The sequence below is a fragment of the Ascaphus truei genome, chromosome 6 (assembly GCF_040206685.1).
Source record: "Ascaphus truei isolate aAscTru1 chromosome 6, aAscTru1.hap1, whole genome shotgun sequence".
NCBI classification, from domain to species: domain Eukaryota; kingdom Metazoa; phylum Chordata; class Amphibia; order Anura; family Ascaphidae; genus Ascaphus; species Ascaphus truei.
In genome coordinates, this window is record NC_134488.1 from 44,830,449 (window position 1) to 44,902,537 (window position 72,089).

The following is a 72,089-nucleotide window of genomic DNA, read 5'->3' on the forward strand; positions in this document are numbered from 1 at the left end:
TGTAGCATAAAATGTAAGCTACATGTACACGCTGCAAATCAATGTTAACAATACAATAATCCAACTAAAATAGCATTACATCAAAAGAAGTATACTATGTAATACAATAAAGTCACCATCAATGAATTAACAGACATGAATTACATCCCTTAACAATTAAAAAAACATCCATACCAATTACACAATTAACTATAGCTATTGTTACAGAGAACAAGTTCACATCATACAAAATAGGACACCAACAATTACAATATACTAAAGCAACCCTCACCATAACCTACAGTACAGCATAGAAGCCCAAAAATTACATCTCTCTAATTATAAAATACATTTAACACACATCTATGCATAGCAGCATAGCCACAATGATTTACAATACTGCAAAGAAAGCTTTAACAACACTACCATTTCTTACCCTGTATGTATATATCTCTCTAGACATACATACATACATACATACATACATACATACATACATACATACATACATACATACATACATACATACAGTGGCAAGAAATGATATGCATAAAAAAAAATAAACACATGAAAAAGCAAAAAAAAACACAGTTACATTAAATACATTTCTTTAGTTCACTTACTATTACTTCACCCACTCACCGACTCCCGTTGATCAGCTTACTCACGAACCAATCCACGAACAGGAACCCATAAAAAAATAAACCATAAAATAATAAACATTAAAATAATAAAACACGACAATCCAGGGGTCTTCTACTTGTAATCTATCTTCATCTGTATTCTTCTACCTTCTTCCGGGTTCTTCTTCCCGTCTGCTGCCACGCCCTGGTCTTCTTTCTTCTCCGGAGGTCCTTCCTCCTCGGCATCTTGCTTCAAAATGAGACGACATAGGCTTTTAAAGGCCTATGACACCACATTTTCGTCATATGGTTCCCACGGCCCTGATTGGGCCGTGAAAACTATGTGTTTTGGCCGATGAAAAAAAAAATGATGACGTAACTTAAAGGCAAAGAAAGCACAGCCAATCAGAATGGCTTTGCTTCAATTGCCTTTAAGATGACGTCATGAAAAGAAACATGGCCGCCCTAACATGGTACGGTAGCCAATCAGAGCGTGGGAAGTCTATCCCTACTCTGATAGGTTCTAGTACCATGTGACAGGCTTTCAATGACGTCATATCCGTTCTTCCCAGAGCCTCTGTCACATGGTCTACTAGAGGATCTCAGGATTACACTGATATCCTTAATTTGTCCACACATTCCACCCATAATGAGTTTGATCTGGAGGAAGATTTAAAAATGGTTCATTCACCCTTTAGACCTAAATCAGTTTTTTTTCCCCTATCAGTCTAAGGGTGGATTTATTGAAGCCTTTTATAGTTTGGTACTTCAGGACTTTGAGGCATTATGCTGTAAAAAAACGAAAATTAATAAGAATCTTGAACAGGGCGAACTGGACGCATTAAATAATTTTAAAGATAATCCCTTAATAGTGATCAGGCAGGCTGACAAGGGAGGGGGTGTGGTCATCCAGGACACCTCTGCAAATCTTCAAGAAGCACGCAGACTCCTGGATGACCTGGCCTCCTATATAACCCTTGAGTCTGACCCGGTAATGGGCTATCAGAATGACCTAAAAAGCTTCTTCTTATAGCACTTACACAAGGTATCATTTCCAAAATGGAGTCTAAATTTTTATTTAACCCTCATCCACGCACACCTATATTTTATCATTTGCCGAAGGTGCACAAGTCCTTGGTCAATCCCCCTGGCAGGCCCATTGTGTCTGGGGTGGAGTCAATGACGTCGAGCCTATCCCAGTATGTAGATTACATTTGAAGGGCATTCTTCCGGACCGGGCCTCGATTGTCTACAGAAAGGCCAGAAGTATGAAGAGCATTATAGCTCCAACCAAATTGAGATCAGGGAATCTGTCCAAAAAATCAGCGTTAAATGGTCTAAATGGGAACCACAGATGTGGACGAGGTAGATGTATTACCTGTAGACATTTGAGGACCCGATCCGAGTTTAGTTCTACCAATAGAGATATTATCTATTAGGTTAGGAATTTTATAAATTGTCAAAGTTCATTTGTGGTGTACTGCATCCAGTGTGGTTGCGGGCTACGTTATATTGGACGCACCACACGACCTCTCTGCACTCGTTTCCTGGAGCATAGGTGGAGTGTCATAAAGGGAATGATTGCTAATAGTATTTCCCGACACTATAAAGCTATACATAATCAGGACCCTAAATGTATGACGGTAATGGGCCTGGAACATATTTCACCCTGTGCTCTGGGAGGCGATCGTTTTAAGATCTTGTGCAGACAGGAGACCTATTGGATCCACCAGTTGGGGACCCTTACCCCTGGTGGACTCAATGAGTGTCTGGATGCTAGTACACTAGTCTGATCTCCTGCCCTCTTGGACTCTCGTCGCTCTAATTTAGGGAGAACAGTATGTCTGCCAATTCCCCGTTATCCTCTTTTTCCTTCACTCCCACATCAGCAAGCAGTTTATCCCCATCCCTCCATCCCTCCCCCCACTTCCTTCCTCCCCATCCTTTTCCCCTTTTCCCCATCCCCCTCTTCCCTCCTTCCCTTGCCTTATCCTTCCCCCTCCCATCCTTGGTCCATCCCCTCATCCCAATAAAAAACGATTGACATAATTGTTTGTATTTATTTTTCCACCATTTTTAATTGTTATTTTCATTTTTATTTTTATTTTGATTTTTATTTTCAAATTTCATTTTTCTATTTTATACATTTTCTAATTTCATTTTCCATTATTATCATTATTATTATTAACATTTTTAAATTTTTTAATTTTTAATTTTTATTTTTCATTTATTTTATATATATTTTTTATTTATATATTTTTGTCTTAAATTAGAATAATAGTCTTATTTGATCAGGAATTCCCAATACCACTCTTTACCTATATTTATAAACAATTCTTCACTCAGTTCAAGCCCTTGTTACTTTATCTCTCTCCTTTCCCTGCTCATTTGATTCCTACCTTGAGGTTATTTATAACACAAAGGTTGGTCAAATCATTCAATGTATCTATGTATTGATTGATAAACTAAACACTGTTTTTCAATATCCTCATATTATTGTCTCTGTGAAAATATATTTACATGACTTATCATGTTTTATTTTTATTTCTATATCTGCATGAGAGAAATATATACCATTTTTTATAATAATTAAATAATTTGATACACATTAGCAAATATACATTTATATATATGTATATTGTGGCAGGACGGCCTCGCGGCGGGGTCAGTAAGACGCTAGACACGGTGGGAAACGTTCAACTATAGTGGTTTATTAGCCACAACCAAAATAAATACGGGTGCACTGTCCCTTTAAGAAACTACTTTCTTGCAAATTAAAGCCTAGTCCCGTTAGGGACACTAACTCACTTCTTGAGCCCTTACTAACAGGACAGCCAGCTAATCTGGTCATGCCCAAAACATGCTACACAAACGATAACCAATAAGCATAATAAGAATAAAGTCTTATCTGTTTCAGCTCCAAACAGCAAACAGGAACACGGTTCCGGGGAGCAGGCTGTGTCCAGCCTCGCAGCAATGTTTATCTTTATCCTGGGTTGGGGTCCCAGCTGGTCCCAGCAGCAAAGCTCCTCGCAGGACTGGGGACCAGAGCAGCAGCAGCAGCTACGGCTTCCAAGCCGGGAGAGTTCTCTCCACCTTCCTGTGGAAAAACAAGCTCACCTTGTGTGAGCAACTTCCTGCTTTTTAAAGCACTTGTTTCACGGATAGTTCAGCCCCTGTTTAATTAGGCTGCAGGTGTGCTTCTTTCTGTCTGAGGAGATTAACAATCTGTGAACTGGCTGCAGCGTCTCTCCATTCACTATTCCAGCCTACTGAGTTAGTGACTCTGTCACAATATATACAAGTATTTGGGTAGTATATAAGCCCATTTGAGTCAAAAGGTTGTTCTTTGCTTATGTTCTATATACATATATATAATTTTTCCAGTAAAAAGTACGTGCAATATCTATATACTTTTACTTGCTTACTAGTGTAGATCTATTGAATTTTCAGTTGCTCATTATGTATGTGTACATTATTTTGTTTATATGTGCATGGTGTTCTGATGAGGAATTAATAGTTCTTACTATTTTTTGTTTAACATATGATTATTAGATCTCAATGTACTGCCACCCCTGTTTTTTATGTGTGTAATTTTATTTTTATTTTTATGTATTTCATTATACAACAATTAGTATACAACAGGGGATAATTTTCTTAATTTTACTTTTAATTTTGCTTTTCCGTTTTATCTATTGGTTCAGATCATCTATTTGAATAATTTTTAATGATTTTATACAATATCAGCAATTAATTTGAGAATCTATTGTGTTATATATATGTGCATAATGTTTTTGTAGATCTTTCCCACAGAATGTGTCTATATATTTTTTCTACGGTCTGCCATTCAGCAAGTCAGTCGTTTATTCATGTGTTTAATGAGGGTGCAGCACACCTAGTTACGCCCAACTTCACCAGCTTACCATGGGTTAAACAATTATCCTATTGTGGGTTGCTAAGCGATGCACTGGCTATAATTGTGCAGGACTTCATTCCGTTTACTATCAGCCCTTTGAGAAAGTCGCCCAGCGGTGACGAAACGCGTCAGGGACTCTGATAGCGCGATTACGTCACTACGACGCTGCGCACGTGCACGAGGCCACATCCAGCGTGGGATCCATAAGGCAGCCATTCGGAGTGGAGAGCTAAGTTCTTGGATGGCAATCTGACGGCAAACGGCACCCCAGGAATCCGGTGAGCTGTGACTTCCACAGGCAGTCCTGAAGGAGCCTACATAGACGAAATCCCGCAGCACAGAACCGGATGGTGGTGATATAATCACAAATTGCCTTTTAACCATTTTATTCTTGTGAGTTTGATTCCTCCCCCCCTTCCCTTTCCTTTTTCATAATAAATACACAGTGTTATGCTATGGGGCGTGCGCTCTCTCTCTCTCTTTTTGTTTGTACAGTAGATACTCCTGGATGTGGTTTATCCCATGTGAGAGCAGCCGGAGAACCCCTTTGTCAGCATCATTCACCTCTATTCATGGACTAACATTTAAAGGACTGGTTGGACTTTATTTTCCTTTTTTGCACATTTGCACTCTTTTTTTCACTCAATTTATTTGTGTTTCACTATTTAGCTAATTGATATGTATATGTATTTTCATCTATATTTTAAATTTTAATCATATCATATTCATTGTATTTTTTGCACTATAAACACATCATTAATTTTATTAACTATAGTCACCCAATAGGTTATAACACTTGCAGTCCTACTCTGGCGCTACAATTTTTGTTCTCATATATATATATTTATTTAGTTAGTGTGGGGCTGATGTGTGGTTTTTTTTTATTGTGGGTAGCGGGGGTGGGTGAAGGGGGTATTAGCCCCAACGGTGGTTGTTTAGGGCTTGCGGGTGGGTAGCGGGAGGCCTTAACCCCTTCATGACCGTAGCGGTATTAACCGTGACGGTCGTGAAGGGGTTAAGTGCATCCGCAACCCCCCCGCAAGCCCTAAACAAACAACAAGGGCCAAATACCCCTTTCACCACCCCCGCTACCCACAACAAAGCTGGCACGGCTGTTTAACCCCTTCATTACCTTAGCAGTTAACCACTAAGGTAATGAAGTGGGCTTTAAATGCATTTGTCCTGCCTCGGATGCATGCCGGGGGTGTCCGGTGCTGGTATTAATGGTGTCAGCTCCGGAGACCCCCGGCATCAATCCCAGCCAGGAAAAAGGCCAGAATTTTTTCTAAGTGCCGATCCGCTACTCATCCGCTGCCTCTCAGCAGCAACTTGACATCTTTTTTTTGCGTGGCTGATTCGCCAGCAAAACGCCATTCTAGATTGGCGAATAGCTCCGCTTAGCTACTCGCCTCTACTAGAATACAGCGTAGTGGAAAATGTTTCATTTTTAGGCTGAAAGTGCCTTCTTGCATCGCCACTGGCGGAAAAAAAAACCGCCAGCCAAACTGGCGTTTTTTTTTTAATCTCGCCCCGTACTGAATACGGATAGGCTTTTTTGGTGGGAAAGTGGCGAGAAGTGCCTTTCCGCCGCTTACTGCATGATGCCCTAAGGGTACATCCTTGACACAATCAGACTTTCTTTCCCACAGTTCCCAAAACCACGGGAAATCCTGACCCACTAATACCTCATACATCAGATTCGGCACTACCCTGAACTGATAATGTATTGGGCCGATGGAGTTTTCTAACTACTCGGGCAGCAGGGTAAGTGCGATTATCCCCATGGATACAGGTTACCTGTAAGGTGATCCCTGGCAGAAACCTAGACTTAACCAGATGTGCAGCGATCAACGTAACTGTACTGCCAGTATCAAGCATTGCCCTTACAGGTACCCCATCTACTTACACTTCACACATCCTATTCTTCTCTCAATGTCCTTTCTCTATAACAGTGTAACGCTTGTGCTCACCACGAACAAGGTGGGACCCCGGTACTGAGGTGGGAAAGTATAGAACTGCGCACCCACAGCAGCGGAGGCACGCCTGGAAAATGGGTTGTCGGCATAGCCGGGTCTGGGTTGGAAAAAGTGGGTTAGTCCAGATACTTGCCAAGGTCATGGGGCAGAGCCAGCAGCATAGTCGTTGTGCCGTGGTCAGAGGTTGGAGCCAGTTGGATAGTAAAGTGTCCAATAGCCGTGGTCAGAGATGGAGACATGCGGGTAGTCAGAGACAAGCCGGGGTCATTATCCAGAGAGGGTCCAATAGTCAAGCCGTGTCGGTACACGTGAGATCAACTGGAAGCAAGAATAGCAAAGCACAAGGCAAGGCAAGGCACAACAAAGCAGGAATGCAGAAACACAAGGCTACAAGGGTTTATGCTCAGCAATGAGTGACTGAGCATGCAGGGTTTTAATAGCAAGGCTGGAGCAATGAGTGTGAGAGGCGGAGCTGAAGTGCTGCCCCAGCGGGAGCAGGGATTGGACAGAGGATGCAGGAGACAGGTGAGCATTGTTAGCATTGTTAGCATTATTAGGAATGTTGTCACGCAGCTGAGGAGTGGTGCAAGAACGTCACGTGAGCACGCCACGCGTGCGTGACGTGAGTGGGAGGCGGGGCCAAGTTCTGTGAGTTTCGGAGGGGACACGTCGCAAGGGACGTGTTCCCCAATTCCTTACAGTACCCCTCCTTTGAGGAGCGGCCTCAGGATGACTCCAAAAAGGCTTGTACGGATACCTGGCATGGAACCGCCTCAACAAGCTGGGAGCATGTACCCTTTCCAATGAACAAGATATTAGACGGATCCTCTGGATCTTCTTGAATCGATTATAGAGCAAATTTCGTACTCTTCTTGACCTTGTACGATTACTGGTGAAGACTTAGGAGAAACATCAGGGAATTGAGAGCTTTGAAACACCGGTTTCAAGGCTGAAACATGAAACACAGCCAGAATTTTCATCGAGGAGGGAGCTGTAAGTGGTATGCCACTGGATTAACTTGTTCCAGGATAGTAAATGGGCCCAAGAATCTTGGGGCCAATTTAAGGGTTGGAGTCTTCAACGTGATATTTTTAGAAGAGAGCCACACCCTGTCTCCTGGTTTAAAGTAGGGTGCCTTGCGTCGATGACGGTCCGCCTGTGATTTTTGTCTGAGGACAGCCTCATGGAGCGTTTTCTGGATCCTTTTCCAAGAATCTTACCCTTAAATCTGCTGCTGGAACTCCAGAAGATAAAGAAGAGATAGGAAGACGTGTCGGGTGAAACACATAATTAATAAAGAACGGCGACTCTTGACTCGTTTCTTAATGAATATTGAGCAAATTCTGCCCTTGGAAGGAGCTCTACCATGTCGTCTTATGCGTCAGAGATAAAGCATCTGAGATAATGTTCTAGGGACTGGTTCGTCCTCTCGGTTTATCCATTGGTTTGAGGATGATTCCCTAAAGAAAAGTGAAGTGTAATATCCATCCTTGGAGCATTTAGAAATGAGCTGCAATCCGTGGTCGGACACTACTGTATATACATCGGTACTCCGTGAATCCGAAAGATATCCTTAAAAAAAATATCTGCCAAAGTGGCAGAGTTGGGGAGACTTTTGAGAGGTAAAAAATGTGCCTGTTTAGAAAATCTATCAACGATAGTGTTCATTCGTCTGGAGATAGGCAATTCCACAATAAAGTCCATTGATAAATGGCTCCAGGGACGATCCGGTATGGGCAAAGGATGTAGAAGACCGAAAGGTTTGCTGCGGTTGGTTTTATTTTGGGTGTAAATGGAGCAAGATTTGATGAACTCTTCGATGCTTTAAGCATATTAGGCAAAAAAAAAGTTGAATGAGTTGGCAGAAATAATGTACTTAGAAGGAAGAATAGTTTCAGAAATGTCCTCAGTCTTGCCTTCCATGACAAATTGGCGAGATAGGGCATCAGCTTTCACATTCTTTGATTCGGGAGTGTAGGAGATTATATAATTAAATCTAGAAAAGAAGAGAGACCAATGAGCCTGACGGGAGCCGAGGCGACGAGCCCCTTCAATGTAAAGCGGAAAGCCCCGTCAATGTAAAGGAGATTTTTATGATCCATGAGGATAGAGATGGGATTCTCGTTACCATCCAGAATATGTCTCCACTCCTGAAGTGCAAGCTTAAAGGCTATGAGCTCCCGGTTGCCGACATCATAGTTTTGCTCTGCAGAAGAAACTTGTTTGGAGAAAAACCCATATGGATGGAATTTGACTTGAGGTGTTTGTCTCTGAGAGAGGATAGCGCCAGCCCCAACATTAGAAGCATCTACTTCCAGAGAAAAGTGAATTTTAAGGTCAGGATGACGTAAGATGGGGCAGAAACGAAAGCTTTCTTGAGTGAGTCGAAGGCTTGAAGTGCCTCAGGATGCCAGGATGACGTATTCACACCCTTTATAGTCAGAGCAGTAATGGAGCAACAGTAGAAGAAAAATTACGAATGAATTTATGGTAATAGTTGGCAAACCCTAAGAAACTCTGAATTGCCTTGAGAGAGGTAGGTTGTAGCCACTCTAATACCGCCTTGAGTTTGTCAGGGTCCATGGAAAAACCCAGAGTCTGAGATAATATAACCCAAGAATGATGTAGACGTTTGATGAAAGAGACACTTCTCCATCTTAGCGTAGAGATGATTCTCATGAAGGCGAGACAGGACCTGCTTGGTATGATGGATATGCTCAGAGAGGGATTTAGAAAAGATGAGAATATCATCCAGATAGACAATGACAAAAATGTTGAGAACATCTCGAAAAATTTTGTTCACGAATTCCTGGAAAACAGCTGGAGCATTACATAATCCAAAAGGCATAACTAAATATTCGTAGTGGCCATCGCATGTTGAAGGCCGTCTTCCATTCATCCCATGACGTATGTGTATCAGATTGTAGGCGCCTCTAAGATGAAGTTTTTAAAAAATCGCAGAACCTTGTACTGTAAAGGATCGAAAAGCTCTGAAATAAGTGGAAAAGGGTATCGGTTCTTCAGGGTGATCTTGTTAAGCCCTCTGTAATCTATACAGGGCAAAGAGAACCGTCCTTTTTTTTTTTTTACAAAAAAGAAACCATCCCCAGCTGGGGAAGAAGTATTTCTAATGAACCCTTTCTTTAGGTTCTCTTGGATGTACTCAGACATTGCTTTAGTTTCAGGAAGAGATAGAGGGTAAGACCTAGATTTGGGAAGAACAGCTCCGGGCAACAGATCAATGGGGCAATCAAAGGGACAATGAGGGGGAAGAACCTCAGAGCGGACTTTGTCAAAAACGTCTAGAAACTCAGCATAAATCTCAGGAAGGACAGGTTTGTCAGTTTTGGGAACCTCTAAGCCACAAATGTGTTGTATCGGAGGGACATCAGAATTGGTACAAGGGAGACCCCATTGTATAGGGTTTTTGTCAGTCCAATCTAGGTGTGGATTATGTCGTTGGAGCCAGGGGAGACCCAAGATTACCTCCATGGAAGGCGAGTGGATCACGTCCAAAGATCTCCTCCTTGTGGCCATCTTTAGTGCAAAAGGAAACTACACAGGTTTGCGAGGAGAAAAAAAGGCGAAGCGCTAGCATAGCGTGAAACGTGTAGAGGAGGAGGCTGTGCTGCAGCCTGCTGTTTTACAAGTGTGTGTCTACGTCAATAAAGCCACTTTTGTTCAAATCTCAGAACTGACGTCATATTGGCTTTTTGCTGTTGCACCGAATCTTCTCTCTCCATATCTACTTGCGAGGAGATGAAGGCTGGCTGGAGAGGACGTCCATCTATGGCCTCCAACCGACGGCACAGATTTTTGCAAGAGGGGAAAGTTGTTCCTTACTGCGAAGTCCTGATCCACAAAATTTCCTCCAGACCCGGAGTCAATGAAGGATGAAGCTGAGGTTTGGAAGCCAGGGCCCTCAAGAGAAATAGGGAGTATGATCCGAGTTAGCAGGATTTCCTGGATAGAAGGGGAAGAAGAGATAGTACCCAAGGTGATCCACTTATATCTCGTTTGAGCGTTAGCATTACCCGGCTTGAGTGGACAACGGGCTAGCTGATGACCGCAATAGTGACAAAGGCCGCTGTGCCACCAGCGTTGTTTCTCAGTGGGAGATAATTGGAGGCCTCCCAGCTGCATAGGTTCAGGATCGTCAGTTAGAGAAGAATATAAAGGAACAATGGATAGAAGGTCTGGCCGGAAGAGGCCGGGAATTAGAGCATTCAACCTTTTTCTCCTGGAGACGCTGGTCGATACGGATACATACCGCAATGAGATGCTCCAAATTGGTATGTCTGTCTTGGGCGGCCAATTGATCCTTGAGGGGTTCGGCTAGACCCTGCTAGAAGGCCGCAGACAAAGCCTCAATATTTCAGTTTGTCTCTGTCCTGAACTCAGGGGCGTATTTAGCGACTTGCCAGAGACCTTGAGAAATATGGAAAAGAGAGGATGCCACAGTGATCTTGCGACCCGGGGTATCTGCTTAAATTCTTTTATAAAGCGGGAGTAGTCCTGAGTGATCTCTGGTCTTTGTTCCCAAATGGGGATGCCCAGGCCAAGGCATCACCGGTCAGCAGGGCGATAATATAGGCCACTTTAGACCTTGCACAGGGAAAATGAGAAGTGGTTAATGCAAATTGAATTTCAATGTTGAAAAAGGAGAACTGGCGCACAGCCAAAGGATTGGGTCACCAAGCAATAACTGAAGAATGATCCTTAATTTAATCCATAAAACAAGCGGAGGTTAGCACCCGCCTACGAGTTTCGTGTACGGAAGTACACTTTATCATTTTATTTTATGATTTTATCCTTTGTAATACTGACCATGTAGTTTATTTATTAGAGTGTCCTTGTGGCCTTTTTTATGTGGGGCGCACTAAACGTGCTTTAAAAGTACGCATTTTAGAACTTCTGCGCAACATTAAACTAGGGTTTATGAAACATAGCCTTTCAAAACATTATGTCACAATAGTGATCCCTCAACCCTCCTATTTAAAGGCATTAAGCATATACCAAAAAATAGGAGAGGGGGGGATAGGGTTAAGGAACTATCTAGGCAGGAAACCTTCTGGATGCACAAATTAAACACCTTGTATCCAGGGGGTTTAAATGAAGATATAGATATCTGGTCTCTGTACTGATCTTTTAATCACATTTAACTCCTTTTAACTCTTTCCAGTATTTTAAACGAAATATATATTTGCGGTTCTATGTCCTTTTATAAAATATTTTTATTGTAATTTCAAATCAGTTTCAAGATTTTTTAGTCTGCTGCTTTTTAGATATAGGGCCTCATGCAGTAAGCGTCGATTAAGTGAAATCGGCAAGTTTACCGATTAGTCATGTTAATGGCGATTTTTCCTCTCCGTATGCAGTAAGTGCCGAATACATTCAAAATCAACCCGAAAACAAATCCGCCCACTCTCACGATGATTATCCGATCACACACAGGTGTATCGGCGTGCGTGGCGGGGTGTTGATAGGTTGCCCAATCACAAATCTTGCTGAATCAGGCGAAACAAGCATGTATTGGATTGCGCACCATATTTAAAGGCAACGTGTACTGCTAATCATTCTCTGTGTTGTTGGGAGTGAGAGAGAGAGAGAGACGCACAGAGCTGGCTGATTGAGCATTTGCATATTGACGGAGAGACTTGTTGTGTATTGGGTGAGCTTTGTCCATTGTTGTTTTGTTTACATCTTTGTCTTGTTTTATATGTGGAAGTGTTTCGTGTGATTGGCTGTACATTAGTTGTCTGTTTTTTGTGAGTGCTGGAAGTATGCCCGCAAAGCGTGGGAAGAGTGATGCTGGTGGGAGTGGGAGTGCTACTCGTGCGAGTACGCGTCGGAGTGAACGTACTGTTCAGGGGAGTGATGTTGCTGGTGCTGCAAGTGGTGTTGCTGGGAGTGGGAGTGCTGGTGCTGGGAGTGGGAGTGGTGTTGCTGGGAGTGTGAGTGCTGTTGCTGGGAGTGGGAGTGCTGTTGCTGGGAGTGTGAGTGCTGTTACTGGGAGTGCTGTTGCTGGGAGTGGGAGTGCTGGGAGTGGGAGTGCTGGTGCTAGGAGTGGGAGTGCTGGTGCTAGGAGTGGGTGTGCTGGTGCTAGGAGTGGGAGTGCTGGTGCTGTGAGTGCTGCTGGTGGCGCAGTTGCTGATGGGGTGGATGGTGGTGGCGTGCTTGCTGGTGGGCAGCTTTTGGAGGCTCTTCCATTGGAAGAAGGAGAGTCCAGTCAGCACCAGCCAAGCTCTGACCCTAAACCTGCTCGGAAGAAACGTGTGGAGAAGCCACGTAATCCTCGCTTCAATGACCAGGAAAATACAGCTCTTGTCACTGGCATTCTGGAGCACTATGACAGTATATATGGACATTTACTAGGTAAGTGTACATTTACATTTATTATTCAAATACATGTGATCCTAGGTCATCTGAGTTTTGTTCATATGCAAATATGGCTTCACAATATCTTTCTATGTTAATTAGTCTGGAAACACAGCTTTTTATCATGCCTTACAAGGACAACTAAACACAGGCGGTCAATTTGCCATAACTGCATACAATATGAATGCAACCTTGCTTACATGTATAGGTTTAGTAGTGAATGCTCATGTGCTTCACATATTACACATAAAACAGCATGTTTGCTATCTCTTGGAACAGCTAGCAGTGTAGGAAACTGGTGCTTCTATTATTAATCATTTACCTCATATATTTTATATGTTTTTCAAGGGCGGACAAGTTCAGCAAGCAGAAAAGAAATGTGGGACACAATAGTCATTGGTGTCAATGCGTGTGGGAATCATGTGAGGGACAAGCGGAATTGTCACAAGAGATTTGATGATATTAGGTCCAAATTGAAAAAGAAAATACAACACCAACGCGTGCATGCTACTGGCACTGGAGGTGGGCCGACACCACAACGTCTCATATTAAGTCCATTGGAGGAGCTGCTTCGGGCAAAATTACTTCCCGTCGTCGTGGAAGGCTTACCTGGTGACCGTGATATAGGAATTTACCCCTCACAATTTCCACCAGGTGAGAAATATTACTGTACTAGGCGTGTCGTTGCTTACAGTTATTTTGCATAGTTACACTGCTTTTTATACTGTCTTCACAATATAAGCATACCTGCATCTATATATGTATATGTCTGATTCTGTATATATATATATCTCAAAATAGACATATATGTTGTAGTCCTACTAAAAGCAGTAACTAATATAGCACGTGCCATTGCGTGCTCATTTACATGTGAATTCCCAAAATGCATTGCTGCAGTGGAAGCAATTGATGGTGGGCGAAGATGGGGAACAACAGGGTAGTACACATGTGTAACACATGTTAATGAGAAATTATTACTAGCTACAGGTACAGAACAGAAATATGTATAATATTATTGTGTATTTTATTTATTTTACTCCGACAAACATGACATTACTGCCTATTTTAAGCATGCATCAAATATATTGCATGCAACGGCCTACAAACATCACTTGCACTAACACATCTATAGTTGTTTATGAAAAGGTCCATTTTTGCTTTAAGTCATATACAGACAGCATAATGAGGCACACGTATCATATTTTATGTCATTGTTTTCCTAACTTAAAAACTGCACACGACTATTTAGCTCATCTACCATTGTGTTAAAGCAGCTGCAATTAATATCTCATCACAGCATACACTTCAACAGAGGGGGTGGGGTTCAGCACACACACTAATTACAGCCTCATTTTAGGGTAAACTTAGTTCACACCATTTTCACCTGTTTCAAGTAATTGAAAGGTGTGGCTGATTAGGCTTTTTGGGGAAGGGAATACCGTTCTTACAACCTGACTAGCACAACTGAAGTTAATCACACTCATTTGAAAGCTTCACTTTGGCTACTAAATGCCCCAACAACTCATTACTTATCAAACCGTACGTCACACATTAGTTCACTCATATCTATAGTTGAACTACTACTATCAACGACACATTATCACACACTGCATGTGTTGTCTTGTTTAGTCACAGCCACATTCATGTGTGCCACATCTTATATTAATGTACCACACATATCCTCTACCAAAAACAACACTTTTTGCAATATGACCACCTTCATGATAACCATTGTGAATGGTCATCTCATGATAGTTATGTACATTATGATACTGATATCACTACACAACATATGATTTTTATGTTCAAATTTTATCTATTTATCCTCACGCATTACTGCAGGAACATAGTATGTTTTATGTTAGGGAACTCAAAAGTTCTAAGTACACAGGCATGTACATTGTTATTACAACTATTTATGTTCACTTTCACACACACATTTTGGGTTAAGGAAATGATGCTGTTAGGTACTCATAAATACAGAACATACAATAACTGTTTGTTCAATATTTACACATGTAAATGTAAAACTTATGTTATTGTTATATATAGTTGCCCCTGAAGGACATGTGTCACCTGAGACTGAACAAGTGTCTTCACCTGGGTCAGCCAGCTCAACACACCTAGAAGGTGAGTGTATCAGTTGGTGGCCATATAATATGTGCTCTTCTATATGTTATGTTGTCATGTTCATTATTTGTTTTGCACATCTTCTTTAAATAGGATTACTTAGTGTCAGTGAAAATGAAGTGTAAGGCAACTTGTATTGTGTTAGTGATGTTAACTATCATGTAGAGTTGTGAGTTTACAGCAAGTTTTCATTCACTCATATTTCATACTGAGTCCAAACATTATTCTTAAGTCAAGGTAGTTTTTAATGTGAGGTTATAAAACGTATGGAAACATGTTAGTTGTTACTTATGACACAGTACAATTACATAGTAACACAGCAGAGATTAACATGCCATTTAATAATGTGTACATTTATTTGTAGAACATGATGAAGAGGATTTTGATGATGATGATGATGATGATGATGATGCCACCGCCGCCGCCATAGACACACAAATACAAGCAAGTGACCATGAAGAGGTTCCAATTGAAACTGTTTTACCGCCAAAACGTCCAGCAAATACCACATATGATGCAATTGTAGCTTCTGAGGGAAAAATTGTGGAAGCAGAAAATCGTCGCCATTCTGACCTGATGACAGTGCTGGAAAGGATGATTGCACTGCAGGAAGAAACAGTTTCACAATTGGCACATCTCCACAGAGTCTTCATTGAAGTGCCTAAACAGTTGCAAAAAATCAACACCTCATTCGAAGCATTAGTTGTTCAGCAAACACAAGCTAATTACTGGAGAATGACTAATGTACCACAATTCAACACCTCACAGGCAGGATCTGTTCATGCAGGTCAGTTTTCACCACATTCATCTGATATTCATTCACCAGGCCCAAATGTTACCGGTCAAGTAGCAGACATTGCTGTGCAGGTTCCTGATGACATCCTACCGCTGCCATCTGTACAAATTCAGCAGCAGACACCTACAAAGGAGGCGACAAAAACAAAACAAGACACACATGAAACAGACCAACCATCACTTGTGCAGTGTCTACCAACTTGCTCACATGTGTCAGTGGGCACAAGCCCTGTCCGTGAACAGTCACTACCCAAAAGCCCTGTAGGTGAGTCACTGCCCAAAAGCCCTGTAGGTGAATCGCTGCCCAAAAGCCCTGTAGGTGAATCGCTGCCCAAAAGCCCTGTAGGTGAATCACTGCCCAAAAGCCCTGTAGGTGAGTCACTGGCCACAAGCCCTGTAGGTGAGTCACTGGCCACAAGCCCCGTAGGTGAACAGTCACTACCCAAAAGCCCTGTAGGTGAGTCACTGCCCAAAAGCCCTGTAGGTGAGTCACTGGCCACAAGCCCTGCCCGTGAAGTGCCAGAGGCCACTCAAAGTGGCTCTGTTGTACCTAAAGTTGGTGGCAAAAGAAAAAGGAAAATTCAAGAGACAACAAGCAGGCCTGTTACTCGCTCGCAAAAGGAACAAAAAAAATACATTTTAAAATTCACAAAATATGTCTTTGGCCTTGTTTTGTTGACTTCAGATTATCTAATTACTATTGTATGTATGCTGAAGACTGTGTTGTTTCCAAACTTTCAAGTATGTTCTTGTACACGTGAAGTTTTGGAAATGTTAACACTCCTAATTAATGAATAGTGTTATAAATATTGATGTATTAATCGTCTGTTCAGTAATGGTCCACCAGGAGCCAGTTGCTAAGTTTAGAGAAGCTGCCATTGACTTTGCAGCAAAACATTGCATTTGGGTGTGTTAATTGATGTAATCATTGCATGTGCATATTATTTTCATGCAATTATAAAAGCACCTATTTAACTGCAAACATCTTTCTTGTACGTGTACAGCAGGATTTTGTGTTAAATATTACTTACCTTTGGTGGCCATTGTAATGTTGTCCTTTAATCATTTATGTGTTCTTGTTTCAAGAACATCTCTGAATTTATACTAAAATATATGTAATATGTATTGATATATGCACACACACACAGACACACACTGTGTGTGTGTGTGTGTGTGTGTGTGTATATATATAGTACTATCTAAACTGGTATAGATGTATTTACAAAAAACATACACTTCATGCTTCCTTGTGAAAACACACTATTTTAATAATACAGGCCTAATGTTTGACAACTATACTAAGTGTGAGCCTCTAACATTATTGGGTGCAAACAAATGTTTATTACTTAATTCACTCATGTTTATCACCATTTAAATAGGTTTCATACAAGGCCTACTTACTGCCATCAATATGTTGTGTGTACTCCTGCAATATAAAAAAAAAAAAAAAAGATACATTATATATATATATATATATATATATATATATATATATATACATATACATATATACACACACACACACACACACTATACATATAGTACAATATACACTTTATATATATATATATATATATTTTTATGAGAGAGATATATTTATATATATATAGATACACACGTATTTAAACTCATGCAGACAGGTAGTTAACCAGAATTTCAAATACACACAGAAATGTATGTGGGAAAAAAACATTTCATTTTGCAGGTGTGTGTATTTACTGATATGGCTGTCTAAGCACTATTTTCACACAGTGCTCTTTGTTATTTTTCTAGAAAACTCAATGTTACTGAAATAAGTGTAGGAATGTTTTCACAAACGAGATAAAAAAATGATACATGTTTTTCTCACATTCGCCTATCACTAACCACAAAAGTTAAACCAATTAAAAGGACACATCCAATTGGCGTTTGAAATAAGGAGTAAAAGTAGTTACTTTTGTTGACCTTGAAAACGAAACACAGGAATTTGTTAGCCATTGAGCAGAATCATTTTGATGAGCAAAGAAGACAGAACTGCACACATCTTTTGTGCTACTCTGACATGGCTGATGAATTCGTTAACCATATGAATCCCCTCTTAGGTTATAAGTACATGGTTTCAGAAGCAATTTTAAACAGTCGCGGACACAAAGCAAGCACACGCCAAATCTATGATTTGATTCGAGCTAAATATCCTTATTACCAAGACCGTAGGCATGCGCGGAATTTTAATTCCTCAATAAGATTCACTTTATCAACTAATGACTTTTTTGAACGTGTGCAGGATAAGCTAGAACACACCTATGGTTTCTGGAAGATTGCAAAGGAAAAGCATTTTACCCTGAAAGAGGGCACATATATTGTTGTGAAAGGCATATTTATTCCTAATGCCAATAGCAATGGATCCGCTACTACTGTTCCGTGTGAATCGATACCTGCTGCAATATCTGCACCCTCCATTCCTGAAACCCACATTGTACAACCACAAAAGTACTATGATTATGTACCAAGCCTTTCAGCTGAAAATGCATTGGAATGGGAACCAGAAGAAATGAACCTACCTCCTGACCAATTGTTTGAAGAAAGCAGTGGCGATTCCTATGAGCGCTTCATGGAGGAGATGTGTGTCATACTGGATTCAGCGGGTGGGTCAAGCGTGGATGAAAATGCCTTGCATTTCTGGAGCGACCAGTTGCAGCCAGACGAACAGTTAATTCTAGAAGAATGGTAAATATAACAACCGTTATGCGTTGACTGTGCGTTTAAATGTTTTTTTTTTTTTTTTAACCACCATTTTCCCTTTCAATGCGTGGATACAGCGTAACATTGCAGACTGCATAACATGTAGCGATCACAAAGAAATTGTTGCCGAATACAATATAGTATAACCTGAAAGAGTAGTACACATTGCTGATGGAATAAATATACGTACTTTCCTATCCCTTTAACCATATTAGCAACATTTTAACATAACTCTAACACATACCTGTTTTGTTATCATGCAACATTTAAAAGCGGGTCCACCACGTATGACGTGGGACCCTTGTCATGGCCCAAGGCGTCCTTAAAAAGGATTACGGATGTAAGTCCCGCCCCCAAGCGACGTGCGCGCCTCAAAGCCTATTGGCTGTCATGTTTTGTTATAGTAACGGTAACTGCAGTGTGTCATGTGTGCGGCTCAGTGTTTGTAGGCGTCAACTGGGCGTTAGCTGAATGTTAATTGAGTGGGAGGAGTGTTAGCGTGCGTTTCACGCTGGTTTAACATGACGTCACACGTATTGCATTTGCGCATTGTGTTATCGGCCGTCCTTTCTGTCCAAACACGTCTGTTTAAAAAGAATACAGATGTACTCGTTTAGAACGAATGTAGTTTCGTATTCATTGTATTTGAAATAAAGATTTTATGTTTAATGGTATTTTCAAGATGTATTGAACGCACAACGTACGCTTTGTTTTGCGCATGCGCTAACAGTTAGTGCAGCCAAGCGTGAAGTGCGTGCGCACACTAAGATGTGCGCGCACATTTTTCAGTATACAGGCAACGTTCACATCATATACATAGTTATGCCTGCTACAAATTTAAAGAAACATTATATACTGATGTACACTTGTACTTCTAACATATAAGTGAGTGACGTGTGTATGTACACAATCATATAGAGCTGTGTAATGCGTTGTCACGGATACATATATAGTAAGGTGCCATATTTGACCATCATGTGTTTGCTGTATTTCAGAGATGTCGGGGAAGATACAATCGGATCAATGTATGATTTCAGAAGAGTCTACCTTTATATGAGATGATTGTGAGGAGGAGCCACCGACTACTATACTACATATGGAACTAATTTTATATTGCTTGCAGCGCTTATTAACAAACAATTAAAAATGTGATACCCTTATGCCTATATTGCATAAGCACTTAATTAACATAATGATGTTGCAAAATGGTGCCTCATGAATTTTTATTGAGTGTTCTTTAATGACTACTATCATTTTATGGCATGGTGTGTTTTATATATAACAACCATTCCCACTCTGCTAACACATTTGTGAATTCTATTGTGTAATGGAACGTATGACTGTCGAAACTATGTAACAATAATAATAATAATAATAATAATACTTATAATATGAGCATGTTCATGTATAGCGCTGCTAGTTGTACACAGCGCTTTACAGACACATTTTTCAGGCTGAGGTCCCTGGCCCGTGGAACTTACAATTTATTTTTTGCCGCCTGAGGCACAGGGAGATAAAGTGACTTGCCCAAGGTCACAAGGAGCCGACACCGGGAATTGAACCAGACTCCCCTGCTTCAAAATCTCAGTGCCAGTGTGTGTCTTTACTCACTGAGCCACTCCTTCTCCCAATGTAAAGGACACTTACAACCAACTAGCCATTTATTGTTAAAAATCTCTTGTTACATGGGTATGTTGATAAAATGGTTTGGGACTGTAGCAAATAATGTTATTGGCCAGATGTTGTGGTCCCCTACAATGCATGATGTTCTGAATATGACATCAACATCATGTAATGAAGTACGTTTCTGTGTATATTTCATTAACCTAACTAACTATAGTTTACTGTGTTTATTAAACGTTCTAAAAATACATAGTATAGTCAATATGATGATATAAGCTACCATAATAAAGCTGGTGTTATCATTTGTCGGTGTTATACATGGATCCTACACAAATTGATACAGACACAAACAGTTGTCTTACAAAGTGTGTCTATGCAAATGTGCACGTGATTGACGTTACAATTGTGACAATACTTGATAATTATCATCATGATAATGATGAAGTGACGTGATTTATATTGCAAAAATATTACCAACATTGTCATATTGGTAAATTATAAATGCTAAATGACAGTAACATTAGTGACAAATTTGTCTTCTCTGTTAACAGTTTAACACTTGGTACATGTAGGACACATCCACACACGTGTGACTTATACATACACATGTCACAAATTTAAATTAATGTTGACTATTAATTCCTAGCATTACAAAACACCAACATTGCTAAATATAAGATGTAGTACGCATTGTTGTGATTGCAGGCATTCATGCATGGAGTTTTATGATCAGTCAATTTCATCCGTGATGAATGATCTCCCGTAAGTAAAGAAATAAGTACAGTTATCCCCTTGTCTCCAAACACCTCTATATTACATTAATGGAATTTATAAGGAAACATACATAAAATGTGATGAAATGGGAGTAATCATTTTCTAATACAATGCACATGAAAGCTCAAGAGTAGCTAAATGCATATACACTGGCGACACACTTTATTCGAGCTCGGCTAGTCCCACGTATTCGGGTATACCCGGGTGTATTGAGGTTTGTGACTGTTTTCTGCCCGAGTGCATTGAGTTATTTTCCGGCAGGGATTGAAGCATTTTATTCCCGTTGGCTGCAATACTGCACAGTACATATATATATACTGCATTACAATTCATGAATTTATGCCATCTGGTAGACACGCGAAGCATTGCAGCCTATTAAATCCTAATCATTATCATTTAACAGATCAGCCGCCCGTCAGCCAGGCCTGAACCCAGGCTGGGAAGGCAAATGCAACGGGGCTTGTCAGAGGTGAGGAGCGGCGCATTCCAGGTATCTGCCAGGTACATACCGGGTATTTGCTCGAATAAAGTGTGTCGGTGCAGTACATGATACAGAAAGTACATATATGTAACATTTGTGTTTAAACCAATATGTTGGGTTTTGACTTCAAATAATTATAGGAAGATTGATGTAGGCACATCTTATGAGAGATGTCAGCAAATATACATACCATGATCAGTCATACTGGAGATATACCTATAATGCAAAGGAACAATATATAAATTGCAAACATTGACATGCCATCTTCAGTACCGTAAACAACACAGCAAAGTGTGTATTTGGTGTTAAATGTGCAACACCATGTATATTTCATGACATTCAAAATGTAAATCAGGCTGGTGTACACATCATATGGATGTACATGTTACACTGCACCAATAACATTGTATGTAAGCATACTAGAAGCATGAATGAGTATGGGCATAATATGTGTATTGTGTTAGCATAAGGAACAACACAATGCTAAAATATTAGTGCTTTGTTACCCCAGTTGTATTCACATACACACAACTAAAGTAAAATTGAAGAGGGATTATATAACCTGTGCAACAATAACATACCGGTGCCACATCCCTTTGTGCACACAGCAGAGAGAAGAAAGGTGTGCAACCCATATTCATCTGTGTCCTACCAGAAGGGTATATAAAAAAACATTATTGTTAAGATAACAGGGAAAAGGGAGACCAAAAAGCGCACCAGCACAAACGGAGCAGGAAGAAACCAGAACAAAAAAATGATTAAAAGGGCACTTTAATGTGGCAAAAGACCCATCCAATGCATTTCGAACGTCGCAGCGTTCTTTTTCAATCCGTTCGAAATGCATTGGATGGGTCTTTTGCCACATTAAAGTGCCCTTTTAATCATTTTTTTGTTCTGGTTTCTTCCTGCTCCGTTTGTGCTGGTGCGCTTTTTGGTCTCCCTTTTCCCTGTATTGCATTGAGTAGCTGCACAGCCTGCCTGCCTGCCCTACCAGGATGTGAGTATTTGCATATTTCTCAGGGGAACCTGCCAATGAGACATATGGTGAGTGGGTTGCACCACACACCACCTGTCTTCAGGAGGATAGTACCCATTATATGACACAATAGGTACTATATCAATTGTTAGTACCCTGGTACAGTGGTCTGGCTTATTATCATTTTGAGATATACCTGCATTTGAGCGCTTCAGCTATTTTCCATATTGTTAAGATAACATAATGTAAGTATAAAAGTAGAACTTGGCACATATATGTTTTTACTTACAAGAAAAAAATGAATTGATGAGATTCTGGCGTGTCTGGCCACCACTGGCTGTTTGTTCATTTTCAGCAGCTACATGGGTGGGATGCTCGTCTACCACAGGCTCAGCTAGGTCTGACTGTACATTGTGCCTCAGTGCAACATTGTGCAAAATGCAACAGGCAAGGATAATATCAGACACTTTTTGAGGCTTGTATAGAAGAGCCCCACCAGTTCTGTCCAGACACCTAAATCTGGTCTTGAGTAGGCCAAATGTCCTCTCTATAACAGATCTTGTAGATATATGGGCTGCATTGTACCTGTCCTCTGCTTCAGTTTGAGGGTTTAGCACCGGAGTCAAGAGCCACGGCCTAATTCCGTATCCTGAGTCACCTATAATGAATGGAGCACACATAAGCTGACATTAGTGATCAAATTGTACAATGCCAACATTCCTAAATAAAAATGTGTTTTGTGTTATAACATGTAAATGTGTACTCACCCAGCAGCCAACCATGTTCAAAATGTCCCTCTTCGAACGCATGGAAGACTGAAGAGTTCCTCAGGATGGAGGAATCGTGACTGGAACCAGGGAATTTGGGTACCACATGCATTATCCTCATCGTCGCATCACATACCACCTGTACATTGAGTGAATGGTAGTGCTTCCGATTGCGGTACACATGCTCACTCTGACTAGGTGCAATCAAAGCAACATGTGTGCAATCGATTGCACCCAGCACACATGGTATCCCTGCTATATTATAAAAGCCAGTCCTGACTTCCAGCCACTCTGTCGCCTCTGTAGGAAAATGAATATAATTCCTAGCGCGTCTATTGAGTGCATAGAGAAACTGGGTCAAGGCCCGCGAGAATGTAGATTGCGAGACCCCGCCCACTATGCCCACAGTTGTCTGGTATGACGCGGAAGCAAGATAATGTAATGAGCACAGCATTTTAACAAGCCCAGGGACTGCACGACCTCTGGCTGTGAAAAAATCTAAATCTCCCCTTATCTCCTGATAAAGAGCTAAGATTGCTGCTGAACTCAAACGATAGCGACTTACAATCTCCTCCTCACTCATCCCATCTAACAGGGTTCTCTCCCTGTACAGACGCGGACGAGGCACAACTTGTCTCCTCTGTCTTCTCCTCTGATCTCCTGTCCCTCTACCTGTCCCTCGGCCTGTCCCTGTCGTATCCGCGTGACTGTCCCTGTCACTGTCCCTCGGTGTGTCCCTCCCTTGCCCTATATGATTCTCTTCATCATCAAGCATGTCATAGAAAAGAATGTTCCTCCGTCTCCTAAACAATCTCAACATTTTGAAATGAGTAGCTGTGAATGAGCAGGTAATGGGCGTCCTTTAAATAGGTATGTGATGATGTCAGGTGACATAGTAAAATGCAAGGTGTTACATTAACATAATAAAGTACTTCTGTGGCAAGCTGTGTGCAGTTCTTGTTATAAGTATTTGTTGTGTGTATTCTGCAGGGAATGATGATATTTGCCAATGATGTGACGTGAAGCTTTGTAGAAACATTGCTTGCAAATAAATAGTTGCATGTGCAATGCATGTAAAACTTCTGAACGCAACAGTCAGTCATGTAATTAGACAAAAAGGCTGAGATTGACGTGGGAAAAGTTTTGTGTAACATGTGTAATTAGCCATGTTATTGTGACATGTTGACAACAATGAATAGTCGTGTGCATATGCATGCATTTCTGTAAGGAGGATAGTTGCTAGAGAATGAGTTTACAAGGTGTCCCAATGATGAATTACTGTACATGTGTGTATAAGTTAGGTTGAAGTGCTTGTAATGCAACGGTTACAATGTAAACATGCAATGTGATTGACTGTCCAATAAGTGACGTCATGAAAATAGGGAGGACCAAACGTAGATGTAAACATGAGAATTTAGATGTACATGTACGTTTAAAGATGCGTGAAACATTACAAGCATTGTGTAATGTAAAGGAACATGAATATACTGTGTATGTGTGACATGTGTGACATGTGTAACATCATGTAAATAATTGTCGCTCAGTTCAATAAAATGTGTGATATGATGTGAGGTTCTCCTTTAAGAGTTGAGTATAGTATTTTCCCTTGCCACATCATCACATGATGAGTAATGTGACCCGCAAATGCTGCAAACATGTAAAAGTATAATGTTATGCAAATAATACACGTCAGCTGTGACACAATGCAGGGAATGCACCCACACTGTAATGCAAATGACGTTTGTATTGTGAGCAATGAAACGTAAACAGTACTATACTGTTATACGTCCCCGCTCCATTGACTCTATTGATGTACAGAAGTTTTTTTTTTCTAAGTGCCGTTCCGGCAGCCTTAGCGATCGTTCTCCCCTCCAAACTGCCAACTTTAGTTGGCGGGAGAAATTGGCCATAACATCTCAATTTCGTAGTGCCGATCAGGCCCGATAAGCTGTTTTTTTTTGTTGAATCCAGCCGATTTAAAAAAGTGGCGATCAGTGGCGAAAACAGGCTTATCGGCAGGCGAATGGCCATAACAAAATAATCGGCTCCGAAACCTGGCGAAATCAAGCACTTATCGGTGCTTACTGAATCTCAAACCCAATTTTGCCTATAAAATGGCGATAATTCCCTTATCAACGCTTACTGCATGAGGCCCATAGTCTGCTCTGAACAATTTTCAAGCTTCTTTTATATAACATAATTCTCCATTAGTCATCCAAGTCCATAGGGCAACTGATACAACCTGTTATTGTGCTTTTTGCCATATTTTAACACTTTTCTCTTTGTTTTAGTATCATCAATCGCGTCCTGGTAATCATTGTTGTTGTTAATAAAGTTTATTGAGGTTTTTTTCATATGTTTATGACTACCAGTGACGCTTGCCTTTCGGGACTTTAACTCTGCCCCTGCCGCTCTCCTATTGGATAAGAGAGTAGACGGCTCAGCCAATGAGGCAAGATCGCGGGGTTTTTAGGATTTACCTGAAACCACTCGATTTTAGTCCCTGATGAAGAAACCTGTTGGTTTTGAAACGCGTAGGACATTCTGGACAAGTGCTCTAACTATCTACTAGCACCCTACTGCGCGAGCTGTCTGAGTTTGAACGGCGCCGAAATCGGCGACTCCCCTTGGTGACGTCATCAACCAGGAAGTGTTCCACACGGAGGAGAGTGCCAGCGCCCAGCTGATGCTTAGTTTCGCTTTGCAAAAGCACTGCATGGGCCAGCAGCTCCCCTTCTACTCGTGCTCTGGGGAGCAAGGACCAGCAGAGGTTGTGCATCTACCCCACTAGGACCCTGCACCAGAGATATCAGCGTTTCTACCCCTGTGAGGACACCTATTCCGGTCTCCAGAGGCGTTGGGTAACATATCCCGAAACTGCTTGTTGTTGCTGCATTTGATGTACGCACATTACTTACCCATTTATTGCTTATGTGAATATAATTTTTCATACACTATGAGCGTTGTGTGCTGTGTCTTTTTTGTATTTATCTTGGAGGTAGCTGCAAGATACGCGGTGGAGTTCTGCACCATCGCCGCAGAGACCCAATGGAACAACGAGGCTCTTGCCGCACCATACTGGCACGGTTTGTACGACACTAAAGGATGATCTCGCAGCTCATGCTCGGCCTTCTTCTCTTGAAGAACTAATTTCTCTCAGCATCCGTATGGATCAACGCACCCAAGAACGACAACACGAGCGTCACTGTTCTCATTCTCTCCCCCCTCCGTCTGTTTCTCATAGGTCTCCTCCTTCGCCCTTCTCTGCGTTGGATGCTCCTGAACCGATGCAAATCGGTAGCCAACAACCTCGGGCTGCTGAGAAAGCACGACGTCGTGAGGAGGGTCTCTGCTATTATTGCGGTTCCCCTGAGCACCGGCTCCAAAACTGTTGCCTGATGCCGGGAAATGGGAACGCCCAGTAAAGGTAGAGGGGCTTCTATGGGGTACTATCTCTCCCTGCCCCTCTCTCCCTAAGGAATTACCTAAGATGCTAATTCTTCCTGTAATGCTGGAGGGTCCTGATCTTCAAATAGAAGTGAAAGCGTTTATCGACTCCGGGTCTGGTGGTAACTTTCTTGATCACACCTTCGCCTGAATTCCACTGGTCAAGAAAAGATCGCCCATTGGCCTGGAGGCTATCGATGGACACCCGCTCCAACCAGCCTTCATCATTTGGGAGTCCATTCCACTTACCCTGACCACCGCGGATGGCCATAATGAGGTAATGGTCTTTGATGTTTTTCACTCCCCTACTGTCCAGGTTATTCTAGGATTGCCATGGCTGCAGCTTAACAATCCACGTATAGATTGGACCGATGTGTTACCCATCCAATGGACTACCACCTCAGAGAAGACGGTTACTCCTCCTCCTGCTGCCGTGCTCACTGGCCTGGACACCCCTTCCTCTAACTTTTCCACTCTGCCGACGGTGTATCAAGAGTATTTAGATGTCTTCAACAAAGTACAAGCTGAGGTATTACCTCCCCATCGCCCCTACGATTGTCCTATTGACTTAATTCCAGGAACTATTCTCCCTAAATCCAAGTCGTATCCCTTATCTGTGCCAGAGACAGAAGTATGATGACTTATATCCAAGAGAATCTGGCAAAAGGGTTCATCCGCAACTCTACTTCCCCCGCCGATGCAGGCTTCTTCTTCGTGAAAAAGAAGGATGGCTCCCTAAGACCTTGTATCGACTTTCGTGGGCTTAACAAAATTACGGTAAAGAACCGATACCCTCTCCCTATAATTTCTGAACTCTTCGACCATCTACAAGGAGCATCTATATTCTCCAAACTCGATTTAAGAGGGGCCTATAATCCTATTCGAATAAGAGACGGGGATGAATGGAAAACCGCGTTTAACACGCATTCAAGACATTATGAGTATTTAGTGATGTCGTTCGGTCTGTGCAATGCCCCTGCTGTTTTCCAAGAGTTCATGAACGATATCTTCCGGAATGTTTTGGGGATGTTCGTCATCATACAGTATATTTGGACGACATCCTCATTTTCTCTAAGGACTTGGAGGAGCACATTCGCCATACCAAACTGGTACTCTCTAGGCTTCGTGCTAATCGCCTCTACGCAAAAATGGAGAAATGTCTGTTCCATCAGACTTCCACAGCCTTCCTAGGCTATATTATCTCTAACAAGGTAGGTATAGGCTACCGCTCACCATAAATTTGGAATAAAATTGGCTGGTAAATAAGGATAGGGTGCATACGGGATAGGTAATTGAGCTGAAAAGGGTGGTAGGTCACAGAGGTGGCCTTAAAGACTCCTATTTGCACTCGCTTGATCAGTTGACGTAACATATATACAAAAGAGACCTAATGTCTAAAAATGCCACTATGTGGCTCCAGGGAACACAGAGGAAGCACAGGGGTAGGGGAAATTTGCTGTTTTGAGTATATTCCGTTATTGGGAGACTGCTACTGAGTATACTGTCGTATTGGTTTTGCTAGTACTTTCCTAGGGGGAATTCCCATCATAATCCTCTATTAATAACATTGAGGTGTATAGCCTGTGTAATAGGTTGGGATCCCAGCATGGGAAGGTTATTAGGTAGTTGTGGTCTATCACCGTGTAGGATTGGGCTATATAGTTCAGGGTAAAGTCCCTATGTGTCATATAATGTAGTATACAGTATAGACAGGATAGTTTAGGGACCCCTATATAATGTCCCTCTACCTTCCTTCAGTAAGGTGCAAGGTGCTCCTATGGAGGCGCCCCGCTATACAAAACTGTTAGCAGTCTGGGCGTCACTACGTTTAGCGTGGCGCCGCTATTATTAATGAAGCAAGAAAGTCAGTTATGCCGCTTTAGATGCTGTTTTCACGGTGATAAACCACAACTACCTAATAACCTTCCCATGCTGGGATCCCAACCTATTACACAGGCTATACACCTCAATGTTATTAACAGAGGATTATGATGGGAATTCCCCCTAGGAAAGTACTAGCAAAACCAATACAACAGTATACTCAGTAGCAGTCTCCCAATAACGGAATATACTCTAAACAGCAAATTTCCCCTACCCCTGTGCTTCCTCTGTGTTCCCTGGAGCCACATAGTGGCATTTTTAGACATTAGGTCTCTTTTGTATATATGTTTAATAAATGTGATTTTATAATTGTACATGTAGGGCTATGGAGTTATCTCCAAGGATTGAATTTTTCCTAGCCTAAGTCAACTGGTCAAGCGAGTGCAAATAGGAGTCTTTAAGGCCACCTCTGTGACCTACCACCCTTTTCAGCTATATTATCTCTAACCAAGATCCCGAGAAATTGAATTCTGTACTCGACTGGCCCTTGCCGAATTCTCTCAAGGCTGTGCAACGCTTCCTTGGCTTTGCCAATTATTACCGGAACTTCATCCGTAATTTCTCTACCATCGCTCTGCCTATCACCGCCTTAACCAAGAAGGGTGCTGATCCGACTACTTGGTCTCCCGAAGCCATAGAAACCTTCAAATTCCTCAAGAAGGCCTTTGTGTCTGCACCCATCCTACGGCATCCAGATACATCTCTTCCCTTCACACTAGAAGTTGACGCCTCTGATGTGGGAGCCGGTGCAGTACTCTCTCAGAGATCCACTCCACAGGATAAACTCTATCCGTGTGGATTCTTTTCTCGGAAGTTCTCTTCGGCTGAGAGAAATTAGGATGTTGGGAACCGTGAGCTACTGGCCATTAAGTTGGCTCTCCAGGAATGGAGGCACCTTCTTGAAGGTACCAAGGAACCTATAGCCATCCTCACCGATCACAAAAACTTACTGTATATTGAGGGGGCTCATCGATTAGGATTCCATCAGGCTCGTTGGGCACTGTTCTTCTCTCGATTCAATATACCATTTCTTATATTCCAGGCACCAAAAATATTAAGGCTGACGCTCTCTCTCGCCAGTTCTCTATGGAGAACGACTCTAACGAATCCTCTGAATCAATTCTCCCCGCCAAATTAATAATTTCCGCCAATAATTTCGATGCTTTGGATGAAATTAATAAAGCCCAGGTTCACATCCCCAGGAGATTTAGGGTGCCAGAGGGACGCTTGTACGCAGCTCCACGTTTTCGCCACAAGATACTACTATAGGGGCATTCTTCGAGATCGGCCGGTCATCCAGGCTTCAAGAAGACAGCAGATCTTATCAAACGGACCTTATGGTGGCCTAAGATGAACAAAGACATTTTCAACTTCACCAGTGCTTGTCCGGTCTGTGCCCAGAGCAAGTCCGCCCGTCACAAACCCTCTGGTCTCCTCATGCCCCTCCCCATTCCGGAGCAACCTTGGAAACATATCTCTATGGACTTTATTGTGGAACCCCCCAATTCTAAAGGGATGAATACCATCCTTGTTGTAGTAGATAGGTTTTCCAAGCATTCACACTTTATACCCCTCAAGGGTCTTCCTAATTCAGCTACTTTGGCCGACATTTTTTCTAAAGAAATTTTCAGATTACACGGTGTACCTATTTCAATTGTTTCTGACAGAGGTTCTTAATTCATTTCTAAGTTTTGGCGTGCGTTTTCCCAGAGACTTGGGATTTCTCTTCTATTTTTTTCGGGTAATCACCCTCAGACCAACGGTCAGACGGAAAGAATGAATCAGACCCTGGAGCAGTATCTCAGATGCTTCGTCTCCAAATCTCAAGACAACTGGGATGACCTATTACCTTGGGCCGAGTTTGCTATTAACTCCTTAAAAAATGGGTCTACGCAGGAGTCGTCTTTTTTCATTAATTTTGGATTCCACCCTAGCAGTCTTCCCCTCTCCTCCCTCCCCTCTGGTGTTCCCGCAGCGGATTCTCATGTATCCACTCTTCAAAACTCTTGGAGAAAGATTCTAAAAACCTTACAAACTGCTGTTCAAAGACAAAAGACAAAGGCAGATCGGCGACGTCAAGCGGGCCCATCGTTTAAACCCGGAGACAGAGTTTGGTTATCCTCGAAAAATATAAGGCTCAAGACTCCTCAGAAACTGGCCCCGAGATTCTTGGGTCCTTTTAAAGTCCTCGAGAGGATCAATCTGGTCGCATACCGTTTGGCACTTCCTTCTACCATGAGGATTCCCTCGGTGTTCCATGTGTCTTTAATTAAACCGGTGATCCAAAATGCCCATTTTCCAGATCATCCTCAAAGACCCAATCCTGTCATCATTCAAGGACAACAAGAGTATGAAGTCCACTCCATACTCGATTCTCGTTGGTCCAGGGGCAGATTACAATTCCTTGTCCATTGGAAGGGTTATGGGCCGGAGGAAGGTTCCTGGATACCGTCTCACCACATTCACGCCCCAACGCTCTTTAGGCAGTTTCGCTGGAAGTTCCCTCATAAACCGTGGGAGGATCGTCCGGAGTCCGATCCTCAAGGGGGGGATACTGTGACAGATCGGGGGACTAGCGCTTCCCAACGTGTCCCCGTCACCTCTGTTTCCACTGCCTCTAGCCCTCCCTCTTCCCTGCGTCCTCACTCTCTCCCTTCCTTTTCTCGCGGCCGTTCCTCTGCGGCGCGGTTGGCATACCCTGACGCGCGTTCGGGCCACGTGCGTGTCCTCCGCAATGTGCGCACGCATTCCTGATCACTCGCTCCCCTCCATGGCACCCGCGTCCCCCAGCGTGCCTCTATTCCCCCAGCCTCCACATTACCTTGCTCCTCCGCCTCTCTGTCCCTCTCGCCTTCATTGCCAAGCGCCCCCGCGGCGCTGCGTCCCTCACGCTCTGTGACACGTGCGGTGCACGCGCATAGTACCCTTACAGAGGGCGTGAGCACCTGTTCCAGTTATCTGCAGTCCCTAAACTCTAGCTCCGCCCCCCGTGGCTTACAAGCCATATCTCTTAATTATTTCCCTGTCTCCTCCCCTGCTCTATCAGACCTTTCCCTGCAAACTCTAACTCAACCCTCTGCTCCTCCTCTCTTCCCTATTGGTTCCCCTTCCTTTATAACCCCCCTCTGTCCTCTTACTCATTGCTCTGCATAGCTTTCCTGTAGCTCCTGTGTGTGCAGTGTCTATGCCAAGCTCCCTTGTTTGTTTCAGCGCTGGTTCCTGTCCCTGCCCCTGTTTGGATTCCCTTGACTTGAACTTGTGTACTGCTTTGGACTTGACTACTCTGCTTTCTCATGCCCTTGAACCTTGGCTTACGGACTTCACTACGCTGCTTTCTCCAACCCTTGAACATTGGCTTACGGACATCACATTACTCTCCGATCCCTGGCACCCCGGACTCTGCAAAGATACATTAACCCTTTCTTACCAGGCCCGGCAACGCATTACCACACTCCGGGCACGCCCTCACTGCTGTGGGTGCGTGTTATACCCTTACCCACCTCAGTACTGGGGACTGGCCAGGTCTGCGGGCATACAGGCGTTACATCCAGTTACTTGGTGCTTTAGGATTATCAACTCAATACAGTTGGTATGGAAATCATTTTAGGAAGTGTGCGAGATGAGAACAATTTAAATTTAGTTTGCAAAGCCATTAGCATATCTCCCAGGGTACCTCAGGTGCTCTCCTCTAACCAAAAGGCCCAACCATAGCATGTATGCAAAAACTAAATAAAATGTTAAAAGATGGATTTGAACCCCACTATGACCACATTTTATAGCATCCCAAAGGTACACAAAAATGCAGTCAAACCACCTGGGTGCCCTATCTCAGGAAAAGGTAAATAACAGAAAATGTGAGTAAGTATATTGAACAAGTGCTAAGACATTTTGTGACATCTTAGACATCCTACGTTAGAGAGACTAAAGGCATCCTAATGGAATTACAATACACAAAGTTGCACTTCTTGTTATCCTAGGTTTGGAATCACTATACACCAGCATTGAGCACAATACAGGACTTCAGTCTGCTAGACAAAAAGTCTTCATCACAAAGCACACGTCCAGTTAATCTACTGTATCTCAAATATTTTTGGCCAAGCTAAACCTTCCAATAATTAGCCCTTGAATCTGATCTATCACCATGAAGCAGGGGGTGAGGAGGGAGTGGGGAAACGGAAAGGTTAATTATTTTAGTAATATCTCCCAGTATCCCAAGGTTTAATGAGTAAGTGAACAGCTGATTGTCAGAAGCAGAAGCTTTAATATGTTTGGCAAATATAACATTCATGATTGAAATCATTCCACAAACACATCATGTATCACATGTTTGTTTGTTATACTCTGTGTCCTGTCATCCATCCACTGAGCAGGAACCTATTTAATTCAAATATGGTAACAACGAGGAGTGGTGGATACAATGTAACAGCCATGACACCTCACTTGATATGCAGGTGCTTAAATAAATACATGTTAAGTGACATAAGGCAAGAATACAATCACAACTCAAGAGCTAAGCAACTTAAATACAGAGGTCCACATCTAAACAGAACCCGGGAATCCAGAAGACAGTAAAAGTGGTAAGTATACTACACTGGATGGAATTTATGCCATCTGGTAGACACGCGAAGCATTGCAGCCTATTAAATCCTAATCATTATCATTTAACAGTTCAGCCGCCCGTCAGCCAGGCATGAACCCAGGCTGGGAAGGCAAACGCAACGGGGCTTGTCAGAGGTGAGGAGCGGCGCATTCCAGGTATCTGCCAGGTACATACTGGGTATTTGCTCGAATAAAGTGTGTCGGTGCAGTACGTGTAAGTGTGCATAGCTATGGAGTATCTCTAATAACCAGTGAAAGTTATGTTGCTCCATTTTGGGTTTCCCTTAGAGAAATAACTGAACATATGTAATACCTTCTGCTGTGGTTTTCCTAATCTGCTGTATTCTGTATGGTTTATCCCAATAAGAAATGTCACTGTTCTTACTGTATGTTTGTCTATTACTCGTCTGTTGTGAGGTTTCTTATCTAAATCTTTTGCAATTTTTTACTTTGCTCACTTTCCTTTTTCTTATTTTATTATAACTCTCATTTTAGAGATTTATATTGGATTGTTTGTCCATTTTGTGCTTCTTTCATTTATAATACAACTTTCAGGTATAATTCATGTGATTGTTACTTTAATCCTGGTTCCTGGTTCATGTAGAGAAGTCAGTAAGTTTGGTAAAGTCACATAGCACAAAATATTTGTCATGAGAAGTCTCACGTTAGCATTTAATAATTGTAATATTTGCTAATTTTATTTTCTTTATATTTTTGTCTCCCGCTTGACTGAAAAAAGTCTGTGGCACAAAATATCCTCCAGTTCCCCTCATATGCTTGATATATATATATATATATATATATATATATATATATATATATATATATATATATATATATATTCTGCAACCCAACATAACATTGGTATTACCTACAACTGCAGTGCTGTCTTAATTTTGCACAACTACAGCTGGCCTAATACGTTCACTCCATCTTATCACAATGTGAGGATAAAAAAATTAAAAACATCTTGGTTGTTAATGCTATACGATGATGAAAGTTATTGATTAAATGTAGGTTAGTTTACAAGACCTAATAGAGAAAGAGACATATTTTACATTTAACACTAGTTCCCCTTTGGACACAATAGACATTCCAACATATCATAAATAAATTGAATCTAAAATAAGTATTGCTTGTCACCAACATGTTCTCACGATGCACAGTGGTTAGCAAACAGTGGTCACCCTGCTAATCTTTATTTAATACTGTGGTTGAAATATCTTTTCTGTGAATTCCTTGTAGATTGTAATCCCTTCATGGGACCAACATTAGGGATCTTCAAAGATGAAATAGAATAATTTACTCTACAGTATGATTGAACAACCTAAATATCAGTCCCTTTAAAGTTTTCACAACTTACAACAAAACTAAATTTCTTCAGACTCTACAAGGCTACGGGAACTTTGAACTACAGCAGGTTCTCTGCAAACTTTGACAATTATATTTTTCATCTCTACCAGGTATTGGACAACACTCAGTTACATCTGCAGCTCAGAGATATCTATAAGAGTGAGGCGACTCATAATGGCATCCACACCCCATAAAGACTATCACGACGAGGAGTTTGATGCTAAAAATCTGATGGAAACATATGTAGGTGCTGATAAGACTGATAGTAAAGAGGAACTGTTGCACTATCCTTTATGTGAACTATTTAAAATATTATCTCCAGGTATGTTTATTATTGAAATAGATTATTTTAATTGTATCAATTACTGTGTGCACCAATGTATATATGTATATTTATATATATATATATATATATATATATATATATATATATATATATATATATATATATATATATATAAAAAGAAAAAAGTAGCGCCAAAAGGTGAATAATTGTGTACCAATAAATGACAATAAATGTAAATATATAGTTAAACTAAAAATAATACCATTAATAGTGTACAGCAAGCAGCATTATACTAGACCAAACATATGGATACACAAGATAACATAAAATATATAAAAGTCCAATGTCCAAACCCTATGTTGAGTCCTGACAAATAGCACCAGAACAAATGTACAGATCCCAGGGGCCCACGGCAGCTCTCACATGGAATAAGTAGCTCCACAGCAGATTCTATAGAAAAAACAAAACAGAGAGCGCACGCCCCATAGTGTAACACTGTAACATTTAATGTTGGGGAAGGGTGGATGGAGGGATTAAAAACACTCACAAGGTAAAGGTATATATTAAGCAATTTGTGATATATAATCACCACCAGGCATGTCCAAACTGCAGCAGGGAGTTCAAGATTCGCTGGAATAGGTCACTCAAACAGCGCTGTCCCTCCAGTTCACTTGAAATCTTCCAACGTCATTTGGTATCAGAGTTGGCCTTGAATTCACTGCATGTGCTCCCCGGCCGTAAAGGAGCACACAACGTGATGACATAGTGTCGTAGGTTACGTCCCTGACGCGTTTCGTCGCAACAAATGCAACTTTATCAAAGGGAATGTCCCTGAACAAGATTAACAGTGTTTAAGTACTGGAGGGTCCCAAGTTTGATTGGTTGATGGACTAAATGAAAGTCCCACCCCTAAATCTGATCGTAGCTAAGGGCTTGTATATTTTAATTTACCCAAAGCAGTTCAAGTTAACTATTTGTTATATAAATTGTTCTAAAGGTATAAATGATTCATGGGATTAATAGACTCTCCAGTAACATAACAGTGCTATGACATAAGATAATGATATATATACACACACTGCCTCAAATGAGTATAGCATACACTATATAGTTGATGAAATACCAAAATATAGGGAAGAGATATATAAAAAATTTATGTAAAATATATGTAAAAATTTTATACAATACAAAACAACTTAAAAATATATAATGTGTTTCACTATTTAGTGCAAATTGCATAAGCAACAATTTTATTCCACTTACTTAAAAACCTTTTAACTTCTATTTTAGTTAATCAAATATATCTTTATAAAAAATCTTATATTAAACAATTAGATAATATATTATCCTAGGACAATAGTTAAGTATATATATATATATATAGAAATATAGAGGACCAAACTCTCAATTCTAATTATACTAGTGTGATAACACGCAAACCACAGTAAATGAAAATTTAAAAATTGTAAAAAATGAAATCTAAAATGTCCACACAATTTTGTGAGGGAAGGAAGAAGGGGGGGGGGGGTAAGGGGGGGGAGATAAGGGAGGGGACGAAGGGGGGGGAAGAAGGGGGGGAAGGGGGGGGAAGGGGGAAGAGGGGAAATGGGAAGGGGGAGGAGGGAGGGGGAATGAGGGGGGAAGGGAGGGAGAGGGGGGGAATAGGCTATTTTGGATGGATTGGGTGAAAAGAGGGGGTTGGCTAAAAGAAGCAGCAGAGATTAACTCAGAGAAATTACACCCAAAATGTAAAGGCAGACCTATACCAGAGTACTGGTATCTAAACATTCATTTAGACCACCGGGGGTGAGTGTCCCCAACCGGTGTATCCAAAAGGTCTCCCTTCTACAAAGTGTTTTAAAGCGGTCCCCTCCTGTTTCACTAAGAGGAATGTGTTCAATACCCATAATTTTTAAGGATTCTGGATCCTTATTGTGTTTGTTAGAAAAATGTCTTGGTAAACTATGGGTACTGACACCATTTATCACATTCCTCCTGTGCTCCAGGAATCTAGTACTAAGGGGCCGAGTGGTGCGACCTACATATTGGAGGCCGCATCCGCATTGTATTAAATAAACGACAAATGTACTGAGGCAATTGATATTGCCCATCACATTATGTCGTTCATCTTTGTGAAGGTAGGCAAACTCCATATTGGTAATAAGATGTTTGCACGTGATGCAACGGCCCCTGCCACATCTGTGATTGCCAATAAGGTTCACTGAGGTGGCACCGGCAGCCGCAACCGTAGGTTTAAGTTTGCTTGGAGCTAGAATGTTTTTGATGTTTTTAGCTTTCCTATATACAATGGGGATCTTCTCAGGAATAATTTTCCCCAAATGGGGATCACATTTCAAAATACCCCAATGGGTATTTAATATGCCCTGTATGGATCTGTTGGATTGGTTAAAAGTCGTAATAAACCTAGAAACCCCATCTATTTGTAGTGATCCATTTCTTGGAGTATTATATCATGTATTTTTATTTTTGATAATACACTTTTTAAGTAATGATGACCTGTCAGATAACATCACCTTGTTGAGAGAGTCAGATACCAGGTCAGGATTATAACCCTTCAGCAGAAACTTTTCACTCAGTACTTTGGATTGGTGACCAAAGTCACTGTCCCTGGAACAGTTCCTTTTGAGACGATGAAACTGTCCCAGGGGGATGCTTTTAAGCCACTGTGCATGATTGTTGCGACGAAACGCGTCAGGGACGTAACCTACGACACTACGTCATCACGTTGTGTGCTCCTTTACGGCCGGGGAGCACATGCAGTGAATTCAAGGCCAACTCTGATACCAAATGACTTTGGAAGATTTCAAGTGAACCAGAGGGACAGCGCTGTTTGAGTGACCTATTCCAGCGAATCTTGGACTCCCTGCTGCAGTTTGGACATGCCTGGTGGTGATTATATATCACAAATTGCTTAATATATACCTTTACCTTGTGAGTGTTTTTAATCCCTCCATCCACCCTTCCCCAACATTAAATGTTACAGTGTTACACTATGGGGCGTGCGCTCTCTGTTTTGTTTTATATATATATATATATAAAACATAATACTGAGTTAAGTTATGGTGAGTAAAAAAAGTGACAAAAACCCTCCACAGGAAAGCAAATATGCAAATATAACTGTATGCTCATCTGCATGTCTTAGGCAGGTTGCAGACCTTTGCATATATTTATATATTTATATATATATATATATATATATATATATATATATATATATGTATGGGACAGATCTGTTTTTTGATGTGCCGGCCACTCACATTCGTGCACCAATGTAAAAATTATTTAGAATAATTTCATATAAACATTTTTTTGGACCAATGTTTCTGGTCATGTAGGGAAATGTCATAGGTCAAAACATTTAAAAACATAAAATATCTTATATGGTGTCCCCTATCCAAATGGGGAAATCAGCCATGGGTAGAAAGACCATTGAGGGAATTAATGATATCCTAATTAGTTGAGGCGTTAAACACTCTGTGCTGTGTCTCGGCTGGTTCAGGTAGTGACAGAATATTAAGTAATCTTCACAAAATGTAGCAATTCTAAATATTCCAATATTGTAGTTAAATCTGATAACATATCACATGTCATTATTGTAAAACACAGCAACATATTTGCACATGGGACCCCAGTAAAATAGGACTCTGGCTCTCGTTCTCCAGCAGAACCCATATTTCAGGGTCAGGGTGGGACTAACATCACCTTTGATTATCTAAGACAAGCATGTCAAACTCAAAGGCCAACACGGGCCAAATAAACAAGGTTTAAGTTTAGGTGGGCCGCAAAAAAACAAAAACGTCAATTTTCATAGAAACGTAGGTTTATTTCGAAAAGAGCAGTATAAAAAAAAAGAACAAGAACAACGATAAAATTAATGTTTTCTTCCTGACACTTGGCATCTCTGACTCTCCCTCTCTGACTCTGACTCTCCCTCTCTGACTCTGACTCTCCCTCTCTCTCTCTGACTCTCCCTCTCTGACTCTCCCTCTCTGACTCTGACTCTCCCTCTCTGACTCTCCCTCTCTGACTCTGACTCTCCCTCTCTGACTCTGACTCTCCCTCTCTGACTCTGACTCTCCCTCTCTGACTCTGACTCTCCCTCCCTGACTCTCCCTCTCTCTGACTCTCCCTCTCTCTGACTCTCCCTCTCTCTGACTCTCCCTCTCTCTGACTCTCCCTCTCTCTGACTCTCCCTCTCTCTGACTCAACCTCTCTCTGGCTCTCCCTCCCTCTGACTCTCCCTCCCTCTGACTCTCCCTCCCTCTGACTCTCCCTCCCTATCTCTCTCTGACTCTCTCCCTCTCTCTCCCTCTCTCTCTCTCTGACTCTCTTTGACTCTCTCTCTCTCTCTCTGACTCTATCTCTCCCCCTCTCTCCCCCTCTCCAACACACACACTCTCCCCCTCTCCGACACACACACTCTCCCCCTCTCTGACACACACTCTCCCCCTATCCGACACACACACACTCTCCCCCTCTCCGATACACACACACTCTCTCTCTCTCCGACACACACACACTCTCTCTCTCTCCGACACACACACACTGTCTCTTCTCTCCGACACACTCTCTCTCTCTCCGACACACACACTCTCTCTTTCCGACACACACACGCTCTCTCTCTCCGACACACACACGCTCTCTCTCTCCGACACACACACACGCTCTCCGACACACACACACTCTCTCTCTCTCCGACACACACACTCTCTCTCTCCGACACACACACACTCTCTCTCTCTCTGAAACACACACACACACTCTCTCTCCGACACACACACTCTCTCTCTCTCCGACACACACACACTCTCTCTGCGACACACACACACTCTCTCTCTCTCTCTCCGGCACACACACTCTCTCTCTCTCCGACACACACACTCTCTCTCTCTCTCTCTCTCTCTCCGACACACACACACACACTCTCTCTCTCTCTGACACACACACACTCTCTCTCTCTCCGACACACACACACACTCTCTCTCTCTCTGACACACACACACTCTATCTCTCTCTGACACTCTCTCTCTCTCTCTCTCTCAGACACACACTCTCTCTCTCTCTCAGACACACTCTCTCTCTCTCAGACACACTCTGGAGATCCGTGCTGGCAGCTCCCTGGACACACACACACACAGACACACACACAGACACACACACAGACAGACACACACAGACAGACACACACAGACAGACACACAGACAGACACACACACACACACACACACACAGACACACACACACACACACACACACACACACAGACACACACACAGACACACACACAGATATACACACACACACACACACACAGATATACACACACACACACACACACACAGATATACACACACAGATATATACACACACACACAGATTATATATACACACACACACAGATATATATATATATATACACACACACACACAGATATATACACAAACACACAGATACATACACACACACACACACACACACACAGATACATACACACACACGCAGATACATACACACACACACAGATACATACACACACACAGATACATACACACACACAGATACACACACAGATACATACACACACACAGATACACACACAGATACACACACACACACACAGACACACACACACACACACAGATACACACACACACAGATACACACACACACAGATACACACACACACACGAGCAGTGGAGAGCAGAGGCAGCGACGGATCTGAGTGACTGTGGGGGAGGGGGGTTGGAAAGGCATGCGATCCGTGCAGGACAGGCAAATGTATAAGTAACTCTTCCCCCCTTCCCCTACCTTCTCCTATCACCCTGGGCAGAAGGGGGCGGGACACCGCGCAGCCACCAGCAGACAGAGGAGCCAGGAGCGGGAAGGCAGACACACACTCTCACCGTGTGCTCTGCACAAAGCGGAAGCCCCGCCCCCGGCTTCCTCTCTGCCTGCAGGCAATCCCCTGCGGCCCGGCCGGCATGAGGGAGGGATATTGGGGAGGGATATCGGAGGGATGGTGGGATGGTGGGGAGGGATAATCACGGTGCCCTTCTAGGCAAGCCGGGGCGCACAGATTGGAAACCACTGGGCTGGGCCGCAAATATGTTAGTTGTGGGCGGGGCCCGTGGGCCGCAAGTTTGACATGCTTGCTCTAAGACGTGTTACGGAGCCATATTTTTTTTAACTAACGCAAGTCACTGCTAATTTAACCTGATGTTAATCTTATGCTAAGTAGTTAAACCACGGCCATTGTATTTGCGTATAATTACCTTTGTGATATGCATTAAACTCAGGGGAAATAATGTTTGTTACTAATTTAGGTTTCCTAACTGTATTTGCCCTGATATTACATAGCTTAGTGCACATGGGCCAGTCTACTTTAGAATACAGGTTCTCATGGCTGACCTTCAGGTTCCTGCTAACACGCATTGTTCATATACTGTACTGCTCTCTCCACTTGCTAGATTGGTGTATAACTGTTTTTCTTTTGCTGCAGGGTGTGTGAGAGGAGACACTCTGATAGATCTCAGCATTGGTACCTCAATTTCTCAGCTGCTGATAGCCAGTGATTACTTCAAAGAGATCATCATGTTAGAATCGTCTGATGTCAGCATAAGAGAAATAGAAAAATGGTTAAAAAAGGAGCCAGGAGCCGTGGATCGCTCTCATGCAGCTATGTTTGTCTGTGAGCTTGAGGGGAAAAGGTAAAGTCTGTGTGTACTGTATGTGTATACATATATATATAACTTTAAATTGATTGCAAGTAAATTAATTGCGCAAGATAATTGTGGCTGTGAGAAAAATCACACATTCTGTAAGTGAGTAAAATATAGAAACATGACACAGTTGAGGTTTTTACCTGATGACATCATCCCATTTTTGTATGTTTTATTATAAAAATTTTGAGAGGGAGATTCCCTAAAATCTCATACTTGGTATCAGATCGTTGTGAGTCCCAGCCAGTGAAGTTTGGGTGTAGCGCTGCTAGTTTTATGTACAGAGACGTTTTTCAGACACAGTCCCTGCCCCATAGAGCTTACAATCTATTTGTTGGTGCCTGAGGCACAGTGAGATCAAGTGACTTGCCCAAGGTTACAAGGAGCCGACACCAGGAATTGATCCAGGTTCCCCTGGTTCAAACTCAGTGCCAGAGTCAGTGTCTTTACTCACTGAGCCGCTCCTTCAGCCCAAGCCACTGTTTCAGCCCAATATAGGCTAGGTACTAGGCACCAATGATAATGGGTTCAAGATTGAGAGTGGATCCCAATGGCTGGAATGGGCAGGACTGGGCAGGACTGGACTGAGTCTGGATCATGACCATAGACAGGGGCTGGGCGGAGCAGTTTCAGGGTAAGATCAATAGCGTAGTCAAACAAACTGGGGTCAGGGCAGGCAGAAATCAGGAATTAGGGCAAAAGGCTGGGGTCAGACAGGTCATATGGATAACACAGGACTGCTGGATACAAAGGCAAATTGTAGGAGCTTGTTTATACTGTATAGAAAGTCAGGGGTGTATCAATGAGTCTGAAACTCAATAGGCTTTCAGAGCAGAAGTAGTAGTATTAGCAGCAGCTCAAACATACACTGAGATAGTGGACCATGAACAGTAGAGGTCACAGGTTCATGTCCCACTGGGCCTGACAGAATGGAACAAACTTCTGGAGAGGTCTGTTACTTCACATTCCTCCTCCCCAATCAGCAGGGGAAATATACACAGCAGTGTGCAATTTGCAGGCTCAATGACATCAGATTAAGCAGCCAGCCGTATGGCGTTCCCCTCTAGGTAGGAGTGTAATGTACAGTAGCAAGGCCTTCAGTGCAGGAGGAGGGAGACAGAGAAGCAGAGTCCTTGACAAACCCTTTTATAGTGCTCTTGTCCTGCATTCTGTTCACATATGACCCAAATAGCCCTGACAAATGAATCCAGCATTATGAATATCTGGACCTTAGGGAATTCCCAGAGTCAGCTGGAGGATTCCCTCCCAGGATTACCTACAGAAACAGGGATGTGAGGTCACAAGCACAGGGAAGGATAATGTCTTAAATAATCATATTTTCTATAGAAACTATTCAGAATAGGACACAGTACAGGCACATGTACTCTGAACATGGGAATACAAAGAAATATACTGTGGCTTTATGGTCTGTTTTCGCTTTCAAGTGTAATCCTCCTTACCCGGCTCTAAAGGATGTGACATCAGTTCTACTATACACATTGGCAGTGCTCAGTCTCTCAGGCCTTTGCAGGGTGCTGGGTAAGTGCAGGCTGGGCGTTGATGCTTGGATCTAACAAGGATGGGCGCCAGGAACTTTTGTAAACAAATGCAGTACGTGCTTTATTCAGTCGTAAATAATACTTCACAGAAACTAATATTCTGGTTTTAGACAAAATCATGTGGCAAACATCATTCTGGCTTTCATACCCTGGTAGCTCTCACTCCTATGCTGTGGAGGTGCTTAGACTTGTTACCCGTAGTAAGGGTTAAACAGGCAGTATCAGAGTTAGTAATACCCCATATCGAATGGAACTCTAAGGGATACACTTCGTAATCCTGGATTAGTAACACTCTACTATATACTGCATTCTTCTTCCATACCTATTTGATCAGGAGATTGCACGAGGAACCTTTTGTTGGCCGGTCTAGACATGCTTCAGAGTTAATATACCGAGAACTACTATATAGAGCATAAGAGAAATAGAAAAATGGTTAAAACCAGGAGCCGTGGATCGCTCTCATGCAGCTATGTTTGTCTGTGAGCTTGAGGGGAAAAGGTCAAGAGTATGTGTGTGTGTGCGTGTGTGTGTTTCCGTTTCCATCCACCAGCCTCAGTAAATGTGAAACTGGGGAATTGATCATTTTACATTCTCTCTCTCCCCCCATCCCTCCATTCTCTCTCCCCCATCCCTCCATTCTCTCTCACCCATCCCTCAATTCTCCCTCTCCCCCCTCCTTTCTCTCTCTCCCCCATCCCTCCATTCTCTCTCTCCCCCAATCCCTCCATTCTCTCTATACTCTCCATCCTTCCATTCCCTCTTTCCCCCATCCATCCATTCTCTCTCTCCCCCCATCCCTCCATTCTCTCTCTCACCCCATTCCTCCATTCTCTCTCTCCCCCCCATCCCTCCACTCTCTCTCCCCCCATCCCTCCATTCTCTCTCTCTCCCCATCCCTCTATTCTCGTTCCCCCATCCCTCTATTCTCGTTTCCCCCATCCCTTCATTCTCCCCCCCCATCCCTCCATTCTCCCTCCATCCCTCCATTCTCCCCCCATCCCTCCATTCCCATTCTCCCCATCCCTCCATTCTCGTTCTCCCCATCTGTCTCTCTCCCAATTCTGTGTCTGTCTCTCTCCCAATTATCTCTCTCTCTCTCCCCCCCCCATTCTGTCTCTCTCTCTCTCTCCCCCATTCTATCTCTCTCTCTCTTTCTCCCCATTTTGTGTCTCTCTCACTCTCACTCTCTCTCCATGCTGTCTCTCTCTCCCCATGCCGTGTGTCTCTCTCTCTCCCCATGCTGTGTCTCTCTCCCCATGATGTGTCTCTCTTCCCATGCTGTGTCTCTCTCTCTCCCCCCATGCTGCCCCTCCATCTCTCTCCCCATGCTGTGTGTGTCTCTCTCCCCATGATGTGTGTCTCTCTCTTCCCATGATGTGTCTCTCTCTCCCCATGCTGTCTCTATCTCCCCATGCTGTCTCTATCTCCCCATGCTGTCTCTCTCCCCCCATGCTGTCCCTCTCTCTATCTCTCCCCATGCTGTGTCTCTCTCTATCTCTCTCTCCCCCATGCTGTGTGCCTCTCTCTCTCGCCCCACATGCTGTCTCTCGCATGTGTGTCTCTTTCTCTCCATGCTGTCTCTCTCTATCTCCCCCCCATGCTGTCTCTCTCTCTCCCCATGCTGTGTCTCTCTCTCCCTATGCTCTGTCTCTCTCCAAATGCCGTGTGTCTCTCTCTTTCCCCATGCTGTGTCTCTCTCTCTTACTTGTGTGTGTGTGTGTGTTTTCTCTCTCCCCATTCTTCACCCTACCTATCACTATGGTGGAGCATGGGTGAGGGTGGGAAGCCATCTTGAGCCCTAGCAGCAGACACTGACTCACTTTCGGGTCTCAATGCTGGGGTTCCATGCTCTCCTCCTGCTCTCCTCCCTGCCAGCATTCTCTGCTCTCTGCGGCCCCCCTCTGCTCTCCTCCTGCTCTCCTCCTGCTCTCCTCTCTGACAATATTCTCTGCTCTCTGCTGCACCCACTGCTCTCCTCCTGCTCTCCTCTCTGCCCGCATTATCTGCTCTCTGCTGCCCCCCTGCTCTCCTCCTGCTCTCCTCCCTGTCACCATTCTCTGTTCTGTGATGCCCCCTGCTCTCCTCTCTTCCAGCATTCTCTGCTCTCTGCTGCCCCCCTGCTCTGATGGTCAAAACCGGGAAACTCAGAAAAACGGGGACATGTTAAAGAATGTCTGGTAGCCGGGACAGGCATTAAAAAACGGGGACTGTCTCGGCTAAACCAGGACATCTGTTCACCCTAGGCCTTAACAAACTCTTCAGTGGTTTATTGTTCAACATCGAAAACACAGTATTGAATACCCACACTGTAGGGCTATTTCTTGTAGCTTCGATGTTATCACCATGGTCTGACATTTGTGTTATCATGGTATTCAGAAAGAATTATCGCAAGTCAGAAACCGTGAGGTAGGAAAACACCAATATCGCTTGGGATAGCAGTGTCCTTATCTCAGTCTTTTTCTAAGTTCCACTGCTGCGATCTGCCTGCAGTATGTAAGTGCTGCCTGGAGACATGGAAAAAATGTTATATCTGTGGCGCTCTGCACTATTATATATAAAACAATTAATAATTGGTAATAAAATATATGTAATATAAGGATGTTATACAACCAGTATCCTGGATTTCGCCTGTCCATATAGATGCTCCAAGTGATGTAGGTGAACATGTAAATAAAAAAATCAAATCATAGCATAATACTGCAAACAAACAAACAAGCAACATACAACACTAGACAAACGCTGAGAACAACAGGTGACAAATTACAAAAACATTTCATTATGACACATCATTAATATCTTTAAAAATACACATAAAATACATATATTAGGGTTCTAGCAAGACACTCCAACTCAGGTGGGGGTACCTGCTTACCGAAGGCAAGAAGGTATCAGGCGTTGGATAGGTTAAAGAGTATACCCTCTTATGGAAAGCTGCTACCGTTGCTGACAGCTGGGCGCAGACGAGTAGTTCTCCTGTGTGGCAGGGACTGGCTTCCCCAGCCCGCAGCGTCTGCCTCCGTCCGCAATCAGTCCACACAGAAGGGAAGAAAAATGAATATATTAAAACTACAAAATACTAAAAAGAAATGCTAAAAAGAAAAAGAAAAATTAGAACACATGTGATTAATATATGAGATATAGTGATTTTTTTGTAGTTTTAATATATTCATTTTTCTTCCCTACTATATCATCATCTCACTGATTATTAGAATTTACAATTATACACACACACACTCTCACATACATCACCTTATTAGATATTATGCGTCACATATCACGTAGTTACACGTCAGACTTGCTGTAAGTATATCACTATACATAGTCTATGACAACCGTGTTATTGAAATTATCACCAGTTAATTTCCACCAGACTTATCATTATCAGTCATAGTATGTTAGGGTCACGTTCTACTCAACATATTTCTCGCTCATTCCATGTTCTGGCTTTTTATAGATATGACCAGTAGGGTCATTTATTGTTATTTATCGCCCTGTATTACTTAATTATTTCATGTTAATACATATATATTGCTAACATGTTGATGTAAAGGTTTATGAATATTATCATTTATACTTTTGCATTATTTAATATTGCATTATTCATTATGCCATTATATCTCATTCATTGTATTTTGTCTTTTGTTTATTGTTTTTATTCTTCCTTTTTTTGTCATGTATCTTGTGTGTTGCCATGTATCGTCAAACGCTGAGTGTCCCAGTCCATCCACCTGCGCATGACCAATCTTGCAATTGCGCACTGTTTCTTTAAACTGGAACTACATATACCGGGACTCACAGGGACTATTTTTTATCACATTTTACCCCTGAGGGAAGAAAGCAGGACTTTCGAAACGTGTAGGGTGGTTCTATGTGGTCCTTCCTTCTCGGGTGTGATTGCTGTCCCCCTTGGAGCTGTTAGCTGCTATCTGCGGGCTGCCATTTGTTGGTGTATGAATCTCCTGCATTTCAAAATCACATCGTTTGGCGCTGTCGGGACAGGAAGCATCTATGGCTGCCATTCCACAGCCACCACCGCGTGTGGACAGTGCTGATTGCGGACGGAGGCAGACGCCGCTGGCTGGGGAAGCCTGTCCCTGCCACACAGGAGAACTACTCGTCTGAGCCCAGGTGTCAGCAACGGTAGCAGCTTTCCATAAGAGGGTATACTCTTTAACCTATCCAACGCCTGATACCTTCTTGCCTTCGGTAAGCAGGTACCCCCACCTGAGTTGGAGTGTCTTGCTAGAACCCTAATATATGTATTTTATGTGTATTTTTAAAGATATTAATGATGTGTCATAATGAAATGTTTTTGTAATTTGTCACCTGTTGTTCTCAGCGTTTGTCTAGTGTTGTATGTTGCTTGTTTGTTTGTTTGCAGTATTATGCTATGATTTGATTTTTTTATTTACATGTTCACCTACATCACTTGGAGCATCTATATGGACGGGCGAAATCCATGATACTGGTTGTATAACATCCTTATATTACATATATTTTATTACCAATTATTAATTGTTTTATATATAATAGTGCAGAGCGCCACAGATATAACATTTTTTCCATTTCTATTGCCTGAAGAGGGGTCAGGGTTATATCGCAGGCAGCCAGCCTATTTGTGGGATATAGCGCTACCTATTTGTTTTCCACAGCTGCCCGGAGATAGCTGCATCTCCCTGCACAGCTCTTACAGGCGATCTCCCTGCACAGAGAGAGCTGCATCTCCCTGCACAGCTTTTACAGGCGATCACCCTGCACAGAGAGAGCTGCATCTCCCTGCACAGCTCTTACAGGCAATCTCCCTGCACAGAGAGAGCTGCATCTCCCTGCACAGCTTTTACAGGCGATCACCCTGAACAGAGAGAGAGCTGCATCTCCCTGCACAGCTCTTACAGGCGATCTCCCTGCACAGAGAGAGCTGCATCTCCCTGCACAGCTTTTACAGGCGATCACCCTGAACAGAGAGAGCTGCATCTCATTGCACAACTCTTACAGGCGATCTCCCTGCACAGAGAGCGCCATCTCCCTGCACAGTTCTTACAGACGATCACCCTGCACAGAGAGAGCTGTGTCTCCCTGCACAGAGAGAGCTGTGTCTGTCTGCACAGCTCATAGGGGCGATCTCCCTGCACAGCTCTTACAGGCGATCGTACGGTTTTTATTTGATTTTAATAAGACAGTATTGGGATCTCTGGAGCTGAAACGCATTCATTTCAGCCTCGGGGATCCCTTGCTTCCTGTCTAACAAGCCCCAGTTTGGGGAGCAGGTATCTCCCTGCATTGTTTAAATCAAATAAAAACAACTTAATTACCTTAGAGGCTAGCTAATTAGAGTACCTGGTTTGTTGGGGTAGAGGAGGTGGATGAAGGGAGTTGTTGCCACAGGATGGTTAGGCCTACCATGAAGGTTGCAGGAGGTATAACCCCTTAATTACCTTAGCGGTAGTATCCCCTAAGGTAATGAAGGATTACCTTAGCAGTAGTACCCGCTAAGGTAATGAAGGGGTTAACCACTCCCAACACCCACACAAGATCCTAACCACCCACTGTCATGGGAGAGGGGGTTTGACACGGTATTAAAGGGGTTACACCCCATTTGGCCACGCCCTGCGCTCACTTGGGAGGCATGGGGTTAACTGGACTGCGGTCCAGTAATGTGTTTTTACCCTGCTTCAGCACCCAAATGTGTATTCCCCTGTACATATGTATTGTTCCCTTTCCAGTGTCTGCACCAACACATACACTGGGATCGATGCGGGAGGGAAAAGATTAATAGTTAAGGAGTGATTATAGCCCTTTGTTCCATTTTCCCGCCTTTGCAGTCTCCATTTTGCAGCTCTCCATAGGTCGCCATTGTAGCTCCATACGATCCTATGGGGAAACTGGCGATTTGGGCCCATTTTCATCAGAAGACCTGCAGGTGGTGCCCGAGAGGAGGAGCGGCGGTTCCCCATTGTAAGTCAATGAAGCCATTAATTTCAATGGGGATTCCTCGACGCCGACCTCCAGGAACGGGTTGGCAGCCATCCAAACCGCAGACCGCAGAAGCGGATACAATATCTAAAAAAGAGCTTTTGATCACACTAGTTCAAGTTCAAATACAATTGGCATGGGAATCTTAGGTTCTAGGGCACCCAGGAATAAAATTATTTTTGTCCCTAGACCCTGGGAACCCCCACACTCGACCACCACTGTGTCCGAGAATGAAGGACCCCCGTAAAGGGTCGCGCTCGCAACAAGGGTCGCGCCATTGACTCTAATGGGAGCGGAGGTTCCTTTGAATCCTATAGCGGCGCCGGCCTATGCATTTCCTATGGAGGCGCCGGCCATATTGATTCTAATGGAGGAAAGCCGCGTGGCTTTGAAATGGCCATAATTCACACTTACAGACAAAAGGGTTTCCTGAGTAGAAAGAAGTCTGATAGACTTTTAGGCGCCCAAAGGTTAAGGTATGGAGCTGAAACTCCATATAAACAAGTGTAAGCCCAATACCCATTGTTTTTTCGTGATATCTTCATTGGAACCTGTATTGCTGAATGAATTGCCAATCCTGTACCTGATTGCTTCATTGTCCAAGCCTTAAGTAAGTGTCTATTTCTTGTCTGTTATTTGTATCATCTTGTGTGTTCTCCATCTTTAAGAAATAAACTATATTTATTATATCTAAGTCGTGTTCAATTCAACCCAGAGATTTTGGTGTATATTATACTCTGTCACAAGCTACCGTGACACCCACCCCAGGGCAACTACCTCATTCACCCACCCCCTCTTCCCCCAATAAACATTAAAATACAATACTAGCCAATACACCCATTGATTGCCAGTGCGGTTGCCTATGCCCTCAATGGGAGCAAAGATAACCCCAATAGCAATGAATGGGCACCTGAAAACCCACTCCCTCTACCCCCAACAACCCCCTCACCCCCACAAAAAACAAACAGTACAGTACAGATAAATCTCTGTAATCCAGATCTGGATAATAGCGCATTTTACCATTACCCAGCCAGCATATTGTAAATGAAAGTTCTACTTACCCCTGCCAGGATGAAGGCCACCCTCATCCTTATCACAATCCTCCACCTCCTCCATGGACAGCTACATTAAAATAAAAAAAACTAACTACTGGCCACTAACCACTGTAGTAATTAAGGGGTTATAACCCCAACACCGATACCCACCAGGGAGAGCTAACCACCCTCTCTGAGAGCCACCGTGGTCATATATTGCCTCTTACTCCTTACGTTCACTGCAGGACCTCTGTAGCACATTATACTATATCTTATTTTCCTGGTATAGTTGGTTGTCTGGACATAATAATAATAATAATATGTTCTTGTATAGCGCTGCTAGTTTTACATAGCGCTTTACAGAGACATTTTGCAGGCACAGGTCCCTGCCACATAGAGCTTACAATCTATGTTTTTGGTGCACAGGGAGATAAAGTGACTAGTCCAAGGTCACAAGGAGCCGACAACAGGAATTGAACCAGCTCCCTACTTCAAGCTCTCAGTGCAGTCAGTGTCGTTACTCACTGAGCCACACTCCCTCTCCTTATAACTGAGTTTACAATGATACCCTGTTCTAGATAGGAATCTGGTTCCATGATATGTGCCTTTTCTCCAGCCTGCTTGAACCACACTGTATAGCCAGAGTCTGTCATAGTGCAGTGTTGCTACCCTAGCTTAGATCTACTTCTGAAGGTATGCCTTTGCCAGTCAATAGATCCAGTTGTGGATAGGAGGTTTTTCCCTCTGCAAATGCCTTTGTTTTAGAGGTGTGCTTACAGCCTGCATGAGCCTTGCAATATAGCCACAGATTATTATCAGTTGCTTTCACAGTGATTATTAGTATACTACTGTTTGTAGCTTTACTACTCAGTATTCTTTATTGTATCTGTAGACTACAATATACTATATTATGGTTTATTCCCTTGGCTGTAGGTGCAGCACTTATGAGTATGAGTAGTTTTACCATTAATTGGTTATGCCACAGATCTTTATACCCACATACAGTATTGGGCTGTACTGTGGGTTTCTCTTTTTGCTATAGTTGTATTTCATGTCGGTATAGGGGTTATTCCCACCTGTGATCCAGAGGTCACTTTTTGCGTGTATCTAAGGTGACGCATTCACCTGTATTGATGAGATCCACTGATGGTTAATGTGATGGGAAGGGGTAGCCAGGCTATACAATAAAGTTTAAGCCCATCTGGTTACCCCTGAAAACTGTGTGTCCCTGGCAGCTACATAGCACCATAAGCCAGGGGCCCTGTAATGTAACATGCAAAAGTTAAAGTGACCCCTGCTTTTCCACTTTTCATGTTCCTTTTGTCCCAGAGTCCTGAAACTTCAGGAGTGTAAGATTTAGGTGGGATATTTGGGTGAAAATGTATTTGTTTTGTTTGCAGGAGTTCGGGAGCTGAGTTACTGGTAGTCCCCTAATTCTCCCCGGTGTGCAGGCACTATTTGGTATACGCAAGGAGAATTACGAGGAGTCCCACACATACTGTATATAAGGTTTCATAAGAGATATGGATTGATTAAGATTGTGTATTGTGTTTTATACATTATGTATTAATGTCTATACAGCCAGATGTGGATTAGCATTCCAATGCAACCAGCCCAAGTAATGAATTACCTGTGTTAATTGCAAAGGCACGCAGGTTTGTGGCACATGGTGAGGGGGAAGGGCTGTTGACTTGTTATCTTCAGAGAGAACCTTTGTTTTACCTAGACCCAGAGGTGCCGGGACCACCGAGGTTATACGGATAGCGAGGAAAATGGTTGCTGGGTTTCATACTCATAGGCACGATTCTCATTGGCTGCACTATCACAATCTGTGCTCTATTTGGCTGCCAGCCCCTTCAATGTAATATATAGGCAGTAAGCCCTATATAAGGGAAAGCAGTGAAGCAGATAAGTATTTTTTGTTGGAGATTTGAAGAGACAAGGAGAGAGAGAGGCTATGTGAGCCTTGTGAGCCTGCTGGAGCTGCTGGCAGACTATTCAAAGGTGCTTCTGGGGGAAAGAGCTACACACCAGCAGAGAAGTACTGGAGAAGCCCAGACAGCAGGGAAAGTTAGAATCTTATGGAGGCTTGAACCAGAAGGATCAGGGTAAGACTTTTGCTAAAGCAGGCGCCCTACACCTAGTGAAGTATGTAAACACAACTGTGTATTAAATAAGGGATAATTATACTGCGTACATCAGATAAGATATAACAAGCATTTGGTGTATAAACACTGGTTACCACTCGGCGACAGCTGGTGTGGAAGTCAGATGTTAGCTTCTTTCAGCAGGTATTGTATACAGCAGCTACGGAGCAGGACTCTCATAGGATCATCAAGCGGTCGGCGTCTCCACAGGGGGTTGCCCTTTAGAACAGCTGGGCTCCGCACTACGTGGTGATGCTCAGTGGGTCCACCGATAGTCCTGACTAGACTGGAGCAGCTCGTGAGGTTCCACAATTAGGACTGCTGCACACGGGGTGAGCCTGATGGCTGCAGGAGCAGCCTCCGCGTGTACCGCTACCTCTCCATCACGGGACGCTGCGTGATGACGTCACCTCAGCGACAGTATATCGATCGGCAGGAGTGTATCAGAGTCTCTGAAAAGCCCGAAATTCTCTGAAAGCCAGAGCTGATATTAATGCATGTGAACTCCAGAGCCCGGCTTCAATCCGATGCAGTAAAAATACATGTTTTCTTCAGAGTCACATCACAGATCCCATCTCGCCACCCTTCAGGTGTCGAGATCAAACCTGCGAGTTGCTTGCGAGTTGCAGCTGCGATGTGATGTGAGCTACTTGAATAGACCTCTGTGCCTTTAATGTCAAAACACAAACCATAAAACAAAGCCTACTCCACATTAGTTAGGCTAACTAAACATTTATGGCACTCACTGACAACTGAGTAGCTAGTAACATTTCCAGTTATAACCACTACAAACTATAAAATAAAAAATATATTGTCTTTAATTTGAGGTGCTGTGAAATTTATCCCAAGAGTCTCCAGTCAATCCATCTGGGTACTGCGGCACCTTGCAGAAAGGTAGCCTTGCTTCTTCCATGGGCTGTGGCTCAGGTTCCTGGGTGGGATTCGCAATTGCTCCCAGCAGGCCTGGGGATCCGTACCATCCAGTGTCCAACTGGTTGGAAAAAAGTCTCTCTCTCCTCTGGCAGGTTGTCATTTAAAACCTTTGCAATCAGGAGTTCAGTCTGAATTGGGTGCACCTGTAGACTGCCTCTCAAGAGATGCTAACCTTTCACACCCTGGAAAGCCTGCATAATGCAAACTGCTCACATACAGAGTCCATGAGTATCACAATATATACTGCATGTACTGTATAAAAACAACCTTGCATCAATTGCAAGTAAATAATCTCACAACATAATTATGTTTGTGAGAATAATCCCATATTGTACATGCAAGGTGAGAGAAATATAGAAACTTGATGCAGTTGAGGATTTTAACTGATAACATCCCCTTTTTGTGTTAAATCATAAAATTGAGAGGTAGATCCTCAGAAGGTGGTTTATTTTTTAACATTATGTTATCTCAATTTAACGTATCGATATCGGTAACGCATATCCATAAAAGTGCTTAGTGCCGTGATATCCTGCCATTTTCCTTAAAAATAATGGCTCAATAAATGTTAACGGACCTTAAGCTTACAAATATGCAAATCATATGGTAACGAGCAGTTTACCTAAAACGGAGATCCTCAGATCTCTGTGCATGGGAATGACGCTACGATATTTAGCAACATCCAAAAGCTGCCCCATCTCACATCCAGACTCTGATTATCATTGTTATGTCTTGGAATAGCCTGAAGGCAATGTAATGAGTATAGGATTTACCCTTTCATTGCAAAAAGTTATGTCATACAAATTTGAAGGGGCGCTGAGATGGCACCGAGACATTGGATACATTTAGATATGGATTGAATACCCTTTTTCATGTACCTGCAGTGCTGCATCTCCTTCCCTGGTATTTTGATTTTGGTGAAGTATTTTTTTTAATACTATTAATAACTCGTGCTCTTGCCAACTGGGAGCTAATTGTTTTATATAGATGGTGTGCTTTCTCTCCCCTATTTTTGTAATATATATTAAGGCTGTTAACCCTTTAACTGAAATAATAGTACCCAATGAGGGGGCTGCAAAAGTCTCTCCACATTGTACAGTTTTCCCGCTTAAGTCGGCATCAGGTTGCAAACAGTCACAATAAACATATGATAGTTATAAAAGCGGATGAGTGCTAGAGACGTAATTCTGTAATGTACAGTATGTGTTTTACGTATTTACTGTATCTGAATAAACAATTCATTGTTTTTCAGTGAGGGATGGGAGGAGAAAGAAGAAAAAGTAAGAAGAGCAATCACACGTGTTGTGAAATGTGATTTCACCAAAGCCAACCCATTGGACCCTGTTGTGGTGCCACAAGCAGACGGGCTGATCAGTGTTTGGTACTTGGAAGCTGCTAGCAAAGATCATGACAGTTATCTCAGTAACCTGAAAAAAATGTCATCATTTCTGAAGGTGGGAGGGCATTTGATCCTGTTTGTGTTTCTCAACGTTTCATATTACATGATTGATCAACACAAGTTTTCCATGCTGACCTATGATGAGGAATTTGCAAAGAAAGCTCTTAGAGATACAGGGTTTAATATTAAGAGTTTTGGGAAATACAAAAACAAATTAAGTACTCAAATAATAGACTATGAACATGTTGGGTATTTTGTGGCTTGCAAGGAAAGGGAGGTTTAATTAAGTAATAATCCCAGAAGAACAGGACATTACTTTCCAATAGTGCCCTGGCTGGAAGAGTTGAAGGCCCGAGGCGAAGCTGTGCAATTACTGTATATAGATTTTTATTAAAATAAAATGGTAAATACATTAAAGCACCTCCATATACGCTTACACTGCAGCTATCTATATCCACACACTGCCGCCCCCTCTGTGTGCACACACACACACACTCTGTAGCTACATCCAAACTCTGCTGCTACACACACACACAACACAACAGCACCACGTGCGCTGCAGTTCTACACACACACATACACACACATAACAAACTGCAGCTACACACACAAACTGCAGCCACACACACACACACTGCAGCTACAAACGCACAAAGACACACAAAAACTGCAGCTACACACTGCAGCTACACACATAAAACCTGCAGCTTCACACATACAAACTGCATCTACACACACATACAACACACAAACTGCACCCATACAAACTGCAGCTACACACACACAAACTGCAGCTACACACACATAAAACACACAAACTTCAGCTACACACACATACAACACACAAACTGCAGCTACACACTACTGTAGACAGACAGAAACTGAAGCTACATACACACTGCAGACACATTTACATTACACTCTCTCTCCCTTCTCTCAATTAAGTCTGTCAGCTCTGTTTACGGAGGGAGGGGGAGGAGTCACAGCCTGCTGCTTCTTCCTGACCAATCCCATGCCCTGTCTCAGAGCTGTTCCTTCCTCCTGACCAATCCCTTGGCCTGTCTCAGAGCTGTTCTGAAAACTGGTTGGCTGGAAATAAACACATTGGAAATAAACACTCTGCAAGCAGCAACAATTCTGGGCATTACTGATTGGATAATGCCCAGAATTCTAACCAATCAGAGAGCAGGGATTTGATAATGCCTGGAATTTTACAGCTTTAGCCTATACTTAAGTAATAATCCCAGAAGAACAGGGCATTACTGGCCAATAATGCCCTGGCTGGAAGAGTTGAAGGCCCGAGGCTAAGCCAAGGGACTTTAACCCAGCCAGGGCATTATTGGCCAGTAATGCCCTGTTCTGGGGGATTATTACTATTATTGGCTAAATGTAGGCTTATTTCATAAATAATAGACACTTTTGTATAGTTAAATAGATTTTTTTTATTAAAATAAAATGGTAAATACAGATATCTATATCCCCACACTGCCGCCCCCTCTGTGTACACCCACCCCCACACACACACACACACACACACACACACACACACACACACACACACACACACACACACACACACACACACACACACACACACACACACACACACACACACACACACCACAGCACCTCTACACACACAGCAGCTCTACACACACAAGCACACCACACACACACACACTGGAGCTCTAGACACACAACACAGCACCTCCTCTACACTCACAACACAGCACCTCTACACACACAACACAGCAGCTACACACACACACACACACACAACACAGCAGCTCTACACACACAAACTCTGCTGCTACACACACATGCTACACCCATAAACACTGCTGCTGACACTGACACACACACACACACACACACACACACACACTGGAGCTCTAACACATCAGCTCTACACACACACAAACTGCTGCTTCACATAAAACAGCACAACACACACACACACACACACACACTGCAGCCACAATAAAAAATGCAGCCACTTACTAAACATTGCACTCTCCCCCCCACCCTCTACATACAACACAGCACCTTTACACCCCCCCCCCCCACACACACACACACACAACACTGCACCTCTACACACAACACAGCACCTCTACACACACAACATACACACACACACACACACACACACACAACTGCACCTATATACACACAACACCTCTACACACAACACAGCACCTCTACAAACAACTCAGCAACTCTACACACACACACACAAACTGCTGCTACACACACATGCTACACCCATAAACACTGCTCCTGACACTGACACACACACACACATTGGAGCTCTATACACACAGCACCACTACACAGATATACAACAGCACAGCACACACACACGGCTACTGACACACACACACAAACTGCAGCCACAAAGAAACTACAGACAGCCACTTACTTCTTTGCAGATTCTCTCCCGCCACCGACACCCCAACCCCCAACCCCCCCCCCCCCCCCCCCCCCACCCCACCCCAATTCAACTGAATCTGCTCAGAATATCTCAGTCAGCTCGGGAGTGGGAGGAGTCAACCTGTGGCTGATACGTCCTGACCAATCCCCTGCCCTGTCGCAGAGCTGTTACTTCATTCAGACGAATCCCCTGCCCCAGCTGTTCTGAAAGCTGATTGGATGGAAATAAACACATTGAAAACTACACATTGCAAGCTGCTTAAATTCCGGGCATTACTGATTGGACAATGCCCGGAATTTTAACCAATCAGAGAGAAGGTTTTCAATAATGCCCGGAATTTTACTGCTTTAGCCTATAATAACCAATAATCTTACATAATATTTACTAAGCATTCCTCTGCCTTAAGACACAAGAGCATTTCCCGAAGGTCACAAACCATATGGAATTGGCCCTTTCTTATTCCCAGCAGAGATTGGGAAAGATTCACTATGCATTAAAACAATGTACTTCATACAATATGCGGTGAGATACCTGTGATCAAAACTCAACATACCGTTTTTGGTAAATAAATGCTAAAGCTTTGCACGTCTCTATAGGACACGTTACGATCCTGGGAGATTCCCCTTTTAGTCAATTGACTGCAGTACAGGAAAGTGTCTTATGGCAGAAGACTGCTTAGTAAATATGGGCCTAAATTGGCATGATTAATGAATTTTACTGCATGGAAATTAACCCTCAGCGGCATTTACATCCTTCCTGACAGTGTTTCATAAAACCTCCCATTAACGTGAGCATGTTAGAATATTTAGCAGTACCGAGTATGACCTCACATCTCAAACCCTATAAAACTGCTAATCAATAGCTAGATACGTTCCCTGCAGCTTCCTGATATTAAAGCTCTTTAGTCTCTTAAAATATTGTTAGAAAATTAGCCATTGTGCTGCTGTGTTATTGTTGGTCAGAAGGCAGCAGGGATTAACATGGCAGGTCTGGGTGTAAGTCTGCCTATTAGCATTACATTAGGGGATCATTTCCCAGTGGGACGGGAGCTTTCATGGTGTGGGAGTAAAATGCTAGCTGAATGTCTTTGCTTTACGCTTCTTTTACCCAGTGGGCAAACCCTGGCAGGCGGGGAGAGTGAGAGAGAGACCTATTTGTGCCTCTGCAGTGCAAACACCTCTCCAAAGCAGCAGTGTCCCCTGCAAATTGGGACTTTAGGTAGCTTTACATTTTATCACTCCATGCATGTATGTATATGTTTATTTTCAGAGTTCTGTTCATGTACATGGTGATTCACAGCAGTAATAAAAGTCTATATGATTTACTCCCACATTAAAGTCTTTTTTTTTTAAGGATCCTGACCTTTGCAGCACGTCTGTTAGGCACATACATATATATATATATATATATATATATATATATATATATAGCCTATAGGGAACCATGTTAAAAATGGTTTTTGAAGCAAAAAGTGGCACTGTGTGCTCATTTGCATGTCATTTCCCAGAATCCCTTGCTGCAGTGGAAGTGCTGTGTGCTGGGTGATAATGGGGAAAGGCGGGGTTGCAGACCTGCCTAAGACATGCAGATGAGCATACAGTTGTATTTACATTTGTATATATATATATATATATATATATATATATATATATATATATATATATATATATATATATATATATATATATATATATATATATACATATATATATATATATATATATATATATATATATATATATATATATATATATATATATATACATGTGTGTATACACACAGGTATTTATACATGTATCCCCCTGCACCATTAATTCTTTAGTGCCACGACCACCACGGTCACATGACAGCACGTGGCAGTGGCACAGAAGACATTAAGACTTACTACATCTGTAAGTGTTACTAGAAACACAGCATTTGACGCCAGACGCTGTAGGAATCACTTGTCCCACCATGTCTACGCATTCTCTTATCTGCTTTAAAACCTCAGACACGATTTGATGTTTGGCTTTCTATCGTACTTAGGAAATCCTTATCTATCCCAAGTGTGTTTGATTCCCTTACTGTACTAGCCCCTATCCCCTCTGCTGGGCACCAGTGTGTCATGCAAGGGTTATTTGTTTTAAATACAAATTATCTCTTTTAGGAAATATTGAGCCATTCTTAATTTCACTAATCAAGGCCGACCTCAATGGGTAGGATAACGTGAGATGGTGTGAAAAAATGTAAGGAAATGTTTATATTTGACATAAAAAATGATGAATAAATTAAATTACGGGTTAGTAAAAGTTAGTCACAAGTAAAAGTTCACAGTGAGTAAAATTATAAAACATATTACTATAACATGATTAGTGATAACAAATAATATAGCAAAAAGAGGTAAATATCAAAGATGGACAAGCTCTCGAATACTCCCAAATGTTAGTGCCAATGAATGGGTAATGAATTAGTTAATAATTAATACTTTAACAGTAATTCTTTAAAATATATGTGGTTGATTTGATCATATAATGGCAATTAACAAAGGGTATGAAATGCTAACATATGCATGGATCTACTAACATTTTAAGTTATGGTGGGTGAAAAAGGCAACAAACAACCTCCACCGTTAGCATATAGCCATTAAAGAATATCCCTTGTGAGCACATTCAAATGTCTCAGGCAGGTCTGCACCCCAGCCTTTCAACCATTATCACCTAGCATACAGTGCTCCCACTGCAGCAAGGGATTCAGGGAAATGACATGCAAATGAGCACACAATGTGTCACCTTTCGCCTGGAATATCCATTCACATGGAGCCCATTTAAGCTGATGCATCGCCGTAAAACAGCTTTTAAGCAAAGCATGGGACTAGCAAAGCAAGTCAAACCTCTCACAGTCATGTTTGAACCTTTTCAACTAGCTGATATACCCGGCGTTGCCCGAGATGTAATTTTCAGCCATATTGCCAGTAGTTGCAGGGAGAGATGCCGAGAGGCATTGCTGTTGCGTGTGTTAGTCAGTCAATCAGTGTGTGTGTGTCAGTCACTCAGCGTGCGTGTGTGTGTGTCAGTCAGTGTGTGTCGTTCAGTGTGTGTGTGTGTCAGTCAGTTAGAATGTATGTGTGGTCTTGCTCCACCTCTCTCCTGAATCTCTTCACCCCCACCACCCTGTGTGGAGCTGCAGACACACTGTGTGTTCCTCCCCTTTCCCCCACCTCCCGGCAGAGGTGCGGAGGTACGGGACATGGGGAGGGGGGGTGGTGCTTGGCATCTCACAGGGGGGGCAGGTGTACGCGGTGGCTCACCCCCAACGTGGCGCTGCAGACACGTTGTGTGTTCCCCACCCCCCGGCAGAGTTGCAGACGTACAGGGACACGGGGCGGGAAGGGGGGTGCTTGGAGACTCACAGGTGGGGTGGGTGTGCTCGGCGGCTCACCCCCCTGGGCAGAGCTGCAGACAGTTGTGTGTTTCCCCCCACCCCCCGGCAAAGGTGCGGAGGTTCGGGGAAGAGATCATCAGCTGACGATGCTGTGACTGCGCTGTTCTCACTGCTACCTCCGGGACAGGATTCCATCCCTCTGCACGCAGTTACCCGTGAGTGATGAAACGTGTCAGGGAGCGTCATCACGTCGGACGCATTGACACTGACGTCATCACCGAGCGCTGGAGCAGATTGATCCATGCGCGAGTGCTGCAGAGGCTTGAATCATACGGAGCCACTTTCCAGGACTCTAACACAGCATTGTACAGCATCACCTGCCCTGGATACCTGCTGGGACGTCGATCCTTTATACTGCAAGACTGGGATTGCCCCAAGATGTTGCAATACTAACCGGATGGTGGTGATTATATCACGCAATGCTTGATTTTATTGTACTTTTGTAAGTGCATTTTTTACCCCCTCCTCCCCTTCCCCTCATTAAATTTGCAATTTTACGCTATGGGCGTGCGCTCTCTCCTCCTTTTTTCCTTTTAGATTCCCTGTGGACGTGGTTTGTCCATATTGAGAGCAGCCGGAGACCCTCTACACCAGCACCCACATTATCATTGGACTTATCTTTGAGGACTGGTTATCACACTTTTTTGCTTTTCTTTATATATGTTGTCATTTATTCAATGCATTATTCCTTTATGGTTTACAGGTTTTATATAGATTTGTGCTAGAATTGATTATTTTAGTTATTCACTATTATTAGTTTATATTGTGTAGATTAATACGATTTTCAGTCAGTTCATACATACACACTGGAATAACCATAAGCAGAGGCGCTGCTTTCTTTTTCTGTTTGTCATATATATATATATATATATATATATATATATATATATATATATATATATATATATATATATATATATATATATATATATATATATATATATATTACAGTATATTATACAGTATATAACAGATAAAATACAAGCTGCGCCAGTATTAATATTAAACTAAATACATATACTAATTCTATCTGATATAATATACATGTATATCTAAACACCAGTTTTAGATAAACTTAATATTTGGATCTCTACATAAAAAAACTATACAAATATTTAGATAAAAAAGGAATAAAAAAACAGCGTCATATACAACCAGTAATAAAGTGAGATGCCAGTCCCTTTATAAATTCCCACGTGGAAAAGTCCAATCCGGTTCCAGGCTTCTGCTGCTTTCTTATGGGAAAACCATGCCCAAATACCTAAAAAGAAAGAAAGAAAAAAGCGCGGCCCATAGCGTGATACTGTATCACAATTTAATGTTAAAATCAAGGGAAAAAAGCTCACTCACAAAAGTGTTAGAATGTAAAGCATATAATGAATATTGTCACCGTCGCTGGCAGATGTCCAGATGGATTTCATCAAATGGAGTCTGCAGTGTCACTGCCAGATCTGCCTCACTCAATGATGGGCTGCACCGACGGAGAGTGAACTCATTATTACTTGAAAGTCCAAGAGACAGACTGGAGGTGGTGTGCTCCACGCACTGACAGCCACAGGCAGCAGAGATCCGGTCTGGCCAACTTCCGGTGTCTCACTGATGACGAAATGTTGCTGCGTTTGCGTCCTTACGTGTTTCGTCTTTGACTGAGACTTTTTTATATATATGACATAGACATAGACATACGTTACCGTTCCAAGGTCTGGCAAAGCAAGAGACAGCACTCAATTGTAGAAAACTTCACAAAGTGTATTGGTGAAAATAGTGGTACATCAAGAAACCCAACGTTTCGGTCCTCCAAAATGGGACCTTCCTCAGGGGGAATATATATATATTGGGGCGTTTGTTATATGTATTGGGTATTTTATATACAGTATGTATTGTTTTTTTATCTGTATTATTTTTTTTTTATATGTATTGTTAGGGCTTTTAATATTTGCGTTGGTTTTTTATATGTATTGGGGATTTTTATATGTATTGAGGCTTTTAATATACAGTATGCATTGTGTTTTTTTATATGCGTTGGGTTTTTTATTTATATGTATTTGTTTTTTATATCTGTTAGGGCTTTTTATACATATTGGGGATTTTTAAAATATATGATTTGAGTTTTTTTATTTATATGTATTTGTTTTTTATACAGTATGTATTGAGGCTTTTTATATATGCATTGTTTTTAATATGCATTGGGTTTGTTTATATGTATTGGGACTTTTTTATATGTATTGGGAGGAGTGGGGGAATTTTTAATATGTATTGAGGAGAGTCGGGGGATTTTTCAATATGTATTGTTTTTTTTTATATATATATGTTTTGGGGTTGTTTTTTTTTGGTATATATTTTGTGTGTGGGGGGAGGGGGCGTGAGAGAGCGGGGTTATTCTGGACCCATGCTCACTTGTAGCATGTGAGTAAGTCCATGTAGCTTAACTCGTCCCCTTTTAAAGCACACAAAGTCCTTCTATTTTCTTTAACTTTATTGAAGGAGTTAACAGAAATATAAAAGTTCTTGTATGTGGATAGTGATAGCACATTTCTCTTGTGAGGAGAATAACCTTAAAAGAGGAAGGTGTCCTGCTATGTGGAAGCGCTTCTCTGAGGGGAAGGTGAAAATGATTTCCTTTCTAAGGCTGCGCTTATAGTGCTGGCGACATCGACGCGACGTCGTGGCAAAACAAATCCATTGCCGCCGTTGCGTGCGCTTATAGTAAACGCGATGACGTGATGGAGCGAAGGATTGGTCGCGATCGCTGGAAGTCATCTCTATTTGATTTTCCAGTGACCGTCGCCTGACCGCCAAGTCGCCGTCGCCAGCACTATAAGCGTAGCCTAATGCAGCAGTGGAAGATGTGTCTTTTACTCGCTTTGTCTGCTGATAGAAAAAAGAAAGCACTCTTTCCTGTTAGACAGGAACAAGCTAAGGGGCATAACAATATGTAGATAAATGCAGGGGGAGAGGACTAAACCAATCTTATATATGAGCATAGGGAGGTTGCCATGGCAACTGGCTAATTGTTGTGAAAAGTGGATTACTTGTAACAAAAATGTTGCAATATACACAGCACTGGCTGTTTCAGAGCAGGGAAAAAACATGCAACTTATCTGGGGAGGGCTGTCAGCCTGAGAGCAGGAAAAATACACAGAAATAAAAAATCCTGTTCCAGGACACTCCCCGTCTGGTATCGGTAGATACCACTATATCTAACATACATGTGGAACATATAAATACAACAACAATTTATAAAGTCCATGTTCACATAACGTGGTGCCGACCGGTAATACTGGATCTAAGATCCCCTTTGACAAGGGATGCAGGGTTGGTGCACCAGTCCAGGATGGCTGGGAGCTCCACAATGTCTTTAGGAGTCCATAGAACAGGTGACCAATTCTTACTTGCTGGAATCCGATTTAGACATTAGAAGGATGGTCTCTGTAATGGGCCTACAAAAGAAAAAGGTGTAGTGCTGCCCTAATCTAAAATAATAGTGTAACAATTCGGTGAACATATAACAATAATAATTAGATATAAAAATAATATATAACAACGAACCACATGTAAACAAAATAGTGATGTGAAAATATGTGAAGGCTGCCAATAACAAGGTAACAACTGGCTACCCTAGCCAGATATAATATACAGAAGAAAAAACATTACCTAAACGCGCCAAAAAACATTAAATTAAGTGTGCATCAGAAACATCATGAACTATCAATTGGTGTAACAAATAAATGATACCAGTGATAGAGTCCTTGATTAGGTGTCCATATTGATCAATAATGTAAGTCCAAAGTCACTTGGATCCAAATGAAGATGAGTAGGTGATCAGCCCATAAAAGATAAAAAAAAGAGAACAAGAATACATAGCGTAATACTGTGATAAACTAGCAATGATTTAACAAGTGAAGGGAGTGGTGAGTTTCCTAATGATTGGCAAGCAGGTCAGATGAACAAAATAACATTTATTAAAAAAAAGATGGTTAAAAACAGCTCTTCTCCTCACGGTGACAGACAAAATTGGAATCCTACTTACAAAATAGCAGTATGACAATGCGCAGTAAAGTGTAATAAGATCGCAAGGGTAGGCACTCTTCACTGGTAGAAACCGTCTCCGGTATCCCCACGATTCGTTCTCCAGTCCCGCTGGGGTATGTAGCTCTCCTGGCATGGTGCTCTGCCCAGTAGAGTAGTCCCGCTTCCCTTCAATATGCATTTCGCCGTTGTGTGCATACGCGTAGAGTGTTCAGTCAAGACAGTATCCAGAGAGGGAACACCAAGAATCCACCTCCTCCATCGAGTTCGGAGGTCTCAGATGCACCGGAAGTGACGTAAGCCCCCGGCGTGGATGCGGAAGTGTCCCGGTGAAGCGGAGGACAACGAGGAACCCAGGAGATCGCGACTCACTGTGTACCCGTTATCACGCCTATTTTGTCCGTCTTAAGTGTAAGCCTCCATTTGTATACCTATTGTTTCAATATATTACCGTCTACACTATATGGCCTTTTTCTTTCTTTCTTTCCTGGAGACTGCTTGCTGGTGGCTGCTGCATATCCATTTGGGAACATCCACCCCTGTTAAGTTGGAAGACTACACGTTTTTAGTTGCTTTAATGTGAGTAGCCATTTGTGAGCATTGCACATTATTCACTGTGTTTTAACATTGCTGTGATGTTCTCTATTTTTCATTTTATGGCTGCAAGATACGCTCCTCTGGTTCTTTTGGAATAACAGTTTTTGCAAGACAAGTGAAACAGTCACTATCCAAGGGTTGTAGTGCGTCTTTTTAAGCCTCTTATTCACAATTAAGCACATTTAGTTCACCTTATACAGTATGTTGTTATTTTGGCACAATTTTTCACAATTGTTCACAATTTTTCACATATTTGCACATCATTAAGTAGTTATTCTATATTGTATTATAATTATTTCTTTCTGGGTTTGTTAGAGCGCTATCGAGCACCATTTTTGTTTTATATTTGCCCTGTGAAATCTGTCTGCAACCCTGATTGTATGCTAAGAAGTAATGGGAAAGACAGGGTTTCAAACCTGTATAAAACAAAGCCAATGTGGTCACAAGTTGTATTTTTATTTGTTTAAAAAGTATACAAAGGATTGACTATGAGTCACAGTGACATCTTGTGGTCATTTATGAAACTGGTTAGATACTGTTGGCCTTTTCCTTGCATCTGGTTGCATTAGGGATTGTCTTTATATGATACTTCCTTATCAGACTTGGTGCTTTAACGGATTCACATCTGCCAGGCCCTTGTTGCCTGCATTTATTATTCCCAGCCATCTATCCAGATCCTTATAGGATAATCAAGGTTAGTTTACAGAACCTAATTAAGAAAGAGACATAATAATCTACATTTTACACTAGTTCACCTCTTGACACACTAGACATTCCCATATATCATAAGTGAATTGAATCTAATATCAAATGGAGTATTGCTTGTCACTCACGATGAACAGTGGTTAGCAAACAGTGGTCACCCTGCTAATGTTTATTTAATAGCTGTAATATATTCTCTGTGTATTCCTTGTAGTTCGTGATACCTTCATGGAACCAACTTTAGGGATCTTTAAATAATGTAATCTATAAACAACCGAAATATTGGTCCCTGAAAATGTTTCACAACTTACAACAATTTGATCTACAGCAGGTTCTCTGCAAACTTTTACAGACATGTACTGTATGTATACTTGTGTAGCCCTGGTAAGAAATGGGGCTATAGTTCTATCCTCCTCCTGGTATAATCCCTGGTAAGAGCAGGTTGCCAGGTGTTATCAAGGGTTTCCCCCACTTCAAGCACTTACCCTGAGTGGTGGAGGTAGGTCACCTGACCCTGTGTCAAGGCAAGAGACACAGGGGCGGTGCCTGCTGATGTCATAAAAGAGCAGTGCATTTCCTATTTAGTGGACAAGTGTGTTCTGTCTGTAGTGATAGTGAGTTAGGAGGAGAGGAGCAATCAGCTCATGAGTAGAGCTGATCTAACTTTAGTTAGTGAGGTGGACCAAGTACCTCTCACCCTGCTTAGGGGGTGAGGGAAGAGCTAGCCCCACTCTGGATGCCTTCGGTCCAGAGTGGAGGCAGGACCATCACAAGGGAGAACAGTTAGTGGACTGTGCATCACTGTACCTGTCGGCTGCTGCTGCTGCCCTGGAGAATAAAGAGACTGCTGCTTTTAAAGATAATCGTTGTGTGAGACTGGAATCTCTCATCCCTGTGGGGAAACTCTGTAGTAAGTATTCCAACCAGGATTCCTGGTGTTTACTATAGATGGAGGCGCTGCACTATTGAACCAGAATGAAGGCATCCACCTCAGTAACCTGTTCCTGTTATCCCCCAGGCCCTCCTGTTGCCAGCAGGTATGCACAACACAGAGACACCTAGCCAGACCCCAGAACACCTTAGGGGACCCGATCTGCGATTGGGAGGGGAAGAGGGGCTAGACTTGTATACAGACAATTATATTTTTCATCTCAACCAGGTATTGGACAACACTCAGTTACATCTGTGGCTCAGAGATATCTATAAGTGTGAGGGGACTCATAATGGCATCCACACCACATAAAGACTATCATGATAAGGAGTTGGATCCTACAAATCATTAAAAATATATGTTAGTGCTGAAAAGACTGATACTAAAGAGGAACTGTGGCACTATCCTTTACGTCAACTATTTAACAATATTAACTCAATTTATGTGTATTATTGAAATAGTGTTTGAAAATTATCATTTATGCAGAAATGTATATATGATTTTAAACCATTTAAAATTAGCATTTTATTGGACCAATGTGTCTGTTCATGTAAGGAAATGTCATGGGTCAAAACATTTAAAAACACTATAAGATATCTTATAAGGTGTCCCCTATCTCAATGGGGCGATCAGCTATGAGGTTGAATAGAACCAATACTTGCAGGAAAGATAATTGAGGGAAATAATCAGAACCAAATTAATTGATGTGTTAGCTCTTGTTTTCTAGCAGAACCCATATTTCAGGGTCACGGTGGGATTGTGTTTATACAGTATGATATTTCCTTAGCAGACTCAGTGCATTTACAGGTTCACATCTGGCAGATTCTTCATCTACCTAAAAAAAATCTGGCCCAGCTAAACCTTCCAATAATTAGTCTCTGAATCTGATCTATCACCAGGAAGCAGGGAGTGAGGAGGGGGCAGGGAAAATGAAAGGTTAATTATTTTAGTAATATCCCCTAGTATCCCAAGGTTTAATGAGTAAGCGATCAGCTGATTGTCAGAAGCAGAAGCTTGAATATGTTTGGCAAATATAACATTAATTATTGAAATAATCTCACAAACACATCATGTATCACATGTTTGTTTGTTATACTCTGTGTCCTGTCATCCATCCACTGAGCAGGAACCTACTTAAATACATTATATCCACCGTCCCTCTTGTTACCATATTGTAACAGCCACTATAATAACCTAACTGGATGTGCAGGTGCTTCAATAGATAGGAATCAAGTGAAATTTAGACAAAAAAAATATTTCACAAATCAAGAGGTAAGCAACCTATAGTCAAAGGACCAGATCTAAACAGAACCCGGGAATCCAGAAGACAGTAAAAGTGGTAAGTATACTACGTGTAAGTGTGCGTAGCTATGAGGTGTCTCTAATAGCCAGTGAAAGTTATGCTGCTCCATTGTGGGTTTCCCTTAGAGAAATAACCGAACATGTGTCATACCTTCTGCTGTGGTTTTCCTAATCTGCAGTATTACTGTGTGTTTTATCCCAATAAGGAATGTCACTGTTCTTACTGTATGTTTGTATGTTACTCGTCTGTTGTGAGGTTTCTTATCTAAATAATTTACCATTTTTCGCTTTGCTCACTCTTCCTTTAAATTAATTTATCATAACTCTCCTTTTAGAGATTTATATTTTAATGATTATTCATTTTGTGCTTCTTTCATTTTGAACACTTGGCTTTTAGGTATAATATATTTGATTGTTGCTTTAATCCTGGTTTCTGGTTCATGTAAAGAACACGATAGGTTTGGTAAAGTAACAGAGCACAAAGTATTTGTCATGGGAAGTCTCACGTTAGCCTTTAATCATTGAAATATTTAATAATCTTATTTTCTTTACATTTTTGTCTCCAAAAAGTGTGTGGCACCCAATATCCCCAGCCCCCTTCATAAGCTAGATATAAATTATATATATATATATATATATACAGCTTAACCCCGTTATAGCGCGACCCGTTATAACGCGAATCCGCATGTATCGCGGTTTTCACGTGGCTCCCGTTTAAAAAAAAACATTTTAAACATTTTTTTTGCACACTGCACACTGCACACTGCACACTGCACACACTCTCACTGCACACACTCTCACTGCACACACTCACTGCACAGTCTCACTGCACACACTCTCACTGCACACACTCTCACTGCACACACTCTCACTGCACACTGCACACACTCCCAGCACTCACTGCACACACTCTCACTGCACACTGCACACACTCCCAGCACTCACTGCACACACTATCATTGCACACACTCTCACTGCACACACTCCCAGCACATGCTGCACTGCACACTGCACACTGCACACACTCCCAGCACTCACTGCACACACTCCCACTGCACACACTCCCACTGCACACACTGCAAACTGCACACTGCACACTGCACACACTCCAAGCACTCACTGCACACACTGCACACACTCTCACTGCACACACTCTCACTGCACACTGCACACACTGCACACTGCACACAGCTCACTCTCACAGCACACACGCTCACTGCAAACACTGCACACACTGCACACTGCACACACTCCCAGCACTCACTGCACACACTGCACACACTCTCACTGCACACACTCACTGCACACACTGCACACACTCTCACTGCACACTGCACACACTGCACACACTCCCAGCACTCACTGCACACTGCTCACAGCACACTCTCACACCACACAGCACACAGCACACTCTCACAGCACACAGCACTCACAGCACACAGCACTCACAGCACTCACAGAACACTCTCACAGCACACAGCACTCACAGCACACAGCACTCACAGCACACACAGCACACTACACTGCACAGCCCACCACACTCACACCACACCTCCCACTCCCCCTCCCTACCTTTGGTGTCGGCTGCTGAGATCGGAGCGGAGCTGGCATCAGGAGGAGGGGGGGGTGTCGGGAGGAGGGGGGTGTCGGGAGGAGGGGAGATGTCGGGAGGAGGGGGGGAGTGGTGTGGATGCCGGTAGGGGGGGTGGGTGAGGAACAGGCTGGGACTCGGAGGGCCGCGTGGGCTAGGCCCAAAACTGATTATGCCGTGGAGGGTGGGCGCGGAGGGCCGGTAGGTGTGGGGGCCTCGGGGGGGGGAAGTGGATGCCGGTGGAGGGGGATGGATGCCAGTGGTGGAAGGTAAGAAGCAGGTTGCGGCTGGACTCGGAGAGCCGCTGCTGGGGGACGTGTAGGGCTTAAAATAATATAAGTATTGCGTGTCACCAAAATATTCTCACAATGCACAGTGGTCAACCTGCTAATTTTTATTTAATAGCTGTAATAGATTATCTGTGATTTCATTCTAGATTGTGATACCTTGGGACCAATATTAGGGATCTTTATAAATTAAATTGAATAATTCAATTTAAACAACTTAAATATTAGCTCCCAAAAAGTTTTCACAACCTACTACAAATCTACATTTCTTCAGACCCAACCCACTACGGGAACTTTGAACTACAGCAGGTTCTCTGCAAACTTTGACAATTATATTTTTCATCTCAACCAGGTATTGGGCATCACTCAGTTACATCTGCAGCTCAGAGATATCTATAAGTGTGAGGAGACTCATAATGGCATCCACACCCCATAAAGACTATCATGATGAGGAGTTTGATCCTAAAAATCTTATAGAAGCACTTGTTAGTGCTGAAAGGACTGATTCTAAAGAGGAAATATTGCACTGTCCTTTACGTGAACTATTTAAAATATTCACTCCAGGTATGTGTATTATTAAAATAAGATTATTTTAATTATATCAATTACTGTATTCCCCAATATAAATATGATCTACAACCATTTAAAATAAGCATTTTATTGGACTAATGTTTCTGTCTAAGAAGGAAATGTCATATAGTAGATCAAAACACTGAAAAACACTATAAGATATCTTATATTGTGTCCCTTATCCCAATGGGTCAATCCCCCATGAGGTGGAATGGAACCAATACTTGCAGGAAAGAAAATTGTGGGAATTAATTAGACCCTAATTAGTGGAGGTGTTACACACTCTGTGCTGTGTCTCGGCTGTTTCAGGTAGTGACAGAATATTAAATAATCTTCACAAAATAAAATAGGACTCTGGCTCTCATTCTCCAGCACAACCCATATTTCAGGGTCAGGGTCAGGATGGGAGTAACATCATCTTTTATTACCTAAGATAGGCGTTACGGGAGCCATGTTATTTGTAAATTATGCAAGGCTGTGCTAATTTAATGGTAAAATTTTATAGGCGCCCACGGAACTATTCCCTGTCCATAATGTTAAGCCTATGCTAAGGAGTTAAACCACGGTCATTGTATTTGCGTATAATTACCTTTGTGATATGCATTAAACACAGGGGAAATAATGTACGTTACTAATTTAGGTATCATAACTATATTTGCCCTGATATAACAGAGTTTATCTGTTATGTGTGGCTATGAGAAAAATCACACATTCTGTAAGTGAGTAAAATATAGAAACATAACACAGTTGAGGTTTTTACCTGATGACATCATCCCATTTTTGTATGTTTTATTATAAAATTTTATAGAGGGAGATTCCCTAAAATCTCATACCCGGTATCAGATCCTTGTGAGTCCCAGCCAGTGTAGTTTTTGGAAACTGGATTAGAGCACTGTATCAGGGTAGTGGGAGTATTTTTGTTGTTGTTTTTGTGTAGCGCTGCTAGTTTTATGTAGTGCTTTACAGAGAAGTTTTTCAGACACAGTCCCTGCCCCATAGAGCTTATAATCTATTTGTTGGTGCCTGAGGCACAGTGAGATCAAGTGACTTGCCCAAGGTTACAAGGAGCCGACACCAGGAATTGATCCAGGTTCTCCTGCTTCAAACTCAGTGCCAGAGTCAGTGTCTTTACTCACTGAGCTGCTCCTTCAGCCCAAGCCACTGTTTCAGCCTAATATAGGCTAGGTACTAGGCACCAATGATAATGGGTTCAAGATTGAGAGTGGATCCCAATGGCTGGAATGGGCAGGACTGGGCAGGACTGGACTGTGTCTGGATCATGACCATAGACAGGGGCTGGGCGGACCAGTTTCAGGGTAAGATCAATAGCGTAGTCAAACAAACTGGGGTCAGGGCAGGCAGAAATCAGGAATTAGGGCAAAAGGCTGGGGTCAGACAGGTCATATGGATAACACAGGACTGCTGGATACAAAGGCAAATTGTAGGAGCTTGTTTATACTGTATAGAAAGTCAGGGGTGTATCAATGAGTCTGAAATTCAATAGGCTTTCAGAGCAGAAGTAGTAGTATTAGCAGCAGCTCAAACATACACTGAGATAGTGGACCATGAACAGTAGAGGTCACAGGTTCATGTCCCACTGGGCCTGACAGAATGGAACAAACTTCTGGAGAGGTCTGTTACGTCACATTCCTACTCCCCAATCAGCTAAAGGCTGGCGCAAAAGAACTGGAGACAGTCAAAAAAGCATTGTTTACCTTTTTTCAGGCACACCATTTGT

At 42.4% G+C, this 72,089-nt stretch overlaps 1 protein-coding gene across 1 annotated transcript; it reads left to right on the plus strand.

Moving 5' to 3' along the window:
* Nucleotides 1–32,963: 32,963 nt before the first annotated feature.
* Nucleotides 32,964–55,721, plus strand: LOC142496459 (indolethylamine N-methyltransferase-like). The gene is made up of 4 exons (XM_075603154.1): nucleotides 32,964–33,044; nucleotides 34,530–34,741; nucleotides 41,227–41,434; nucleotides 54,342–55,721. The coding sequence occupies exons 2-4, from the start codon at nucleotides 34,594–34,596 to the stop codon at nucleotides 54,769–54,771; spliced, it is 786 nt and encodes a 261-aa protein (XP_075459269.1). The 5' UTR covers nucleotides 32,964–33,044; nucleotides 34,530–34,593; the 3' UTR covers nucleotides 54,772–55,721.
* The last annotated feature ends 16,368 nt before the right edge of the window (nucleotides 55,722–72,089 follow it).

Bases quoted from the DNA above. Each gene is read 5' to 3' on its own strand.
- LOC142496459 (XM_075603154.1), top strand. From the start codon at position 34,594: ATGGCATCCACACCCCATAAAGACTATCACGACGAGGAGTTTGATGCT. The intron at 34,742-41,226 runs GTATGTTTATTA...CTTTTGCTGCAG, and splicing joins ATTTAAAATATTATCTCCAG to GGTGTGTGAGAGGAGACACT. The intron at 41,435-54,341 runs GTAAAGTCTGTG...ATTGTTTTTCAG, and splicing joins TGTGAGCTTGAGGGGAAAAG to TGAGGGATGGGAGGAGAAAG.